At 41.1% G+C, this 72,089-nt stretch overlaps 1 protein-coding gene across 4 annotated transcripts; it reads right to left on the minus strand.

Annotated features, from left to right (window-relative positions):
• Positions 1-360: 360 nt before the first annotated feature.
• HMGN3 (high mobility group nucleosomal binding domain 3) lies at positions 361-33,906 on the minus strand. Of its 4 annotated transcripts, XM_043890170.1 has the most exons (7): positions 33,675-33,875; positions 12,818-12,868; positions 6,967-6,996; positions 3,694-3,744; positions 1,388-1,504; positions 1,169-1,268; positions 361-842 (listed from the first exon to the last, which is right to left on the minus strand). In XM_043890170.1, the coding sequence occupies exons 1-7, from the start codon at positions 33,687-33,689 to the stop codon at positions 829-831; spliced, it is 378 nt and encodes a 125-aa protein (XP_043746105.1). In that variant the 5' UTR covers positions 33,690-33,875; the 3' UTR covers positions 361-828. The 4 variants fall into 4 exon arrangements, with proteins under 4 accessions (XP_043746105.1, XP_043746107.1, XP_043746104.1 ...); XM_043890172.1 differs by lacking the exon at positions 1,169-1,268 and having other exon boundaries at positions 33,675-33,864; XM_043890169.1 differs by having other exon boundaries at positions 797-1,268; positions 33,675-33,877.
• Positions 33,907-72,089: the final 38,183 nt, after the last annotated feature.

The raw sequence follows: 72,089 nt of genomic DNA on the forward strand, positions 1-72,089 counted from the left end.
GCCTGGAGAATCCCACGGACAGAGGAGCCTGGTGGGCTACTCTCCACAGGGTCACAGAGCCGGACACGACTAAAGCGACTTATAAGGATTTCAACAAAATAATGTTGCTTTAAGTTTTATTATATGGTGACTATTGCTGGCCACTTCTGGTATAAAGGATATTAGAAATAATTCTACACTGGCACCCATAGATGATTCTATTAAAATAACATTTTTAATGGCCAGAAAATTAAGAAACAACCCTATATGAATTATTAGAGGGACCATGATGGGACAGACTGTACAAATTCTTTCCATCTTCTGCAACAAGAAAATGAAACACTGCCTAAATTTAGCAAAGACACTATAAGAGGCAGGTAGTTTGCAGGCAGGAAAACCTTTTATTTTAAACCACAAATAATCAGCAGGTGGCCACAACTATCCATGTTTCATTAAAATCACATAAAACCTAGGTACAAAAGCACCACTGATTATTGCTCTAGAAAAACGGCATGAAAAAATCCAAATACGCACAGTAAAAGCACCACAGTATGCACAGGACTAAATTTTTAAAGCGAGTGCATGGAATGCTGAATCAATTTTACAGACAGCTTCCAATATTAAACCGGTATTTATTTTACTCAAGGATGATGGAAATTTCCAAAAAGCACGACTATGAGAAGGTAAAATGTCCATCCTTATATATTTTTGTATGCCAACTAGTAGAGTCCTAAAAAATTAGCATTTACAAAATACTCGGTAAAAATAGCTTTTAAAAGTTGTCCCAAGAGGTACATAAAATCAACCCCAATTTTCATGACCATTCATTCTCCCTCGTTAGCTACAGATTCAGTTTTCTGTGCCTGTGAAAAAAGAAAGGAAGACAAAAAAGACAGTTACTATTAAAACTACCATAAGCCAAAGAAGACTCCACCCGAGCAACACGCACAGCTTGGAACATCTGTTTTTAGCGGCTCTACTGCAAAACCGAGTCAACTCTGGGTGTAAAAACAGACAGGGCAGGGCTATATGACACGAACACTTGGCTGCATTTGTTGCTTTCTGCTTTGCAAACGACCATAGAAGCTTTGCCTGCGGGGCTCCCGCGGTTCATGATTAAAGAAAAAGAACACCACCACACTGCTATCTGATGCTAGTCACTGCAAACGTGCAGAATGGTCTACTGTACCCTTAACCCTCACTGTTTCAATCTGCCCCTTTACTGCCAGTGTGCTGGGTGGGGTACCTCTGGAGGCTGACACATTAACAGTTGAGCGAGAGATGTGGATCTGCAATCACATTACGGGCAATAAAGAGACACATTATGAATGTGCGGTCGCCAGCTGAAGGATCCAGCAATTGCTTTCAAGACACTGATTCAATCGGCGGGAGGTGTTGGGGAAAGTACCTCTTCAGCTTGAGTGTCACCATTTTCAGCCGGTGCTGCGGTACCTTCCTTCCCAGCTTCCTGCTTCTCCTCCTTCTTCCCTTTAACACCTTTGCTAACCTTTGTTGCCGGTTCTTTCTAATAGAGGGTCAAAGCACAAGGAGACAGAGTGTGTAAGACAGGGTGGGAGGTGGTGGAAACTCAGCCAGCCTCCATCCAAACACAGGGGAAGCACAAACAGGGGTGACGGGGTGGCTCTTGGGGGAAAACGGGAACCCGGTTCCGCTGAGCTGTGAGTGGGTTACTCGGAGGCTCCCGTGGAAATGGAACAGGCAACTTAGGAAATCCACTGGACTTTGACTTCTCAAGTGTGTGTCTGGTGAGCATCCTCTCTTGATACAGTGAGAAGCGGTCCTGCCGTGGGGAGAGCAGCTGCAGGGGGACACAGTGAAGTCAGGGCAGACCCAGCCAGAGAAACACTGCACGTGAGGACCTGGGGCTACAAGCTGGGAGAGCCCTGGAGAAGGCAGGCCCAGAGGAAGAAAAATTCCTGATTTTAAGACCAAGCCGGGACTGCCCTGGTGGTCCAGCAGTTAAGACTCTAATGTGCTCCCAAAGCAGGGGGCCCAGGTTCCATCTCTGGTTTGGGAACTAAGATTCCAGATCCCACAGGCAATGAGGTGTGACCCCCACTGCCCCCCCCAAAAACACCAAAGCCACAGAAATGAGTTCTGCTTCACAATCGCCTTTTCATACCTCAATACACATCAGTTCAAACAATGCACACACAAGGGATGACGCTCTGAAGGGCAGAGTAAAGAAAAGCCGTTTGGGGGTAAACTTCCTACCCCCGATAATTCTGCACTGCAATTTCCTCATCTGCCAAACAGAATATGTGTCCCTACCTCTGATCTGAGTGTCTATGCATAGGATGAAAGTGGAAGGCGCTCAGTCGTGTCTGACTTTGTGACCCGAGACTACACAATCCATGGAATTCTCCAGGCCAGAATACTGGAGTGGGTAGCCTTTCCCTTCTCCAGGGGATCTTCCCAGCCCAGGGATCAAACCCAGGCCTCTTGCATTGCAGGCGGATTCTTTACCTGCTGAGCTACCAGGGAAGCCCGTGCATAGGATGAGGGTCTGGCATGGGACAAGAGGCTTCCCAGGTGGCTCAGTGGGTAAAGAATCTGCCTGCAAAAAAAAAAAAGAAAAAAAAGAATCTACCTGCAATGCAGGAGCTGGAGGAGAACGTGGATTCGATCCGTGGGTCAGAAGGATCCCGTGGGGAAGGAAATAGCCACCCACTCCAGTATTCTTGCCTGGAGAATCCCCATGAACAGAGGAGTCTGGTGGGCTACAGTTCATAGGGTCACAAAGAGTTGGACCTGACTGAAGCTACTGAAACACACACACATAGGGCAAGGGCAATATAACTGTTTGCTGATATTAATTTGCTGTGTGTTATTATTACTACTGTGTGTGTTAGTCGCTCAGTCGTGTCCGACTCTTTGAGACCCCGTGGGATGCTGCCTGCCAGGATCCTCTGTCCACGTGATTCCCCAGGCAAGAATACTGGAGTGGGCGGCCATTCCCTTCTCCAGGGGATCTTCCTGACCCAGGGATCAAACCCAGGTCTCCTGTTTCCCTGGTGGCTCAGCTGGTAAAGAATCCACCTGCAGTGCGGGAGACCTGGGTTCGATCCCTGGGTTGGGAAGATCCCCTGGAGAAGGGAAAGGCTACCCATTCCAGTATTCTGGCCTGGAGAACTCCATGGACTGTATAGTCCACGGGGTCACATAAGAGTCAGACACGACTGCGCGCCTTTCACTTACACTTACTTACCTGCATTGTAGGCAGACTCTCTACCGTCTGAGCTACCAAGGAAGCCTTAATTATTTGGTAGTATTGATTAATTAATACTCAGCAGACTGGCCTCCTAAGACCAATTCTAGGAAGCCAGAAGCCCCTCACAAGTCCTTCACCAGCTGTTGGCTGCAGGCCCAGGCTCACTGCTCTGGAGAACCACCTGAACTGTGTGTTTCATGAGGCAGCGACCAAACTCCACCTTGGACATGAGGCTTCTCAGAGCACCATATGCTCTGACTTCCTCTGCTGTATGGACCAAACGGAAAACACACTCCCAGTAAAGTGTAAAAACTGTGCTCTCTGCTTTTTGAGAAAGCCTGTCTCCAGCTCGGGTGAGTTTTCTAGTCCAGGCACTGAGCCTGAATCATTAAATGTGATCTTTCCTCGGATGACTCTGGGACATGGAATTATAATTTGTTCACTGTTGAAAAAGCCAAAGCGGGGGAGGGAGCACCTCTTACCTTAGCAGATGTTTTTCTTGGTTTAGGTTCAGGTTTGGGGGGAGCAGGTTTCTGCAAAGATAAATGAAGTTATACAAACACTGAAAAAGACAACCCTCAGCACCAAAGGAAACAGCAACAAGACTGCCAAAGACAACAGTCCATTTTGATTATGACATTCATTTCAAAAGAAAAAAAATGTCGTCCTTTTTTCAGCACCAACAAAAAGACCTCCCCATTTCATGACTATCTTCATCCTGGGTTCTCAAGTCAACGACAGGCGAGATCTGAAAGTCAATTCACTATTCCCTGGGCCAGAACAACTCTCTGGGAACACATTTAAGCTTCTGTCTGATGTCTCTTTATTTCCTTTTATCACAGCAATGCAGCAAGAGGAACGACTCAGGCCCTCGGCCAAATGACGCTGTGGATTTGGTTCACACCGGCCTTCCAAACAGTCTAGAAATCCTAGCACCATCACAGGCAAGGCCCATCTGGAAATGAAGAGAGCTGCCCATGAAGTATTCCAAAACCAGTTCCAAATTCTCCCACCTCTGATGTGGGTTTCAAATGCCTGAGCTTGAGCTTCTTCCTACGTTTCTCTTCCAAGGCCAGTTCAAGGTGAACAGAATCTCCTGGCCACCCAGACCCCAGGCTCCCTAGAGTCTGTTATTAGGAACACAATTATAATGATGCAATGTTTACTGTGTGTGTGCGCGCTCAGTCACTTCAGCTGTGTCCGACTCTTTGCGACCCTATGGACTGTTGCCCGCCAGGCTCCTCTGTCCGTGGAATTCTCCAGGCAAGAATACTGGAGTGGGTTGCTGCGCCCTCCCCCCGGGGGATCTTCCCGACCCAGGGATCGAACCTGTGTCTCTTATATCTCCTGCACTGGCAGGCGGGTTCTTTACCACTAGCGCCACCTGGGAAGCCCACAGCGTATACTGTTAGCTCCCAAAGTTCAAGATCTTTCACAGACCTTATTAGCCAGAGGGCCCACCAGGCGATTTCTTTTTTTTCTTGCCTTGTGTTTTTCTCCCCACTCCTGGGAGCAGGAGTGGCCCCACGCCCCTCCACACAAGGCTTCAGCCTGGCTGCTTCCTAAGGGCCTGAGATGGGTACAAGGAGACACGGGGGGGAGTTTAAACCTGCGGTTTTTCTAAAGCTATCTTAGGGCAAATATTTCTCGCTCATCAAGCTAGGAAAAAATTATACCTCTCTCCTGGCACCAGGGAGCATGGTTTTTAAACAGAAAACACTGCCCAGAGTACCTCCTGGGCCACCCCACCCCCATCCCCCTCCCCCTCATGGAGAAAAACACGTGTTCTTCCCCAGTGACGCCATGTGTTCAGGATCATACCGAATCCGGCCCTTTCCATTAAGGTCATAAACTGAAATTATAATCAGTTCAATTCCGGAAGGGGTCTTTGGACATAACCTCTCAAATAAGAAAAGGGAAGTGAGGTTGAAAAGCAGGGGCTATTTTCCTTAATCTTCTGACCACCATAAATTTGCTCCCCAAATATATCAGCTTGCATAGCTCTTAAATTTTCAGGATATAAAACATTTTACCTCAGGCTTTGATACATTGTACTAACATGTCCTTGTTTTCTCAATTTACAGCAAGATGGACCTTTCCCCCCTAAACTCAGTATTAGCGTTTTAATGGGACAGGAAATGGTGATGTTTTTGTAGTCTGTAATCCCACTGGCTTCCGAGGCTCTGCGTCAGCACTGAGGTCATGATGTCAGTGGAAGGTGTTATATTGCTGGACCCTGGTGCTCAGGAAAGGCCTTGTTTTATAGTTCAGTTTTTGACTTAAACGTCTACCCCCCTTGATAGGCTAGATATCCATGCAATACAACGGCTTTCAGCATAAACTACAGTGACATCGAAAAGAGTTAAGACACAGTGTTTCAACCGTGGTGAAAATTACACCACTGGACAAGAATAACCTTTTGTGTTGGTGTATTGTATTGGTATTGCAGCAGAATCTGGATTAACTATGTATACATACAAACACACCTCCCAGGTCTTAACCTTCCAGGTGACTCTGATGTTGCTTCTTAGGTTGGGACTCATGTGGCTCTAGGGGTAAAGAACCTGCCTGCCAATGCAGGAGACACAGGAGACATGATCCTTGGGTCAGGAAGATCCCCAGGAGAAGAAAATGGCAACCCACTCCAGTATTCTTGCCTGGAGCACCCCATGGACAGAGGAGCCTGGCGGGCTGCAGTCCATGGGGTTACAAAGAGTCAGACACGCCAGAAGTGACTTAGCATGCACACGTGTAGATCACTGGCTCAACCTAACCTAAACCTGGCTATACTTCCAAACTTGAGAATGGCTCCAGTACCTATTTCTTTCCTTTTCTTTTAAATTTGTTTAAACAAACAAGTTTAGCAAAAATATATTGAGAAGAAAAGCCAGAAACTGATATATTTTTTTTAATTTGTGAAAAGTTTGCAATATCCATTTCACAGCTTGGATTCCCTGCATTGTTCCAGGCACAGGTGTGGGCTGAGGAAGAAAGCCAGGCTTCCCTGAAGGTCCCAGTACCATCTAGTACGGGCTGTTAGCCAAGAGGTCAGTGCCTTCCCCACTACATCTCATTGGGCAGCGCAAGTCCCCCTCCAGAGAGCTGGGCTGACCGGTCTCGGGAGGAGGAGGCCGGGCACATGAGCAGGGTGGGCGGGAGGAGCACAGCGGGGCGAGGAGGGCTGGGGCACAGTCTTGTCAAGGCTTGATCACTGCCCATCCCAGCTTCAATGATCTTAACCCACGACTCTTCCATAGGCTTGGCCCAGAGAGGGAGACCCCAGGTGGCAGAGTGGAAATGGCTCCTTTTTTAAAGATTGTCTAGTTCTGAAGTGAGGCTACAGCCTATGGATTCAGACGACTTTCAGAACATTCTGACTACGGTATGGACTTTCTCTTTTCTCGTGGAGAGAGAATCAAGACTTCTTGTCTCCTTTGGTACATCAGGTGTAGGATAGGAGATGAGGGCTTTGCTAATAACGTCACTCTTCATTGCACGGCTCCAGCCATGGCAAACAACTCCCTGGGCTTCGTATCCTTGCTCGCTGGGCTGGCCACTGTTCTTCACCAGCGTATCTGATCAACTGAATTGCTTGGCAACACTTGTCCAACCTGCTCGAAATTCTGACCCAGGCAATTTCCAAAAAGGAAATTAAACAAAGCTCAAGAGAAACACCACCTTAGTCTTCATTCTGCTGCCGTGGACAGGAGTGTGTGTTCGTGAGAGCTAACAACAGTGGGGCCCAAAGTACTCACCGCTGACAACCTGGCAGACCGTCTGGTGGGCTACAAAAGGAAAAGAAACACAAAATATAATTTTTCGTCATTATGCACAATCAAGCTGATTTTTAAAAAATTCATTCTTACTGTCTTACTTTGTTGAAAGAATAGAACGCATGAGTCCCATTAATCCCCCACCTCCACCCCTGGTGAGCACAGTGAAACATAACCCCAAGTGCCCTGAGCACTGGAATATTCCAGAAAAAGTGTTTGTAAGGAGGTGCAAGCGCACTGTTCAAAGAAATGGCCTCTCGCAGCGGAGGGTGCCGTGGGCAAGGCAAGAAAGATGCATTTAGGCTCCGACCCAAACCATCATCTACTTCTATTATAAAATGGGCAGCAGGAGCACTGAGGCGCTATTTCAGAACCAGTCCAGTCTGACGCGCATTTCTTACAAACGGAACTGAAGCTTATAAATTTATACAAAAAGAGATTTATATAATTGTGCAGAAACTGAAATAGCAGGAGTCTTCTCCCTGGTTACTATGTTAGAAAAGAGAATGACTACAAATCTTAGGCAGTTAACAGCCACAGTTTCCTTTTACCTGTAATAAACACAATGATTGATCTAGAAATGCACATCGCTGAAAGATTTAAACAGAGTAAAAAGCTCTTTTCATTTGGGAAGTTTACAAATTTAGAGAACCTGTTGAGATTAGAATTTCTCAAGGAAATCTTCTTCCTCAAGGATGGTACAAGTTCACAGCAAAGGAGATGGCAAAGAAAATTTCTAAGAGCAGAAATGCTCTACGTATTTCAGAAAAACACACATGCAACTGGTACTCTACTCCTCACCAGCCAAAGTCGGACCTCAAGGGGATTTCACTTTGTACAACTTCCTTTGTTTAAAATTGTTCCAGGAGCAGATACTCCACCCATTCTCTTTTGTTCACGGCTCTATTTCTATTAGAACAGTGTACCACCTAATATATAATGGATATGCAAGAATATTCATGAAAGAAAATAAAAAAGGAACTCAAGCTTGTCTCTAATTTGCTGCCTTATGCGGATGCTGCCTCATGACAATAGCTTAAAGGTCTCAAACAATCTTTTTGAGGGTCAGCGCAAATGGTCAGCAGGGACCTGGGTCACAATTCCGAGGAATCATGGAATTCTCAAGTAAGTCTGGGTGAGCTGGTCAAGGCCAAAGAGCCTTGGGGCATTTCTTGCCATCTCCACATCGAAGAATTTTCTTGCTGAAAATAGCCAGACGAAGCTAAAACTGTCTTTTTTTAAACTACAGAAGGAAATGAAGGGCCAGAGCCTCCAGGAATAACTTTAACCCTTCGTTAAAGTTTGTGTGCACAGCTCAGAGGTGGACTTCAGGCGGGCGGGCAGAAGTGTCGAGTCAGGAGACTGTGCAGACACGTCACTGTACAGGGTCGGGGGGTGCACAACTTGACACATAATGTGGGTCTTCCCTCCCACCCCTTGTCTGTACCCCTTCTGCACGGAACCATTATCTTCTCTTGCACTTCTGTAGCTCTGATGCCTAGCGGGGGCCCTCAGCAAACATGGAGGTGACTGGACTGGGTGAGCACCAGAAACGCACAGCCAAGAGTGAACTCGCAGGGAGCGGTGCCAAGGCCACTAGTTACTTAGGATCCAGTTTGGAGCCTGAAAAGGGGCCAACAGCTTAACCATTATTTACAACTGCCTCCCTATGAACCAACGAGCTGTCCCGAGTAACAGCTCATTGAAGGGAAGCCAGATCTTGTGAAAAATTCCCCAACTCGACGGTTCTCTGCTCCCTCCCTCTCCAGGCAAGAGGGGAAGAACTGAAGAGGCAGAGTGATGTCACACCCCCACCCCCATCCCAGGATTTCCAGAGACATTCCAACAGAGCACTGCCCTGCCCGCTGTTCTGATCCAAATGACTCACTACCTTTTCATAATTCAGGTCCAGTGTAAGAGTTTCAAAATAAAAAGCCTACAAAATGCATGCGAAACAAAGTCTGCCTTTACTAGGCCATCTAAATGGTGCCATCTCTAAAAAGCATATATTTTACAGTAAAACGATTTTATGACTTCCTGCCTAAAACTTACCAGCTCTTCTATGTTAGGGAGAAAAACAACAACAACTTCTCTTAAGTATCCTTCTCTTAAACCATTCTAAGACATGCTCTTTCTCACTGCAGAGAGGGGAGGCCGAAACAAACTTTCACTCCCAGTCAGTAGTACTGACTTTGCACCAGGTGTGTATACCCTCCTGGGAAGTTTCATCACATTTCACAAGTCTTCCTATAAATGACTGGACTCTATTTACTGGATACAAAATAGACCCGGCTGCTCTTCTCCCCTCTTTCAAACACTAGAATTTGAAGTATTCATTTGAGACTCAGACTGTGGGGGAAAACTACTATTAAAAAAAAAAAAGAATTTCTCTCAATAAACAAGGGTTTACTGTATAGCACAGGGAACTATATTCAATATCTTGTAATAACTTATAGTGGAAAAGAACTTTAAAAAAGAATATAGATGTATACATATATGTGTATCACCAAATCATTTTATGTGCCTAAAACACAATATTGTAAATCAACGATATGTCAATTAAAATAAAAAAAAAAAGAATGTCTCTCCATTTGTTGATTGTGAATCAGCAGGAAAAGTGGCCAAAAGAGCAGTCCTCGGGGGAAAATAGGAAGGCTTTTAGAAAGATGGGTCGCTAAGAGTTACAGAAACAGTGTGAGTGTTTGTTACTGTGGTACACAGGTGCTGGACAAAATGGAATTATTCAGTGAGTATTTATTGATTACCTGATAAACTCCCTAGGCTGGACAAAATTATAGTGAGGGCTACTATGAAGGATATGGAGTCTTTAATGTCCTGGTTGCAAAAGCAGCACAGATATCTGATCTCAATATGACAGAATTCCCTGGGAGAGCTAGAGCAAGTAGAATCACTGGACTTAGCTTAATATTGCTCAAAACATATGGGCCATTCCAGTGGAATTCAGAAGTATATTTACTTTCATGAGATTTCTTAGTGCTTCTGTGCTTCACCATGCACTTCCAAGCAAAGCCTACAAGTCAAGTTGCTTTTAACTTTCAAAAACAAATGAAGAGCTAGGTAGAATTTCCCCTCTTTGCAGAACTGAGAAGTGGAGCAGGATGCATATCAGGGTCTTGACTAGAGGATGGAGAAGACAGAAAAGGCACGGGGTGACCAGATTCTTTCTTTTTTTTTTTTTGGCCGTGACGTGTGGCATGGTCAATTCCTGACCAGGGATTGAACCCGGGCCCCCTGCACTGGGAGTACAGTCTTAACCCCTGGAACACCACGAAGTCCCACGACCAGATTTACGATGACCCCAAAAGGGGCATAAGGACAGGGGATTTTGAGTCAGAAGACTCAGAAATCTTTCCTGGTGCTGCAACTGACTAGGTGTGACACCTGGGGGAAAAGTATGTTATTTCTCTGAGAACCTTTTTCACTCTTGTTAAACGGGGATAATAATTGGTGCCTCTGTTGGCCAAAACAGTTCTTCTCTGACATAAATTACTCCCCCTCTGATTGCTTTCTTTTTCTTCATAGCAGATTTCTGATCATTTTATTTACTCTATCTTTCGCCCTCCTACAGTGGAAGCTCCATGAAGGCAGAGACTTGCTCCTTTGTTCACTACGCAATCTGCACAGCCTGCTGCATTCAAGTGCCCCACACGTCTTTTGGTTGCTTTGGTCGAAATGCTGTTACTGCTGTTCAGTCGTTAAGTCAGTCGTGTCTTCTCAACCCCCTGGACTCCAGCATATCAAGCTTCCCTATTCTTCACCATCTCCCAGAGTCTGCTCAAACTCATGTCCACTGAGTCAGTGATGCCATTCAGCCATCTCATCCTCTGCCGCCCCCCTTCCCCACCTGCCCTCAATCTCCCCCAGCATCAGGGTCTTTTCCAATGAGTCTGCTCTGGGCATGGCCAAATGTTTCTACGGAAATCCTGAAGGGCTCTCTCCCCTCGTTCCAGGGTTAAATTAAGGGTCAGCTCAAACAATGGAGGTGAAAGGGCTTAGGAATCTGCCCAGTGTAAAATGACTGCAGCCTATCACTTTGGTCATTTATTGTCCAGATACTATACTCCGCACTGTGCCCTTCAAATACCGCGGAGGAGATTTTCAAAAGTGGATCCTCCTTTGTAACTGATATTTATTGACTGTAGACTAGGCTGGGCACACTCAGTGACATAACTAGAAGACCCCATCAATTCAGCAGGGAAAATCAATATATGATCAAACAGTTCTTATCCCAAAGCACTTCTAATTAACCAACCTTTTTTTCACTTTTTAAACAATTGTGTTGGTGTCCTGAAGACAAATCATAAGTTTTACTCTGGTCTTGATTTAAATGATAGGAAGAGTCTTTTCTAGGAAAGATTTCTGATAGCAGTAAGATAATACATGCAATCAGATAAAATATTAAAAATAATAATGTAAAAATATAAGTAATAAAAATTCTGAGGCTAAAAGAATATGCATAAGACAGTTGTATGAGCAAAAATATTTTTCATGTATACTAATCAGCTTGCTGACTTTTAGTGTTCAAAGGGGGGAAAAGTTGTTTTCACTATCCATGATCTGTTGTACATAATGGTTTCGAGGTTTTCTGACAGATCAATTTAAATAGCAGTCCCCAAGGACAAACCCAAATGCATTTGTGCCCAAACCTAAAAACATTAAGGCATATTACACTTAGTCAACTGTCCTACAGATTATGTTTCACCATTTTCCAGAAAATTCAAGCACTGGGACTTTGGTATGATAACATTTTTTTGTTTGCTTCTACCATTTGTTTAGTGACTTGACCTTGGATTGCCAGTTTTACCTCCCAAACTCTGCTGGACACTGAAAACTGGGTAAACGCAGGGCGGGGAATTGGCTATAAGCAGTTCTGTTTGTTCTGCTTTTGAATTATTTCTTTACAGATTCTGTTGAAGATTTTCCATTCGGCAGAACGAACTTCCTTTTACAAGTCACGTGTAGGGGTTTTGCTCTCTTGACAACCTCTGAATTATTAACACAAAATGAGTTACCCAATCAAAGAATATGTAACTAAATATTGTTTTCGTCTCTTTCATGACCCCTTTTAGTTTATAAGTTCAAGGGTTAAGAGCTTCAGTGTTTCCACACACTGTAAAGTTCTGTGCAAAAGGGAATGGCTGTCATCACAGTTACCATCTCATCTGCTGCTTTGCTAGCTCGTCTCCTTTTAGAAGTTCATGATATTGCCATGGAAGGTCAAGTGCAAGTATCTCTTCCAAGTTCCCAGCTTTTTGGAGTTTTCTGTATTTTCATACAGAGCTTCTTTGACTTATTATCTAATTATCCCAAACCCTAAGAATTTTCCTGGTTAAAAATAAAAACTTCAAAATTCTGACATTTTACACATCTTTTGTAGTTTTTAACTTTAGAAGACGATTGCTTTTAGGCAAATATTCAGAACCCAAACGGTAATTTATAGTTCACTCACTGGAGTGGAGAATTTATTAAATCAACAGTCTTTCATTTCCTTACTGTGAAAGGCGGACTTTGTTCTCCTTGATGAATTTACCTATTATCTCACTCTTTGCCCAGAAGGAATTCTCAGTATCTGCTTTAAGAGACAGCAGCACTGACAAGTAGAAACATAAACAGCATAGTAAGTGGAAAACACCTCCTCAGTGCCCCTGAAATCTACCGAGGCCAAGGGCGGTGACAGAGCCGCACTTTTATCTCTGGTTTACGCAGTCTCAACAATCCAGTTTAGAAGAGGAGTCATTCAGATGCAGACAATCATAACAATACTAGAAATTCCAGTTAACAATTAAATGCAGGGTGTTAAAGATACACTTACCTCCTGTTTAGTTACTTTGGATCCATCCTTGCCCTCTGTATTCTCTGGAGACTAAAAAGAAAATATTTGGGTGAATTGTATTTAAGTTGGAAAATGCATATTAAAAGACCACATAAGCCAATGATAATCTCCAGGGAAAAGTAAGCTTGTAAGAGGATACGTTTTACACACACACACACACACACACACACACACACACACTGCATTTATCTGCATAACTGCTCTAATATTAAACCAGAATTGTTGCAAGAACTGATCTGAGCCCCTGTTCTCAATGTACACTCACTTGAAGTGATTTTCATTGATTTCTCCTGCCACCGGGGGAAAGAACAGGGAGCCAGTAGTCACTTTGTTCCCCTAAGATGAGAGCAGGAAACGCCCAGGCCAAGCGCAAAACTGTATTTTCACCCCATACTCGCCTCGCTTTGATTTCTAGCCCATTTCCTGATAAGACTTGACACATTTATCATGAATTCCTGTTGTTCCATCAGTAACTCCAGGGTCTCTCCCACACTCCCAGCCTCAGCAGAACGGCCCAGCACCCAGCCACCCTAGCTGATTTCTTCCCAGACTTTGATCCATCCCCCCGGGCAGCATCTGCCCACTCTTGCAACAGCTCAAACCTGACTCCTTTCCAGACTCCATAAATACACTTAGATTTATAAGACAAATCAATTATGTCAATATATTTGTATTGGCTGAACAATAAATAAGATGAAAATTCAAATAATCAGAAAATTAAAACTATTTGACACAAGACAGGAATAGAGTGGGCTTCCCAAGTGGCGCTAGTGGTAAAGAACCTGCCTCCCAGTGCAGGAGACTTAAGAGACGCGGGTTCGATCCCTGGATGGGGACGATCCCCTGGAGAAGGGAATGGCTACCCACGCTAGTATTCTTGCCTGGAGAATCCCATGGACAGAGGAGCCTAGCGGGCTACACAAAGATTTGGACACAACTGAAGTGACTTAGCAGGCAAGCATACAGGAATAGAGGAGTGGCTCAGATGGTAAAGAATCTGCTTGTAACGCAGGAGACCCAGGTTTGATCCTCAGGTCGGGAAGATCTCCTGGAGAATGGAAGGGGTACCCACTTCAGTACTCTTGTCTGGAGAATTCCATGGACAGAGGAGCCTGGTGGGGCTACACTCCATAGGGTCGCAAAGAGTAGGACACTAACTGAGTTAATAGAATTCCTGGGACAAAAAAATACAAATAGCAAACTGACATTTGACACAATGCATGGCTTAGGAAAATAAAACAGCTATGTGGTAATGCCTAGTCTGAGAAAATGAGAAAAACATTGAAAAGCTTCTCAAACCCACTGTTTGCTGGGGTCGGTGACACTGTGAATTAATACAATATTTTCAAAGAACAATCTAGCAACATAAAAAAGACACAGAGGACTAATCATGTAATGACGGAGTAATTCTGATTTTGGAACCAAGACTCAGAGAAAGAAACTTTGTAAAAATACCATTTTGTCTGTATTCTTTCTAATATGAAATAACTGGAAACAACTCACAGGATCAATAAATAACAGACAAATGTTTAGATAAACAATATAAGTATTAATGTTATGGGATTAAAAATAGTTAAGCTATGTGAACACATGGAAAGTCCACATAAAGTAAGATTAAATTTAAACACTTAGATTATAGGAAAATCCCTGGCAGACCAGTGGTTAGGATGCCACACTTCCACTGCTGAGGGCCTGGGTTCAATCTTGGGTAGGGGAACTACGATCATGTAAGCTGCACAGTGCCGCCAAGAAAATATTAATAAATAAACAGAGGCTTAGATTATAAAGTAACACGTGAAAGGTCAGAAGTAGCTGAAGTCTTTGAGAAAGACAGAAGCTTTTCTTCAATGCAAACAACACAGTAAACCTCTTCTTCTCTGAGACTGCCTGGGACCCAGGCTCTCTCCTCAGAACCTCCCAGATCCTATCTCTTCAGAACCTCCCAGATCCATGGAGTTCTCTCCTGTTTCCACATCAACCAACTATTTTCCCCTCATCCATGGAATCCTCTCTATCATCAAGGAAAACAGAGCTTCTCTTTTCTCTCCCCACTCTGGCACCGGAATGTCTGGCTCATAGATCTTGTTCTGTATCAGCCAGCTGAGTTAGAGACAGAAAAAACTTAGAAAATCTAACAGGTGAGCCGTTTGACTTTGCCCATTCCCCCAGTCACCAATGTGACCCTTCTGGCCACAAACCAGGCGCTCTGCTGTCTGAAGTGCTGGGCTCTCATTTCTTATCCGGCCACTCAGCAGATCCGATCTGGGCTACCCTCTACCTGTAACTGACAGGCTTTTAAAGCAGCAGCACACAGCTTCTTCTTCTTTGTTTTTTGGCCATGTGGGATGTTAAGTTTCCTGACCGGGGATTGAATCCACCCTCCCTGCATTGTAAGCGTGGAGTCTTAACCACTGGACTTCCAGGGAAGTCTCCACACAGCTTCTACTGACATTAAATGACATTAATTTTTCTTTTCTTAAACTGATATTATCCACAAATTTTTTTCCCCTTAAACTGATATTAATGACATTATGTTCAATATGCTTCCAGGCAGTGGATTTGTGACAGCAATATGACTGATCACTCTCTAAACTGAACTAATATTGTTTGTACTGAATGCAAATTATTCAAAAGAGAAACCTGGAAACCACCCCCCCACCCCCGAAAAAAGGCAGGTATAACTGAATATGTTAATGCTTCCAGATGAATGAATGAGCCTAAGACTGGAGATGGGAAGGGAGACAACTGTAGCAAAGCTGGTTTCTCTGGCAACCACTCCACGAAATCACTGTATAAACAAGCACACAGCAAACTGGTAGGCAGGAACGACCCAAACGATCGTCACCCTGGGATCAGTGGGGTTCTGCGGCACGCACGCAGGTCCAGACACCACTGCACTCTTGGCTCTCCAGCTCAGAGCCCTGTGATCTGGGACAGTGACCTGATCATGTGACTCCGTCTCTTTCTCTGATCGAGGATGATGACACCGAACTCAAAGGGTCCTTGTTTACGATCAAGCGAGATATTAGGGAGAGCATTTCATACACTGAATGGCTATACAGATGTTATACAACAAAACATGTAAGATCTTAATGAGTCTTTTTTTATAGTAACAATTTTCATTTGAGTATAGAGGTAAAATAAAGAACCACCTTTTAATCCTGAAATTCTAGACTTCCATATTTGTGACTAAACCATATCTACTAAGCTGTATTCATCTTAATGAGTCTGTAAATCATCAAATATGATATATTAAATTCAACAGAGTCTTGAGATTGAGCGCAATTCCTTACATCCAGATTCCCTGCAACCTTGTCATCTGTTTCTGTTACATGGAGTAACAGGTATATGATTTCAGAAAGACCTACCACCTTTCAGGCTGTCTTATCACACACTGCTAACACTTAGCCACGAGGCTGGAGAGAGCAGGAGGTCATGGTATAAGGGAATCAAAAGAGAAGCCCGAAGCTTTCGTCTGAGATTTTGAGGAATAAAGATGAAGAAAAGGGAGAAATAAGGCTTGGGGGTGTACACAGATGATCTCAGATATACTTCAACCGCCTTGTGAGCAGAAGGGAAGGATGAAGTGAGTGAGATAGGATGCGGGGGGTTCCAAGGCAGAGGGGTTCCTGCCCGGCTCCCCCAGACAGGGCAGACTCACACTGATCTAGTTTGAATGCAGAATGGTCAAGAAGGCAGAGAACCACGGTCTAACAAAAAAGATATTCACATATCTGAGGCTCCTTCAGCATCCAAGTGGATGGGGACTGAACTAAGAACCAGCAAGGGGTAGGGGACACATGTGGTGGCCTGATGAAGGCACAGCAGGGATTCTGGGGGAGTCAGAAATACCACTGGGTGGCAGATCGCGCAAGTCAGCAGGCAGCTGGATCACCGAACACCCAGTGGAAAAAGAGAATCAGCCAAGAGCACGAATTGTGTATGGCAAAAATCAACAGGTAGTTGAACTTTTTAAAACTGCAAGTTCTGAAAATGCAAGTAGGCTCCTTGAAATTAAAAAGAACTCAAAACATAAACTCTAGACCAGATACAGCAGGAGAAATAATGAATTGTCATGGAGTGCTGAGGAACTAGCCCAGAATGCAACAAACAGCAATAAGGAGATAAACAGTATGAAAGAGAGGTTAGGAGACACAGCGGTTAACTGCAAGGACCCACATATGTTTAATAGACATTCAGAAGCAGAGAACAGAGACACTGGTGGGAAGGCAAAGGCATAATGGGTGAGAATCTCCCCAAACTGAAGTCATGAGTCTCCAGATGGAAAACTCACACCAAGGAACAAACTGGAAACAAAACCAACCAACCATGTACAACGAGACATGATAAAACTACAGAAGGGCAAAGAAAACGAAGAAAGTCATTAAAAGTTTCCAGAATTAACAGATAGATTATTCTCAAAGAATTAACTTCTCACCAGAATCTGTAAACTATAGGAAACTCCAGAGAAATGTTCAAGGAGTTGAGGAAAACTGTCAGCCTAAAATTTTACACCCAGCTATTATTCAAGAATAAAGGTAAAATGAAGATATGTCAGAATACAAATACTAAGAGAGTTTACTGCCAACAGAGTCTTTCTTTCAACAAGGATCTAAAACTAAAAGATCAAATTCAGCAAGAAGAAAAGAGAATTGAGATGAAAGAAAAATGTATATGAAAAAAGTATAAAATATATTGGCAAATCTATTAATTGTAGATACTAATATCTATTTTTTGTGTTTAAAATATTTCAATAGAAATCATAGACTAGTGTTGCCCTATAGAATTATAAAATGTAATTTTAGATTTTCTGGTAGCTAATGAAGAAAGTAAAAAGACAAAGGTGAAACTAATTTTGATAATATATTTCATTTAGCTGAAGATACCTGAAACTTTATCATTTCAACACGCTATCAAGATTCAAATTATTACTCAGATATGTGACAAACATTCTTAACACCAAATCTTCAAAACTTGGCATATATTTTACATTTACAGCACATTTCCACTCAGATGCTAAGTTTTCACTAGGAATACCTGACCTCTATTTAGAGGTCATAAACTTTATTGTAGTTTCACATATCCAGGTTGTTGCAAACATGTTTAAAACCTCCCAGTAACTGAATCAAATGTCAGCTTTTAAATTTAAATTGATGAAATTAAAATTTTTTAAACTTGGTTCATTCTTTCTCAGTGGCTAATAGCCTCACGTAGTTGGTGGCTGCCACACTGGGAGGCACAGGTCTAGACAGTCACAACCATGAAAGATGAGAGGAGGGGAACAGAGTATCCCCAGTTCCAGCCTGGGAGGGTCCTGGTTTTGTTCTGGAGGATTATACAGACACAGAATCATTTTAGATCATATTAAAATAAAATTTTAAAGACAGGCATTATGTTTTTTAAGAAAATTAAAAGCATCTATACACTGAACAAATCAGGAGGAGTGAAATAAAGCAAATTTTACAAATCAAAGGCAAGGAAGAAAAGAGTAAAAAAAAAAAAAGGAAAACACATGATAAATAGAAACCACAAAATAAGTCATTAGAAAAAGCCCACATATATTAGTTATCATAATATACCTAAACAAATTACACTCATTCATTATAATGTCAAATAACAAAAGAAATAGAATGCAAGTATATGATTACTTGTAAATTTCCAAACATGCACAAATCAATGTTATGGATTTATAAATTACATATACATCATGAACATCTAAAATCATGACCTGCAAGGATATCATGACCTGCAAGGATACTGCAAGGATAGACCATGAATTCATGATCATAGTTATCTTCAGGCAAGGTCACAAGGGAAGGGAACCAAGGGGTGTTTTGAACTTAAACTTTACAACATTTAATTCTTAGAAAGATCTGAAGCAAAGAGGATAAAAAATGTTCAAATACGTGAATTCTGAATGATGGGTAAACAGGTATGTCATATTACCTCCTGAATGTTTCTGTATTTAAAACCCCCGAAGTATTACCAATATTCGGGGGGAAAGGGGGTGGAGATAAAGCCCCATTGACAGCGCCACATCTCCTGCCAACACAAATTCCACAACTATTAGTGTTTCTTGTATTTCTTACAAGTCTGGGCGGACACCACCTCTTCCTCTTCTGGCCAAAACATATAGTTCTGAGTCATTTCATCTGTGCTGATATGAAGGAATCTGGAGTCAGGCAAGATGGGAAGCCAAGATCATTAGAGACACGAATTCAGAACTGTCCTCTTGAGCGGGTGTGGGAGCAGAGCTGGTGAAGGAAGCCAGGGTTCCTTCAGCAGCTGACCAACTTCACTGTCTCCACTCTCCCATCTTACAAAGATGCCGGAGTCCCGCATCTGAGGACACGAAAATGCACCAAAGGGGACAAAATCATATGGCCTTAAGACTGCAACAGGATGAAGAGTCCTTCTTGGGGAACGAAGGAAATGAAATCTGGAGTTTTCATTCTGCAGATCATCCATAGGAATCAACAGAACAAATGCCCACTTATTGAGATTCCCCTTGAATAAACAGCAGTTACCACTTTACTCAGGGGCTCTTACCGGGACCATCAGCCCAGCTTTCTCTCTCCAAACTCAGGAAGGTATCTGCAAAGATGAGAGAATCATTATGCCCCTCAACAGTTGCTTGGAAACAGCTCTGGATGGTCCTAGGCTCCAAATTTGTCACTTCTGAGAAAAATCATGAGGGTGTGGCAGGAAGCTGGGAAGTATAGTACCTCCTGGTGCCATCTTTTTCAGCTGCAGAAGACAAGAGCTCTGGATTCTTAGAAATGAGTGCTGGACCTTGTGTTAAAGTTCCAAATAGTCTTTACTGCTAAGTGCAGGCTCTCAGAGTTTTCCTTCCAAGACATTAAGTGACAAGGGTTAATGTTTTCTAACAAGTGAATTCACTGAGATCTTAGAGTATGTACACAATTCAAGTAACCATTAGCCAGCTGCCATAGAACAAAATCCAGACTCAACTGCTGGATTATCTATGCTGATGCAGGAAAGTTGGGAGCAGATATAACACTGCAAATAAACAATCACTTCTTTTCATCTGGGGAATGTATTACTTTGAGCGGACTCTTATTTAACTTGCTGGTCAGTATGTTTAAATTAGTATCATTTCTCTTTTAAAATTAATTTTTAAACATTTTCAAAACTAATTTACATTTTCTGTTACAAATCTAAAGCTGGAGAAAATAGAGCAGTCCAATAGTGAGCTGGTTAGCAGAGGGAAACCATTTGAGGACAAAAATCCAAATAACCCACCCAGAGGAAGACTGAAATGTGTCCATAACTAAATTTTCACTCTTCTGCTAAAATTGACACATAATTAAATTACTTAAGGCAGCATTAATTTCCCTCCACAAATGAGGGCACTGTCCATGAAATTCTCATTAAAGTTTTCCAAATAACACATATTTCCCCTTAAACTCAAATATGCACATATTTGAATTTGACTCATGAAACAGACTGACAATTTTATTCAAAGTCCTAAGGACCACTGTTTAACATCCACATGGCAGTTTTCCGTTCACTCTCTAAGTGTATGTTTGGGATCTTCCAATATTGCCATTTCCTTCTCCAGGAGATCTTCCCAATCCAGGGATTGAACCTGGGTCTCCCGCATTGTAGGCAGACACTTACTGTCTGAGCCAGCAGGGAAGTCCAGCCAGCAGGGAAGTCCAATACTGCCTTGCTTGCTAAAATAACCCTTAAAATTCCAGTATTTGGGAATGAGAGGTCACATGCAAATGACCTTCATTAATAATGAAACCAATGTCAAATGTCTTTCTTACTTCCTCCTTGGCTTATGTCTATTAATTTCATCAACTTCTAGAAACCCAAATAGCTTATTAAGGCCACGAAGCTAGTATGTCTTCCCAAAATAAAATCTTGTTGTTCACGATAAAAGTAATGGAGTAAAGACTCTGCTTTAAAAAGACTCTTGATGAACTGAAACAAACAGCAACTCTCTCTTTTCTGAGGGATACTTTTAAGGAAAGTATCTCACGGATTCCATTACAAAAGACAACTGAAAGCAAAGAAAAAGCCGTGTTTTAAGTATGCTCAGCGAAATCTTCTTCGTATGAATGTACATAATTTAAAAATGAAAATATATCATTAATACGAAATAACTTAAAAATTTTACACAGCTCTTTGGTCTGAGCTGCCTTTTTCACGAGAGTCACCTCTTCCCATATGTTGGGTGAATGGGATGGTGGAGGAAGCTCCTGGCTGAGGCTGAAAGCCTGACCCCAACCTGGCTTGTATCTTATGTCCCAGGGCCTGAGTTTCTTCATGAGGAAGACTAAGAATCTAAAGATCTCACTCGCCTGACTTACTGAGCTACTCGAATATATACTAATCATATATACTAACATACACTATGGAGTGTATATTACAGAGATGTCAGGTACTGAAGCCTTGGAAAGGGATACAAGAAGAGACCCAGAGCAACCATCATCCTCTCAGCAAACATGGATTCTGTACTGCACTCACGTGCAAGGCAGTGATCTAAATGAGTTAATTTCCTTCACCACAATCCTGTGAGGCAGGTAAACGGCATCATATCCATTGTATGAATGAGGAACTGGCCAGAGAGGTTTAGGTAACTTGCCCGAGACAACACAGCTGGTAATCTCACTGGTAAGTGTAAGAGCTGGGATTCAGACCCGGGGGCCGGCTCAGAGTTCATCCTCTCATCCACTACAGGCTCTAAGCGCTTTCTTCTGGCTTTGCTAGATTCAAAATCGGGTGCAGAGCTGGGACGTTAGGGCGGCAGGAGGCTTCCAGTCTGGGAAGTACCTTAACCTGATTCTAGACCTGGGCAAGCAGCACATAATATGCAATGGAGTGTTTCCTCCTCTGTCTCATTTCTGAGCCTCTTAGAATAACAAGAAACAATTTCCCATTAGAAATATGACGTGTTAATTGCTTCCAAGTTCTGGCTATTTGCAGCAAACAATGGGGTGCATGTATTGTCCCAAATTACGGTTTTCTCTGAATATATGACCAAGAGTGGGACTGCTGGATCATAGGGTAGCTCTGTTTTTAGTTTTTTAAGGAACTAAATGTCCATTTGAATGAATAAACATGTGGGGGCTTCCCTAGTGTTCCAGTGGCTAAGATTCCTCTCCTCCAACGCAGGGGCCCAGATTTGATCCCTGGACTGGGAACTAGATCCCACATGCTGCAACTAAAGAGTTCACACACCCTAACTAGAAATCCTGCATGTCACAACTAAGACCTGCATAGCCAAATAAAATAAATACTAAAAAAAAAAAAAAAGATGTGGTACATATATACAATGGAATATTTCTCAACCATAAGAATGAAATAATGACACAGAAACATCGATAGACTTAGAGATCATTACACTAAGCAAAATGTCAGGCAGAGAAAAATATCATGACATCATTTGTATGTGGAATCTGTAAAAATGATACAAATGAACTTATTTACAAAACAGAAACAGACTCACAGACTTAGAACACAAATTTACAGTAAACAAAGGGGAAAGGTGAGGGTGGGATGAATTAGCAGTTTGGGATTAACACATACACACTACTATATACATTAATAAAACAGATAATCGACAAGGACCTACTGTATAGCACAGGGAACTTTACTCAATATTCTGCAGTAAGCTATATGGGAAAAGAATCTGAAAAAGAATAGATATATGTATATGTAAAACTGAATCACCTTGCTATATACCTGAAACTAACACAATACTGTAAATCAACTATACTGCAACATAACCTATACTGCAAATAAAAAAATAAAAAATTAAAAAAAAACTAAACCTATTATAAAACTTAAGATAATTCTGAAAAAATAAAAATATTACATGTTGAGATGCACATAAATTTACTATCCTAGGTTTTTAAATGTTCATACATATGGCTACAAGTACTTTCATCTTACTATTAAAAGACAAAACACCAAATCATTTCTATCATTTTCATAGCACTTTATGTTTCTCTATGTACACTCACCTTGTTGCTGTGTTTGATCATCTCAACTGCACTGACATACACAGGGACTGTCTCAATATTCCCATTTTACAGATGAAGAATAGAGGCTCAAAGAGGTCAAGTGACTTTCCCCCATTAAAGGGTGGGGGAGACCACCCTAGACCCCAGGCTCTCAACTTTTACACCAGTGATTTTAAAGGGATGTTATCAAATCCCTTTATTTTCCTATTTGCTCAGATACGAATTTACTTCTACTAAATGGTAAGCAAGTTATGATGTTCCTTATATTTTTGCAAAATGAATCAAGCCGGCTCTGATGTGATGGATGTGTGACCGTTAAAAGGGGGGACAGTAAAATTAAAAACTGTAAATAAAAGAAGAGATAAAGGAAAGCAATGAAGAGTAGACAGAAAAGATACAGTTCAAAAATGTATTCTATGGCACATATATGGAACATCAGAAGTCTTGTAAGCTTCACACTCAAGTCTTTGGTGTGTTTACCTCTGACACACACTGGGTTTAGGACTCACAGCAACTTCCCACAAAGTAGAATTTAACTAATTGTGTCCAGTATTGTAAAAAGCCACAGCTTATAACCAAAAAGAGAAAGATAGAAAAGAAAAAAAAAAACACCTCTGGGGGGTAAACTTTGTATTTATCTGTGTATGGGGTCAAATTAATAAAAGACGTAACTTTAAAATAATGTCACTTCACACCTTTTAAAAATAACTTTTAAAACACTAATCAACTGGTAATCCACAACTCTGAAATAAAAATCCATTCAGTTCTAGGTCCAACAGCTTTTCCAAGCTATGAGGCTTTTATTCTTATTTTGAGTTCCAAACACAAAAGCACTTGCTTGTTTTTTTAAATCCAATGCCTAAGCAATGGGGGCTTCGTATACGTATTACAACCTGTCAATGCTGCTGCTTCAGCCGTGTCCGACTCTTTGCGATCCTCTGTCCCTGGGATTCTCCAGGCAAGAACACTGGAGTGGGTTGCCATTTCCTTCTCCAGTGCATGAAAGTGAAAAGTGAAAGTGAAGTCGCTCAGTCGTGTCTCCATGGACTGCAGCCTACCAGGCCCCTCTGTCCATGGGATTTTCCAGGCAAGAGTAGTGGCGTGGGTCACCATTGCCTTCTCCACAATCTGTCAATATTACTGTATAATATGCAAGTGTTCATAGGGTTCTCAGGTCTCTGAGACTCAGATTCCTCATCTGCAAAACTGGGCCAAAAATATATTCTACCATGTTGGGTTACTGGAGACATTAAATGAGATGGTGAATGCAAAGTTCTTAGCACAGGGCCTGGCATATGTGAATCAGTCAATGGATGTTCCATATCGTGAGGCCGGTATTTTTTTTTAATTGAAGTATTAGAAAAGACCCTGATGCTGGGAAAGACTGAAGGCAGGAGGAGAAGGGGACGACAGAGGATGAGACGGTTGGATGGCATCACCAACTCGATGGACGTGGGTTTGAGCAAGCTCTGGCGGTTGCTAATGGACAGGGGAGCCTGGTGTGCAGTCCATGGGGTCGCAAAGAGTCGGACGCGACTGAGGGACTGAACTGAAACTGATGCTAGTGTATTTACATGTATTTACAGGCGAATATCCCTGTTGTCTGAAAATATAACAATGAAGACAATACACCTTGGAAATAGTAAGTCCACCAGTTCATGGTGGAATTAAGAGAAAATATGAAGTTTTAGACTCTCAACACTTGAAGATGCCAATGCTTAGGGATGGAAACTTCACATATATGCCTTGTGTAGGAGCCTACGGACCATTAGTTCCTGAAATGCCCAGAAGGCTTCATGATAATGTGCATCTTTCAGAAGCCAGAGGTCTGGACCCTGAGGGCAGCCTTAGGGTGTGATCACAGATAATAATGACTTGTGGGGTAACTTCTGACTGGTGCCTAGAAGCAATGGCATCAGCCTATATCTTAATAAAGACAATATTTTAAACAGATGGACACACTTGTTTACATAACTCTTGAGTCTTTCTTGTTTCATTCATTGAGTGCCTTTATTTAAATACAAATACCTATCACTGACTCAGTGGATGTGAATTTAAGCAAACTCCGGGAGATAGTGAAGGACAGGGAAACCTGTCATGCTTCAGTCCATGGGGTCACAAAGAGTCGGACACAACTTTGAGAAACTGAACATCGACTACCACCTGAGATTATCAGAAATGAACATGTACGGGAAATACTGTGGTGTCACAGTTAGGAGCAAAATGCTTGAGGGCTGGGGTGGAATTCCTAGTTCTGTCACTTCCCAGCTATGTGACCCAGGGGAAATGCCTTCATCTGACTAAGTCCCAGTTTTCTCACTGTGTCTGGGGCTGAGACCAGCTGCAGGCTCCGTGGTTCAGGACACAGACTGCAGGCAGATCTGGCTCGGCCACCCCCTACCTCTGAAGATGTCATGGAGAACACACCTGACCGGGTGCTTAGATGATTCAGCTTATTAATGCAAAGTGCTGGGAACAGTGCCTGAGTCATAGAAAGCCACCTAAATGTTATTTATTGTGGCTGTCAGTATCATACTCTGTCAGACGAGGCCAGCCTTGCAGAACTGCAGGGAGAATAAAGTGAAATAATATGAAATTACTCCATAATGCTTCCCACCCAGGTTTATCTCTAACAACTTCACATATTTTTATTTAAAAGAAGGTGTCTAATGACTATAAAGTACAAAGCTCAGCCAGGCATTCAATAAATGGTAGCTATTTAACGTTTAATGGTAATAAATATATGCATGTGTTGTTACTGGTAAGTTTCTCTTAAAATATTAAATTTTGGAACCAATTTTGAGATTTAAAGCCTTTTTTCTCTACCTCCCTACTTCTGATTATGCATATCATTTACTTTCTGTGACTGAACAAGCATTTGCTTTGGGCAGATTTAAATGGCCCTGTTTTCTGGATATGCCCACAAGATGTAAAAATACTGGACTCAATAAACACCTTGACCAGCGTCCAATACATGATTCGATTGAACTCTTCTAAGAAGGCAGTGAAGTACACAATAAATAAGCAGCCAGTGGGGGGAAAAAATTCAACATTTTGATTTGGTTTGTTATCTTCAACACTGATTTTCAAATTACTCAGGAGACTACCGTCATATTTCAACACACTAGGTGCTCTGAAAGCAGACAGCTTAAATGGTCCTTATGTCAGTCACCATTTCCAAACTGTAACCTGCAGGAAAGTGGAATATATTTAAATTTGGTGTAAACAAAGGCAGTGCTTTAGGGGAAAAATATAGGGAAAATGGATCACCTGATAACTGATTTGCCAAGGGAATTTTAATGTTATATGGTGATATTTTTAAGCGTAATTTTTTTCTGTGAGAAAAATCAACCATGTAAAAATACACCAGATGAAAGCTTCTGTTCTCTTAAAAACACTACATTTGTTATCTGATTGTTGAACAGTGACTTCTATAATTGCAGTTAATTGGACATACAGGTGAGATCTATGTGCCACTGGTCCTCCTGTAAAATAAAAGCTTGGATCACTACAAGGCTATTATTTCACTGCAATTCTCTTAATAATTAAAAATTATCATTCAGTATCCTATGATAAACCATAATGGACAAGTACATGTATATATATATTCCTATGTGTAAAGATAGATATATACACATAAAGCACTTTCCTATATAGCAGAAATTTAACACAACACTGTAAATCAACTATACATCAATTAAAAACAAAAACCGGTCTCACAATATGGAACATCTATTGACTGTTTCACACATGCTAGGCCCTGTGCTGAGAACTTTGCATTCACCACCTCATTTAATGTCTCCAATAACCCAACAAGGTAGCATATATTTTTAGCCCAGTTTTGCAGATGAGGAACCGGAGTCTGAGAGACCTGAGAACTGAGAGGCTTACAGAGTTAAGCAACCTGCCCTAAAACATACAGCTAGTAAACAGTAAAGCCAGGTCAAACTGGACGATCTCCCCAACAAAGACATGAAGTAATTCAAGTTACTCCTTTCTTTTCTTGAAAACGATTCATTCACGCACTTGTTCAACCAACAGGTATAGTACCTGTGCTAGGTGCTGTGGCGGGAATTAAGAAAAGACCAGAGCCATCAAACACTGCATGGTCAAGTGAAATTAGAAGGACTACAAAATTAATTCAAAATTAGGCAATCAATCAAACAATATATGTCAATTTAGAAACATGGTCCTCACCTTTTAAACATCAGAGGGTGGCTACAAGAAAAGCATGGGGCCAGGAAGTCACAGAATCTTCACTAACGAGAGAGGGTACCTATTGTGCACAATCTAACCTCAATTGCTATGAATATAACAGGCCTTGAATTTAACTTTCTTCTACTGCAAAGAAAGCAAGACTTCACAGACGACCTCTATTAACAAACTAGCAATGATCCCCTTGAGATTAAAAAAACAAAGTAACCCCCCAACCCTTTTAACAACTTTTTGTCAGTGTTTTTTGTTTGGACATTCAGTCTGGCCAAACTTGTGAATGTTTAGAGCTCAGAGTTTCTCTTGTGGCTCACTATCACTCCTTGCCATGAATTATAAACACTGTCATATTTATATTAATTACACTGTCAGACTGAAAGATCCTTAAAAACAAGGGCCTTTACTCACTCATTTCAGAAAGAGTTTGTAATGTCAATCATTCACTTACTTTCCCAAGGTGATGGTACTCTGCATTAAGGTGATGCTTGATAAATGTTTATTTCACATGAAGCGAGTGAAGGGCTGAATAAAATGTATAACCCTGATGTTTTGGAGCCTTTACTCAAATGTAGGTTTCATAGACGTTATCAACTCAAACTCAGCAGTATTTATGGATGGCATACTACGTGTCAGGCCCTTTCACATTCAGACTGGGTAGCTCAAGATTGCATGCGTGCATGCTCAGTCACTTCACTCGTGTCTGACTCTTTGTGACCCTATGGACTGCAGCCCGCCAGTCTCCTTTGTCCATGGGATTTTCCAGGCAAGAATACTGGAGTGGGTTCCCATTTCCTCTTCCAGGATATCTTCCTAACCCAGGGACACAACCCATGTGTCCTGCATCTCCTGCATTGCAGGCAGATTCTTTACCACTGAGCCACTGGGGAAGCCCAAACCAACTTATAGATTCAATTCAAGCCCTATTAAAATCATGGAAGGCATGCTGTAGAAATTTACAAGCTGATTCAAAAATCTGTATGAAAGCCAAAACAATTTTTAAAAAGAACATAGTGAGAGACTGACATTACCAGTATCAAATCTTACTATACCATTTTAACATGGTATTAACATATGAATTAAATATATAGATTATGAACACAATTCAGAGCACAGACATCAAACCTTTACATTTATGATGAACTGATTTTCGATAAAGGTGCATAAGCACCTCAGTGAAAAAGGATGGTCTTTTTTAACAATTGGTGCTGTGACAAGTAGATATCCACATATACCAAAACAAAAATAATATAAAACTGAAACCCTTATCTCACACTATTTACAAATTTAACTCAAAATGGATCATAGACCTAAATATCAGGGCTAAAATTATAAAACTTCTAGAAGTAAATATCTGTGACCTTAGATTAGGCAAAGATTTATTAGATAAGATGTTAAACAGATTTCATCAAAATTAAAAAAACTTCTGTTCTTTCAAAGACATCAAGACAATACTTTTTAAAAAGCCACAGATTGGAAGGAAAGACCTATAAATTATTTATGATAAAGGACTTGTATCCAGAATATATAAAGAACTCTTACAAATCAATAATAAGATGAAAATCCAATTTAAAAATGGGCAAAACATTTGAATAGACATTTCACCTAAGGTATCTATTATGCTAGTAAACAAATGAAAAGATGCTCATCATCATTACTTATTATGGAAATGTAAATTAGGCTAATTAAAAAGCTACAAGCAAAAAACCCCAACAATATTAGCTATGAGCACAGATGCAGAGAAAACTGGAACCCTCATGCACTGATGATACAATTACCATCAAAATCAGTTTGGAACTTTCTTAAATCATTAAATATAGACTTTCATACCACCTGTCAGTTCCACCCTTAGGAAACTTCCCAAGAGAAAATGAAAATATGTCCATGCAAAGACTTACATATAAATATTTGTGACAGCATTATTTATAACAATTCAAAATTAAAACAATTCAGATGTCTATCAACCTGTGAAAGGATAAACAAAAAGTCGGAAATTCATACAACGGACTACTATTAGGCAATAAAAAAAGAATGGAGTACGGATACATGCTACTCTATGGATGGACCTCAAAATCATTGTGCTGAGTGAAAGAAACCAGACACAATTAGACGACATATTGTCTGATTCCTTTTATATAAAATTTCTAGAAAAAGCAAATCTATAGAGATAGTAATCAGTGGCTGCCTAGGACTGGGGTGGGAGTAGGGAATGTCTGCAAACAATGGAGAAGACCTTTCTGGAGTGATGGAAGTGATTTAAAACAGGACTATAGAAATGTTACACAACTCTAAAAATGTATTAAAAGTCACTGATCCGTATACTTTGTATAGATAAATGGACTCTATGGTAAGTACATCATACCTCAATAAACCTTTTTTCTAAGAGAATCATAGCCCCATGCATATTGCTTGAGAGTTGCTTAAATGTGTCACTCAGCACTGCACAGTGACACAATCTTTTTCTTTAAAACCACACTGTTTTTAAAAACTCACATCTCATTATTCTTAATGATATATACATTTATTTGATTTCTAGTTAAAGTAAACATTTTCATCTATTGGGTCTGTTATTTTCTTATAAGGATATACATCTATTTCATAAGGACATCTTTTCATCTTTTTTAAAGTAGCACACTTTTTTCAGTGGTATGTGGTAGAACTATTTTTTCCCAGTTTTTCATGAGTTTTAAAATTTTGTTAACAGGGTTTTCTTTTTCTTTGCCATACTGACATATTCATTTTCATGTAGTCAAATTTATCTATTTTTATTTACAGAGTCTGTCTCTGGTGTTATAATATACAATCTTCTTTTGAAACATTAACCAGAAACCTTGAGTATTGTTAGGTAAGCATCCCCTGTCCCAAGCCCAGTGTTACTGGGCTTTTCTATTTTATGAAAAGAGATAAAACATACTTTCAAATCTCAAAGCTGTAGGCAGATGGACTTTTCTGCCTTAAACCTTCACGGGTGAAGAGACTAGTGTTGACATCCCAAATTCCTGCAAAATTGTCTCATTAGAGAAAACTTCTGATGTGATACACTTGACACTTCCAGTAGTTCCAGTGATGAGGAATTGGAAAAATAAAAAGAAGGATGTGAAAATGTGCCTGCTGCTGCTAGTCATGCCAGGACGATGGCTCGAGGGCTCGTTGGCTGAGGCCTCTTTGTAGACCATCAGGTCATTCCGTAACAACGTGATCACTGCATTCAACGAGATCAGGCATTCGTGGATGTCTGACCGGAAAAGTCTAGAACTCAGTCACTCACTGTCCCACCACCACCTGAGTCCAGAAATATTATCATTTTCCCTGCTGCTCCATTCACTATTAGTGGGTGGTCACTCATTACCCATTAGGTAATGAATACAGGAAACACAACTTTATTTAAATCTCACTGACTCAGGAAGAAATGTAACACTAACTGAAGAACTCGTCGCTACTGAGTGATATATTCATCGAAAAATACTATTGCAGTTCCAAAAACCACGTGTTTTCATGCAGCTATGACTACCACACAAAGATACAGAGAAAACTCATAAAGGTAAGACAGGCTCAAGGATGTATTGTACAACACAGGGACTACAGTTAATATTCTGTAGTAACTGTAAATGGAACGTAACCTTTATAACTGGATAAAAATTTTTTTTTAAATAATATTTAAAAAAAAGAAATGCCGTAAAAACGTTTTATATTAATGTGGACACTATGACCTTCAAGGCATATAACCTGAGGCCAGGTCACGTTAGATACAATCAGAAGAGGCATTCAAATGCCTGAAAACAGAAAATGACTGATTTTTTTCTTTGTATATTTGAGTCTCCCCCACATACATACACTTTCAAGACTGGCCCCAATTCAACCTCTTTCCTTATCTATCCTACAGTTTTTGGAATCTATACTATAAATTCTGGGACCTATATACAGGTTTAATATTATTCAATTGTTTCGTGCCCATTACTCATCAAATTAAACATAAGCTCCATGAGGGCAAACTTTGTCTTCCTATGGCATTCAAGCAGTGCTAGGATTCCAGATGCTTCTACTGACTTTGTTAGTGCCATTTCTTCCTCTGCAGCCTCAACAGTGCTCATTAAATAACATTTCTTGATTTCTGGAAAAAGTTGGAAAAAAAGGGCCAAGAAGGTAAACAAACAAACAAAAATATTGTGAGGGCACTTTGAAAACTTACAATGTAAAACAGGCAATGCTTTAGCTAAAAAAAAAATCACAGAGTAGTATGTAAATGCTTTGGCAGATACCCCAGCTTTACAGATCTCGAAGAGCAACGCACAGATTGTCTCCAGTTCTCTTCTTTGCACCTAGGCAGGCTTCATCTAATGACTATAGTTTCCTAGGTAAGTTTCAGGGAACCCCAGGGTTCCATGAGGCAGTTCCAGGGTTCTATGAGGCAGCATCAAGGTTTGCCTGGTGAAGGGGATGGCTATGGGAGCCACGTTTAATTTGTGGTTGCTCCTATCCAAGTAACAGCCCAGGTCTTTGAGCTGTATGTATAGATGAAAAGAATTTCTATTAATCAAGGAGAGGTGTCCTGTCTCCAAAGAAGACTGACACATAGGTGCCTGCATACAGGTCCGCCCTCAGTGCCAGGATGCCTGGATAGCTGCTTCTCTGCTTTCTAGGGAAATAAAACAATAATCAAAACCCAGTTTCTCTACTGCTCTTCTGTTCTCCCCTTCTGTTCCCTTAAGAGAGGAGGGCACTGAGAATAAGTAAGAGTAATGGTTTCACCAACTCTGACTCCTGGACAACAGGATTCCAGCACATCAGGATCTCTTATAATAAAGAATTTGTACAATCTAACTATTTGTCTACCTTTGTTAATAATTCCCAGAATGGAGATGATATCAACTCACTCTGGAACCCAGTTCTTGGTGACTCTACTGGAATTCCCAACCTCATCATTAAACCAAAGATTAATTAAACCAAAGATTAAATGCCAAAAATGGTGGCATCATTCTAATATCCTCATTGTAGTACTGGAAAAACCATACTTTCATAATAATTAAATTTAACTAATGAATCTAAAGTATTAGTACTCTTAACATGCCATCCATCTTCTCAGGCTGGGCGTTTCTTCGCATTTCAAATTCCTCTTCGCCACCCATGAATGAGTAAATAAAAGAGAATGAGTAAACAATGTCTGAAAGTAAGGCCTTTACCTACAGCATCTAATTAAACCTTTGGTACTAGTTATTGGTAGCTGAGACCCTTAGGTAATTCCTGTCTTAGAGCCCCAGTTCAATGGCAGTACCACATCTCAAGGGGTTCTGAGGATTAAATGCGACGTTAAATCAAACCCCGCCCACAGTATGAGGCATATAGTATGTGCACAATAAACTCTTAAGATTTAAAAAAAAAAGCTTTTAATTATTTTTTTTTCCAAATGGAAGAGACAAGTTTCCACTAACTTCTAAGACAGATAAAAAGGCAAAAGCCTCTGTATTTTTAAAGCTGCAAGATTTTGAAAATAATGAGATCACTTACAAACACAAATCATTCCACCATCTTTAACTGATAGAGCAACATACTATTTGCCCTTTTGCTTCCAATTTAACACCCTCACTGCTTAACACTGTTGGACACGCGAGGCCAGGCGGTGGGAGGGTGCAAAGTATTTTCTTAGCAACAGCCGCCACACTGCAGTTTCTCCTCGGGGTGGAGGAAAGCCTTCCCTTCCCTCCCTGGGACAATGACAAGTCGCAGCCGGACTCCGAGGGAAACGTGCGTACCCGGTGCGAGTCACTTGGGTGTCCGGGGCCTGCGCGGAAGGGGACACATAATGGCCCTCCAGGAGGGACCCCCGGTGCCCCCTCCGCACCCAGGGGCGCGAGAGCACGCGGAGCCCGCCTTCCCGGACCGAGTGTGGGTTCGGGTCGCCGAATCGGGCCCGGTGACCCCTGCCCTTTGCAACCACAGTTGCGCGCGCCCCCGGCGGCGTCCCGTTCCTGCGCAGGGCCAACTCCGCGAGTCCCTGCCGCCAACTGCACGCAGGTCCAGCCGCCCGGCCCTGCCCGACACTGGAGTGGGTACAATACGGGTCTGCAGCGGGGGCGGCAGCGGGGTGAGCGCTCCGTTAAAACAGGGAAAACATGGCTTTCCCTCTCTCGTGGCCTGAGCGCCTTCGCGGCGCACCGGCGTGGGCACGGCCCACAAGGGAATAACCCCGACATCTGCCCGACTTACTGGATTCATTTCCGATCTCCCTGTGCGTGTTAGTTGTTACCCCTCCCCTCCCCCGCGTCTCGCAGCTTTTTCCTGCACACCGACCTCAATCTGGCAGTTTTGGAAAAAGAAAACTCCCCTTCTGGGAGCGGGGGGGGGGGGGTGAAAAGCGCTTTTGCTTCTTGTTCGCGGTAGAAACCATTCCGGCTAGAATGAGTTCGAAAAGAAGGGAAGTCGCGTCGCCGGAAAGAAAGTAACATCCCGAGATCGATAAGGACAGAGGGAGGGAGTAAGATCTGCAACAGGCACCTGAAAACAAGCGTGAAGGAGCCAAGAGAATCGCCGCCTCCGAGTTACTACCGAGTGCATTCCGCGCCATCCATAGCAATGGCAAGATTTGCTCTTCTCACAGTCTGAAGGCCTTTGAAATCTTTTTGGATAAGACTCACCTTTCTCTTCGGCATAATGACTGTATTTGTGCAGCTGAAAAGTAAAGCAACGGGCTGGAACTGCTGGCACCGCCGCTGGATGCTGCCGCCGCCGCAGCTGCTCACGCGCAGGTCTTGGCGTAGCCCGGCCTCCGGGACCTCAACCTCGGCGGCTCCCTCCAGGGGCCCTCTACTCGCTGGTCTCCCCGCTCCTCCAATGAGGAGCCCCGGCAGCCGGTCGCGAGGCCCCATTGGCTGCGGCAACGTTCTAAATTCCACGAGGGCACGCCCACCTCCGCGCGCACGGTACGCGCTGTTGTAGTTTCCACTTCACCGAAAAATCTGCCTGGCGACTGAGCATGCCCAGTTCAACTAGTAAACCCCCCAAGCCACGGGATCCTGGAGTTTCATTGTTTTGTTGCTCCCTATTTGGATTGTCACGAGTAGGAAGTGTGGGCCTTCCTAAGGAGGAAAAAGAGTTAAGGATGGACACATTAACTTTATAAGGTAAATGTATACATAGCAAGCATTTTATATGTTCCCTGTAAAAGCTTCTAATGAGTGCTATGTGGTGCAGAGCTTTGAAAGTGGGAAGGTACTCTGCTCTGAGACAGTCTGGCAATCTCTAAGGGTCTCAGTTTCCCCTTCTAGATTTCTAGTGACAGTAAACCCTAAAACTGCTTAGGAATAATTTCCTAAAATCTGATTTCATATCGCTTACTAATTCGGTCACCAGCAAACTAGGCTTGAAGGTGAATGGAGTATGTTTATTATGGAAATTAAAAAAGACTGAACAAGATCAAATAAGATTATTTTATTTTTTGGAACGTATTTCTCAGAGTTCTGCAAGGCATTCAATAGGAATTGGATGCCTGGATTAAATATAAATATAAAATATGTAAAATAAAATATAAAGTATTTTAATACAAAATATAAAATAAACACTCTGGATTTATTTTATGAAATCATTCTTACCCTGATACCATAACCAGTGATAAACCTCAAAAGTAAAGAGAACTAGAGAGCAATTTCCTTCATAAACACACACATGAAATCTTGAATAATATTTTAGTAAATCAAATAACTGTAAATGAAATGTAAATTTTTAAAATTGTGAATTGCCTTTATTTAGGTTGAATACTTGGAATCTATATAATATTCTACATCGCTCTACCTCAATAAAAGAAAAGTTCTTTTTAGTAAGTTAAATCCAGCAACATTTAAGAGGATGAGACTTCATGAGCAGTGAAGTTTATCCTGGGAATGCAGAATTGGTTTAACATCTGAAAGTCAAGCAATGTAATTCAACATAGTAATAGAATGAAGGAAAAAAATAATAATTTTTCAACAGATACAGGAAAAGCACTAGTGAATGGTTAAACAAACTTTAATAACTGTATACAATAGAATACTACTCAGCTTGATGAAGAGGAACAAAATATTCCTACCTGAATGTCAAAAACAAAATGCTTTGTGAAAGAAGGCAAGTATAAAAGACCATACTGAATAATTCCACTTACATGAAAAATTTTAAAGCAAAATTACACATAGTTTTATAATCATGTTGGAAGGCAAAAGTTCACATTATAGGAAAACACTAATGAGACCTTACACTACAAATATGGCCAAATCCACTTTAATTACACAAAGGCTACAAATATGTATTAAATAGCATCATCAAGTAATTAATTTTAATGCTTGACATTTTTCTTTGTTAATTCTCACAATAATGAATTAGTATCCTAGAAAACTGCAGAAGTGATCAATGACATTCTTTTTTGTAATATCTTTAGGAACACATGGATTTTTTGGCATGGATATTTTTTTGGCATGCTTCAATCTGTTGCCATTATTACTTTTTTTCATACTCATATTGCTCCAATGTGAGAGACTTTTTTCAGATTAGTGCTTGTCTACTTTTGACATGATCCCAATTGTTTTTTGATAGTCTCCTTATTTTCAGGTGTTCAGTGGATCACAATACACTCAAAAGAACTGGGATAAAACCAGTTCTTTGCTTCAGCACTGGATGGAACTTGTTTATAATTTTACCATGGTAATTAATTTATAATGAAATTGTTTTGAAAGAGAGTTAACTTGCAAAGTGCTTTTTATTTTTATTTTTTTAATTAAAAAATTTTGTTTTGGCCGAACCACACAGCATGTAGGGTCTCAGTCCCCTGACCAGGGATCAAACTCTGTATTGGAAGCACAGTTTTATCCACTGTACTTTCAGGGAAGTCCTTGCAAAATGCTTTTTAAACCAATGAAAACATTTTAAAATAAGGTATGTGTGGGAAGGATGCTGAGTAGCACTTGAAATCTGGGTTGAATTGTTTTTCTTTATGGAGATAAAATGTCACAACAAAGGTGGGCCTGGAGTGATTTATTTTTTCCCCTCTGTGATGAAAAGTGATTCATGAAGTTGGCTGCTTTAGTTGATGTTTGTCAAGACTAACCACTCAACCAACAACAGCAAACACAATTGTGACTGGTTTTACTGCATATAATTAAATAGTGGCACTGGTTTATGGAATTCTTCAGGCCCGAATACTGGAGTGGATAGTCATTCAATGAAAATGAGCATTGCTAATTAGATAAAGAGGGTTGATTGTGGGGACCTTGGGTCCTTTGAGCCCCAGAATTCATTTACAAGTGATGAGAGTAATAGCTTTAGTTGTAAAAATAAATAACGGCATTGGTTCTTTTTACTTTGAAGGCACTTGTACCTGCCTGAGCAGGATGTTAGGGAAGGGAGAGCTCGCCCTGTACCTTCAATAGCCTTCACTGGCAGCCCTGGGGGTGAGGAGGCAGGCAAGGAGGATGATTTTGCAGGTAGCTGCAATTCCAGATTAGAAGGTAAAGACAGCCAAGCAGAAGTGAGCATGCCCTCTGCAAGACAGCGAGAAGGCCAACCTAGTAAGAGGAGACTCCTTGGTTTATCAGTAAATTCCTCTGAGTGTTTCACTTACTTTGACCGATCAACCTCTAAGACTGTAAAGTCTTCTCTGTAGGTTGTGGGTGCTGTTTTAGCCAAGATAGACAAAGGATAAATGAAGAGGGTTACTGCCTGAGGAAGGAAGAAGGAAGAATGAGTGAACAGACCTCTTTTCCAGTTCCAGCTCTCCTCCCCTTCTTTCCTTCCCATAATGGTTGGAATCTTACGTGGACCCCCGCACTTTTCAAACATCAAGGTGAAACCATATATGGTACCATGACTGTCATTAAAGAAGGTAGGGGAGGGAGAAGGGAAAAGAAAAAAGGGCAGAGGGTAGAAAATACTAGAGTGCACTTCAGATGATAAAGGTAAGTCATGTTTTAGAAAGTGTTTCCATTTTCCATATGTTTCCATGTAAACACATGCCACACATAGATACACATATGTGGAGTGTGTATGTGTGTGTGTGTTCTAGGTTATTTTTAGGAAGGGTCTTGGTGAAAAACCTTGAAGCTACTGCACAGCCCTAATAAATATTCATTGGAAGGACTGATTCTGAAGCTGAAGCTCCAATACTTTGGCCACCTGATGTGAAGAGCCAGCTCATTGGAAAGGACCCTGATGCTGGGAAGGATTAAAGGGAGAAGAAGGGGACAACAGAGGATGAGATGGTTGGATGGCATCACCAACTCAATGGACGTGAGTTTGAGCAAACTCCAGGAGATGGTGAAGGACAGGGAAGCCTGGCGTGCTGCAGTCCATGGGGTCGCAAAGAGTTGGGCACAGCTGAGTGACTGAACAATAATTGCCCTAATGAATCTTGTGGATTTGGGGGCTCCAGCAATTTCTTCCTCTGGAGGAAAGATGCTTCATCTTCGAATCTTGAAAAGAAAATTTGAAAGGAAGGGGTCACCTCCTTTTTCTGTCCCTCCTTCCCTCTTTCAGGCAGGCACAGGCAGGTTTTGCTCAAAGTAATGGCAGCTGTGGAGAAATCAGAAGAAGAATCATATTTTGTTGCTCCTGATAGACCTGTAATTCCTGGATAAGTTACTGTTCTTCAGTGAATAGGCCAAAGAACTCCAGAAGTCAATGAACAAGAGGTGACAAAAGAGTACTCCTTGGTCGTCGTTGTTGGTATTATCAGTCAAGTCTCTAATTGGACTCAGTGCTTTTTTTTTGAAGAGACCATAGTTTTTACAAAGTAACTAAAACGGTCCATGGCTTCCCGGGTGGTGCAGTGGTAAAGAACCCGCCTGCCAATGCAGCAGGTACAAGAGATTCAAGTTCAATCCCTGGGTCGGGAGGATCCCCTGGAGTAGGAAATGGCAACCTGCTCCAATATTCTTGCCTGGAAAATTCCATGGACAGAGAAGCCTGGTGGCCAACAGTTCCTGGGTCACAAAGAGTCGAAGTTCTTTGTGACGTTTGTGGGGTTCCATCACTCTAACCCGAGTTTACTGAATCAGGATCTTTTAATGGCTGGATTTGGGAATATACGTTTCAAACAAGCTTCTCGTGTGTTTTTTACAGTAGAATTTGAGAATTCTAGTCTGGGCCTGAATGCTGGTACTTAGATTGTATATCTTTGAAAGCTCTAAAATTAACACACCTCAAAAGTAGGACCTTCATTCTGTGGGTGAAACCTTCCCCCCCAGACCTCATCTTGAGCTCGGACTTCATCCCCGCTCAGTTCCAGTGTTGCCAGGCACTACCTACTGTCTTCTCTAGTTGCAAGGAGAGTAAAAATGTCCCACCTTGAGATCTTAGAAAAGCATCTCATCCCAGCTTCCCAGACAGCTCCTCAGTCTCTGGCAAGGTTAAATTCTGTGGCCCCGTATCCTCAAAGGGCACCCAACCTAAGCAAAACCCCACAAGCCATGCCTCCAAGGCTCTATTATTTCAGCAACTGGACAAACACACCTTGTAACTGCATTATCGAGGAGGCCCAGGGTGTTCTGTGATGTTCCAACAGTAACCCCCTTTTTGTTTTCCCAGCCTTCAACAAATGTGGTTTATACAGTTTCCCCCCACCCCCCACCCCACCCCCTGGTCCTTTTCAGGTTCAATCTCCGTGTTATTTACCTCTCCTTCTTGTTGTTGCTGCTGCTTAAACTCACAGGAGTGGAATTAATTTGCTCTTTGTAGTTCTCCAAAGACGATTTGGGCAGAAATTAGCCATGCTCTGTAACTCGAACCAGGGATTGGGCTGCATTCCTTCAGCCATCCCTTTCGGCTGCATGGTCCACGTGTCCTCTGCCAGGAGCCAGCCAAGTTCAAGGTGGTGAAAGTGGGGGAATCCCCAAGGTTCAAGGCAAGGACACAGCCAAGTCAGGACACATCCTATCCCTTTAAGGCAGAAGCCACAGCCTGCCAGGTGCCCAAGGCCAGCTAGGGCTTGTTGTCAGGCTCCCAGGCAGAGTTGTACTTTTTTTTTTTTTTTTTAATTGGTGTCTTTTAATTTTTATTTATTTATTGTTTTGGCCTCACTGTGAAGCGTGCAGGATCTTGGTTCCTGACCAAGGATCCAGCCCGGGTTCTCCTGCATTGCGATTGCAGAGTCTTGCCCCCTGGGCTGCCAGGGAAGTCACTGGGTTGCACATTCTTACAAACTATGGCCAGGGCAATACGCTCTCAAGCAGACCCACCTCTGCCTTCCCAGCTGGGATCTTGGTACCCATTTCTGATGTCTTCTGCATTTTCTTCAAACCTCACTATCCTTGCGAGCTTGTACAAAACATCCAGTAGCTCCACCTCCATCACTATTTGCAGGGTTCCTGCCTTTCAGGGCAGATCAAACCATTTCCTTTCCTCAGTGGTAGCAAAAGCAAAACAAAAAACACCAACCAAGAAATAAACAAAAATATCTAGGTTCAGGGAAATGAGAATCAAATGAATCCTTCTGGAAAACACATAGCAACTGGAGATGGTCTTCAGGTTAGCTTGGTTAAGAGCTGCTCTAGTTATCAGGCATGAGGTTAGAGTTAATAGAGGCAATAAAATGACTTTGCCAGGTCAGAATGAGTTCTAGCCACGAGGCAATGAATTTTTTACCCACAGTGGGAAACTAGCCTGAAAATGTGCCATAATCTTTAAGGTTGCTTTTAAGCATGGAGGGTTTTTATCGTTGTTGTTTTTATTGTTTAAGCATTAGATTGTGCTGTTCCCACCAAAAATCTCATCTTTTCCCCCTTTCTCATTCCTACTTCCACTTCTCCAGAATATTTAACAAATGTTTTCTTTTTTGTTTGTTTGTTTTCTAGATAATTCAGTTTACCCCTTTATAAGTCAAAATATTTTAGATTTAACTACTTTAAAAGTAAATTCTTTCACAGACATGGAAAACAAACTTATAAGTTACCAAAGAAATTATGGGGGAGGGGCTAGATAAATCAGGAGTTTGAGATTAACAGAAACACCCTACTAAATATAAAATAAATAAACAACAAGGTCCTACTGTACAGCACAGGAAACTATTCTCAGTATCTTGTAATAATGTATAATGGAAAATAATCTGAAAAAGAAAATATGTATGTATATGTCCAACTGAATCACTTTGAGGTACACTTGAAACTGACACAACACTGTAAATTAACTATGTCAATTGTTCAGTCATTAAGTCACGTCCGACTCTCTTTCGATCCCATGGACTGTAGCCCGCCAGGCTTCTCTGTCCATCGGATTTACTATACTTCAATAAAAAAATTCCTCCTGCCAAATAAATAAATTCTTACCAGAAAGCCCTGAATTTGCACTTACAGAGCTTGAATTCCCAAGTCACTAAGCTATGATCATGTTACTCAACCTCTTTGAACCCTGGTTTCCTTGCTGTAGAATGAAAATAATGTTTATCTGAGCCAGACACTACCAGTCACCTGCCCAATATTCAAACTGGTTTTCTTTCTTACTAACAGAATTCTGATTTTGGTAATTGCTATCACCGAACCAAAACCTTTAGTCCCCCGGTTCCCCAGAAGAGAGAGGTTGCTATGTAACACTGTTTTGGAAATGAGATGTGTGTGGAAGTCAAGAGGTTGTAGTGTAAACACCACCTGTAGCTGGGCAGACCTAGCCCCATAGCTGCCTTCTGCCTTTGAACCTCCCCTTTCCATTCTGGAAGTTGCTAGTAATGTCTGGAGGTGGACTGAATGTTTCATGTCTGTGAGGATCAGGGCCAGAAGATTAGGACTAAAGAGCAGAAAGATAGGCATCTGGCTCTCTAAATCAGCCCTGGCTTACTGGGATTTCCCAAGTAGCTCAGTGGTAAAGAGTCCACCAGTGCAGGAGACTTGGGAGATGTGGGTTCAATCTCTGGGTCAGGAAGATCCCCTGGAGTAGGAAATGGCAACCCACTCCAGTATTCTTGCCTGGGATAGTCCCATGGGCAGAGAAGCCTCGTGGGCTATATAGTCCACAGGGTGGCAAAGAGTCAGACATGACTGAGCATACACACATAGAGACTGCTTATTACACATGGAAAATGAACACTTTGCTTATTCAAGCTGCTGTAGCTGGGTGCCTGTGACATACAGCTAAACACAATCCCTCATTGGTACATGACCTTATAGAATTGGTGTCAGAATTGGAAACTGAACTGTGGGAGAGCATAAAAACCTGAAGCACAGTCCTTCACATTTTTGTTTGATGAAACTGTATTATCAGGTCTTCTCTGACCCAGTGCTTAGATCTTCGCCTTCCAATGGTGGGGGGAGGACAGCAGTTTGATCTTTGGTTGGGGAGATAAGATCCCACACGCCCAAAAAGCCAGAACAAAGACAGAAGCAATATTGTAACAAATTCAATAAAGACATTACGTCAAAACAAAATCTGTTTTTTTTTAAAGTATATATATCTTCCCCCATAGATTGTAAAAGATAACACAAAAAAATTTTATTTTTTCCGGAATCCCTAAGGGCCTGACTTTGGCTGTTCAGTGTCAACCTCTTAAAATTAAAGTAGGTGGGGCCTGGGGGTATGTGAAAATTATAAACAAGCTTTATTGTTGCTATAGCACCTGCTGCCGAATGGTAAAGGATGGATGTGTTGCTTAACAACCTCATCTTCGCTGTGGTGGGTCTCCATGTGTGTAGATGCTAAAGTCTAAAAGCCAGATCCCAGAGTCCGCTGCAGCTCAGGTTCTGGGCGTGCTTTGAATCTGGCCAATCAGATGCACTGGCATGGATTTAGAAAACCGAGACTAGAAGGCCACACTTGCATCTGTCTATCCTGTCTGCTGCTTTGTCTTTTCCTCTGACAGTATCAGCAGAGATACCAGGCATCAGCTCTGTGGGTTCCGAGAGGCAGGCCTCCTGGCACCCAGCCTGTGGACCTAGCCGGTGCCAGGTGTGGTGTGGTCTACAACTAGTGGCAATGCTGGTTCCCTGATGGAGAGAGAGAGTTTTCATCCTCAAGGCATCCTGATGCTAATGGACTCCTGATTGCAGGGGAGACACAGCTCCATTGATGACTTGGTTCTGGGGTGTGACTTTGGGAGAGTTTTCTGAAAGCTCAACCTACAATTTATTTCTTTATTCTTCCAACTGTCCACGAACCATTGAAGCTTCGAATCTCTCTCTTCCTCCTTGAATTAGATACAGTGGGTTCTGTTCCCTGCATCGGAACTCAGAGCTATAGAGCTTCTATTCTTGTGTATATGTGCTCAGTCGTGTGTGATTTTTTTGTGACTCCGTGGACTGTAGCCCTCCAGGCTCCTCTGTCCATGGGATTTCCCAGGCAAGAATACTGGAGTGGGTTGCCATTTCCCACTCCAAGGGATCTTCCTGACCTAGAGATTGAATCCTTGTCACTTGCACCTCTTGCACTGGCAGGCGGACTCCTGCTTACCAAATATTTCCAGCTCTAAGAGGCACCCCCTCTCCCCCGAGAGCTCTGCTTAAAGGGAGCAGTTGTTGAGACGGAAACCGGCCATCTGTTTCCCTGAGTGACCACCTTGAACAGAATCATCTCAAGACCCGTCCAAGGCACATGGGACACAAGAGAAAAGAAACCTCTTATTTAAGCTGTTGGTATTGGGGGGGGGGGCGGAGTTTGTCACCATGGGATTATCTTATCCTGAAATGACACAGAATTTGGAAGAGTGAGCTGCTGCTTTAATAATAAAATAAACCCTGAAATATGTGGCATTTGGCTTTACTGCTGGTCAAAGGAATCAAAGTAACTGTTCTTGAAGGACTGAAAATCTATCCATGTTTGTTTTGTTTTTTCTTTAAGTTTTTCCCATGCCCCCCGCAGTGAATGCGTGGAGTCCTAACCACTGGACCACCATGGAAATCCCTGGAAATCCATGTTTTCTAGTGGGCAAAAAGTTGGTAAAGTGTTGCCAGTGGTCAACTGGAAAGTAAAAGGCATACCTAACTTTAGGGAAGAGACTGAAAGCAAGTTATTATCATTACTGTTTATTTGCTTGCTATTGACTGCATTTGACAAGATATTGCAAGAAAGAGATATGAGGAGAAGGTTGGTCAGTTTTGGTAAAGATGCGTAAAAGAGACAAGAGAGTTTCTAAATTTGAGGACTTATAAGGTTGGAAAGGCAACGGTTTCTCAATCCAAACAATGAAAGATAAAACTGATACTTTGAGCTATGAAGTCTGTTAAAAGCCAGCATTGCAGTGAGGGTCAGATCTCTGAACATGGATTAGGGCATGGTGGCTGATATCCCCTTCAGTTGGACCAAATGGCTCAAAATGACTTAAACACGGTTCAGGGGAAGAGATGTTGCTCTCACTGCTGAGCTCAAGGAACCCACAATTAGGGAGGGAGGTGGAGAAAGAGGGAGAGAGAGCAGGGAAATATGGCAAAGAAACATGTCTAGAAAGGAAACATAGGGCTAAGTAAGAAGTCAGACAAGGTTTAATCTGAAAAACAGTTTTACTGGTAAAAGAGGTACCAACTTGAAAAAAAAAAAAAGAGGTACCAACTTGGATTAAAGGCAGTTGGGAGTACTTGAAACTTAAAATGAGCCTTGATTCCTACCAGAATGGGCAAGAAGTATGCTGACAAGACAGCTCAACCTCTACAATAGATAAAATCGTTGTCCCTGGCTATCCACTGGGCGACTGGTTCCACAACTCCCGTGGATACCAAACTCCATGGTGATCAAATCCCTTGTATAAAATGGTGTGGTACCTGCAGCCCTCGGATGCGAAACCCCCAGGTATGGAGGGCTGACTGTATTTTTCAATACCTACTTCAGACAAGGCGAAGAAGAATTATGGAAAGGGAGGAGCCTCCCAAAAGGAAACTCCAAGGCCCCATGGAGATCAACCATCAGGGGACTCCCTCCTAGGAAACTCAAATGAAACCTCTTCAGGGAAAATTCCTCACCCTGCCAGGGGGCTCCTACACCTTCGGTGCAGACTAATATCAAGATTGTAATAGGCCAGTGACTGCCGTGTGTTTTCCATCTTTCTTATTTTAACTTCTAGTTTTTGAAATATTGTTTGTTTATTTGGCTGCACCAGGTCTTAGTAGTAGGACACAGGATCTAGCTCTCTTAGCCTCTGGACCACCAGGGGAGTGTCAGTAAAATTTACTAAAGTTATCCTGATCCTGCTCTACCTCTGGAGTGTGTGTGTGTGTGTGTGTGTGTGTGTGTGTGTGTGTGTGTGTGTGTGTGTGTGTGTGTGTGTGTGTGTTAGGGGAGGTTTGGGTCTGTGGATCAAGAGGAGCTGCACTTGGCCCTGTGAGAGAGGCTGGTTGTGCATTCCCCTCTGATACAAAAACTCCCAGGCATCACCCAGAGACCCTGAGCTTTGAGCTTGATGCCATCACTGGGACTTACTGGAAAGCAAGTGAATGAATGTATCCTTACATGCAGGAAGGAGGGTAAAAGAAATATTTCACATCCAGAAGAAGAGCTTGTGATAATAGCTAATACTGTTCACCAGTGCTTCCCTGGTGGCTCAGTAGTATAGAATCTGCCTGCTAATGCAGGAGATACAGGTTCGATCCCTGGTCCGGGAAGATCCCACATGCTTCAGAGCAACTAAGCCCACGTGCCACAACTATTGAGCCTGTGCTGTAGAAGACTGGAGCTGCAGCTCCTCAGTGCCCTAGAGCCTGTGCCGCAGGAGAAGCCGTGCATGCACCAGAGTAGCCCCCGCTTGCTGTAACTAGAGAAGAGCCTGTGAAGCAGCGAAGACCCAACACAGCCAAAAATAAATAAAATTATATAAAAAAAAACTTCACCAAATGGATTTGTGTTACTGCTAATGGGCCCATACTAGGTTTATACCTCCCCTCCCCCTACTTTTAAAGTCAGGCGCTGCTGCTGTAACTTACTTTGCTAATTAACTGTGAACAGAAGCCACACCTTTCCTAAGCAACATTTTTTAAGTTGTGGTTAAAAACCCAGTAATGTACAGTTAACCATCTTAGCTGTTTTGAAGTGTACACTTCTGTGGTGTGAAGCATACTCATGGGAATGTCTGTAAGACAGGGCTGCAGAACTTTTCCATCTTGCAAAACGGAAACTCTATGCCCACTAAACAGCGACTCCTCATCCTTCCCTCCTCCCCAGCCCCATATAGCCACCATTCTGCTTTCCGCCTCTATAAATTTGACTGCTCTGGCTAACTCATGTAACTGGAATCAAGCGTACAGTATTTGTCTTTTGAGACTGCTTCTTTTACTTAGCACAGTGTCCTCTCCTCATGGTTCATCCACATGTTGCATGTGACAAGATAGCCTTCCTTTTAAAGGCTGAATAGTATTCCACTGTGTGTGTATCTCACATTTTGTTTATTCATTCATCCATCAATGGGCATTGGGGTTGCTTCCGCCTCTTGACTATTATGAATAGTGCTGATTTGCTGAGCACCATTTTTTAAGAGCTCCCTTTTCTGCTGTGACAAGCAAAAGGGCACATGTTAAGATGAGCTTTTCTCAGCCTGAGTCCCTGAGTTATTAAAATGAGTGGTGCTCCATGCTGGCCCACATTGAACTTGTACCATGAACAAGAAATAAGCCTTTATTGTTTTAAGACACTGAGATCTTGGGTCCTTTTTCCCCCAGTGAAAACTGGTAAGGTTTTAACTTTTAAAATGAAAATTTAACTCCTGCAAAGTTTGCAGAGACAGGCATTGATCACAGGTTCCCCCAGTGTATCTTCATTTGAACCCTGTTCTTCCGTTGTGTCTCTTCAGTTACACTTTCCTCTTGAGGTTTTGTTTTGTTTTTGTGATACTCATGACTTCTTCTTCAGCTGGCCAAAGCCTGGAGAAATTTCAAATCCCTTTTTTGTAATTTCCTATTCATTTATCTTGTTTCCTATACTTTGGATTGGCAGTGTTTTTGCATCCTGTGTATTTGATAGGAGCAGGTTTGATTGAGCATCCAAACCCCCTGATAACAGAAGCTAAGAAGATAGATGTTGATTCCGCCCCCTCCCCACCCCACCACACCCCTGCCGCTTGCGTTAATGACATAGGGTCAGTATGATAGCTCACAATCCATTGGGATGCAGTCTCCTATGACTCTGTCATCCTCATTATGCACCTTCTTTGTCATATTCCACAATGCCTGATCCAGCTTCACTCCTCATGTGTGCGTTTGGGCCAGCAGAAAGGATAAGAAGAAAGGGAAAGACACGCCCTCTCTCTTTAAGGCAACTTCCAGAAGTTGCACGTAACACTTCCACTTCCATCACATGGTAGAATTCAGTCATGTCAAACATATCACAGGAAACTGGGCAACATGATCTCTGCTCGGGGCAGTGATATTCCCTGCTTTTGGTAAATAGCATGAAGGTCTTACTTCTGAAGAAGTGGAAAATAGATATTGAGGTATATGCCTCAATTGAGGCATATACCTATTCTGCCTATTGAGGTAGGCAGACTAATTATCCCCCAAAGGTACCCACATCCTAGTTCTCAGGGTGTTCCTGTGCCTATGTTACTGATTATGGAGAAATGACCTTTCAGTAGGAACCTTAAGATGTGGAGATTCTCCTGGATCATCCAACTGGGCCCAACATAATCACATAGACTCTTAAAAGTGGAGAACTTGGGGAAACAATGGAAACAGTGGCTGACTTTCTTTTTCTGGGCTCCAAAATCACTGCAGATGGTGATTGCAGCCATGAAATTAAAAGATGCTTACTCCTTGGAAGGAAAGTTATGACCAACCTAGACAGCTTATTAAAAAGCAGAGACAATTACTTTGTCAACAAAGGCCCGTCTAGTCAAGGCTATGGTTTTTCCAGTGGTCATGTATGGATATGAGAGTTGTACTATAAAGAAAGCTGAGCACTGAAGAATTGATGCTTTTGAACTGTGGTGTTGGAGAAGACTCTTGAGAGTCCCTTGGACTGCAAGGAGATCCATCCTAAAGGAGATCAGTCCTGGGTGTTCCTTGGAAGGACTGATGTTGAAGCTGAAACTCCAGTACTTTGGCCACCTCATGCGAAGAGCTGACTCATTTGAAAGACCCTGATGCTTGGAAAGATTGAGGGCAGGAGGAGAAGGGGACGACAGAGGATGAGATGGTTGGATGGCATCACCGACTCAATGGACATGGGTTTGGGTGGACTCCGGGAGTTGGTGATGGACAGGGAGGCCTGGCGTGCTGCGGTTCATGGGGTCACAAAGAGTTGGACAAGACTGAGCGACTGAACTGAACTGAACTGATGGCCCAATGGTAAAGAGTCAGCCTGCCAATGCAGGAGACACGGGTTCTATCCCTGATCCAAGACGATCCCACATGCCATGGAGCAGCTAAACCTGTATGCCGTAACTATTGAGCCTGTGCTCTAGAGCATGGGAGCCACAGCTACTGAAGCCCAACTGCCCTAGAACCCATGCTTTGCAACAAGAGAAGCCACTGCAATGAGATGCCCATGCACAGCACCTAGAGGGTAACCCTGCTCACCACAACTAGAGAAAAGCCCTTGCAGCAATGAAGACCCAGCACAGTCAAAAAATAAATAAGTAAATAATTTTTTTTTTTTTTAAAGGCAGAGAACTTTTCCTGGCTGTGATCTGAAGGCAGGTCAGAGAGATTCCATACAGGCTTTGAAGAAGAAGGGTACTATGACCTAGGGATTGCAGGTGGCCTCTAGAAACTGGAAAAAACAAGGGAACAGATTTTCCCCCAGACCCTTCAAAAGGAACACCTTAATCTTAGTGCAGTGGCAAGACGTGTTGGACTTCTGACCTGTAGGACTGTAGGATCATAATCTCCTTGTCTTTAGCCACTAAACTTATGGTACATTGTCACAGCAGCAATAGAAATTGAACACACTAGCATCTCAGCCACAATGCCCTCCTTTAGCCACCCAAACACGCGTGTCCAGTCTTTTCTTCACACACAGAACAGATTCACCTTCTGGGAGAAGCCTCTCAAATTCCATCCATCTCTTCCATTTACATTGTCCAGCTCAAAGTCCAAGACTCCAGGAGCTATTCAGTCCTCTCCATCGAGTCTGGATGTAGCCAAGTTACCTGCTTCCCAAACACCTGATATATTGCTACTGGCAGACTGGTAGACAAGCCTCATTCTCTAGCACCTAAGTCCTTTGACTGACTCATCTGGCAGCCTTAATGGCAAGGTCTCATATCCAGAAGGATCTCCCATGCCCACTTTCTCTATACACTCCCTGACTCTGCCCTCTGAAAAGGTCTTCCTGTGCTACGTCCTCCTGGGCCAATATCATGTGGGCTTTGAAGCGCTCATATCATTTGGAAGCCGCTAAACTTTACTATAAAAGCAAAGACATCACTTTGCTGACAAAGGGCTGTATAGTCAGAGCTATGGTCTTTCCACTAGTCATGTATGGATGTGAGTGTTGGACCATTAAGAAAGCTGAGTAGGAAAGAATTGATGCTTTTGAATTGCAGTGCTGGAGAAGACTCTTGAGAATCTCTTGAACAGCAAGGAGATTAAACCAGTTGCTTTCCTTATGAAATCAGCCCTGACTATTCAATGGAAGAACTGATGCTGAAGCTCCAATACTTTGGCCACCTGACGCAAAGAACTGACTCACTGGAAAAGACCCTGATGCTGGGAAAGGTAGAGGACAGGAGAAGTGGCAACAAAGGATGACATAGTTGGATGGCATCATTGACTCAATGGACATAAACTTTGGCAAACTTTGGGAAATAGTGTAGCACAGGGAAGCCTGTGTGCTGAAGTCCATGGTGTCACAAGAGTGAGACATGACTTAGTGAGTGAACAACAAGAACAACAATAAACTTTGGTATCCCACCTCTTCTTAGCATGGGTTTGAGTGCCCAAGTATTGCTCTGCAGATTAAACAGTTTGAGGTTTTTTAAGTTTTCTCTTTCTTTGACAATCTATTTCTCCCAAATGCTTGACAGGCATTTATTTACTTTCAGTTAATTCCAATGGCAATTAACAATAGCCAGATGTGTCTAGATATAATTATTAAGCCTCAAGATTATTCTTTAGGGCTACCCTCATAGCTCAGTGGATAAAGAATCTGCCTGAAATGCAGGAGACCCAGGTTTGATCCCTGGGTTGGGAAGATCCCCTGAAGAAGGAAATGGCAACCCTCTCCAGTATGCTTGCCTGGAGAATCCCATGGACAGAGGAGCCTGGCAGGTTACAGTACATGGAGTTGCAAGAGTTGGACATGACTTAGCAACTAAACTTCTACTAAGATTATTCTTTAAGTCTTAAGATTATTAATTAATTGGGCATATGTAAACAGAGGTGTTGGGCTGTGCCTGGCAGCTTCCCACAGACCCTGATGGGTTTTGCTTTAATTGTCGACCACATGGAAGCTAGACAGTGTGCTTCCTAGTTTACAAAGTTCTCCAAAACTGAGGTATAAGAGCCAGAGTGACCTTCACCATGGCCAACTGTCACACAAATACATCATTCTGACTGCCAAGGAGACCAGATGCCAGGATAGTTCCTTAATATCAGATCCAACCATATAATACTAGATATAGTATAACAAGCTTTTGGCTTCTCTTAATGATGGAGAAAGCCTTGAACACTTTGGTTAAGTTCAGAAGGACTTTTGTAATCGATTCAAGATGGCGGAGTAGAAGGATATGCACTCATATTCTCCTGTGAAAACTCCAAAATTACAACTAACCACTGTACAACCATTGACAGGAGAATATTGGATTCTACCAAAAAAAGATACCCCATGTCCAACAGCAAAGGAGAAGCCCCAATAAGACAGTACGAGGGGCAAAATCACGTTTAGAATCAAACTCCATATTGTCCAGAAATGCTCGGAGGGTGTGCACAAACAAGGGCCCCACAAGAGACTGAACCAGACCTGCCTTTGAGTGTTTGAGCATCTCCTGCAGAGGCACAGGACAGCAGTGCCCTGCCACGGGGACAGGGGCTCTGGCGGCAGCAGACCTGGGTCACATGTTGTTACTCACCATAGAGTTGTCAAGTAGACAGCCCACAAACCAGAGAACAGTTATACCAAAGAAGTTCCTGCACTGTTGGAAAAGATCTATGTTCCGCAACGATCTCCCAACTGGGGATCTGGCAAAAGGACTGACAACCACCAAGGAATTTGACTTTGAAGGCCATTGGGATTTGATTACAGAACTTCCCTCGGGAAACACTCTTGGAGGGCACAAGCAAAACAGTGTGTGTACCAGGACCCAGGAGAAAGGAACAGTGACCACACAAGAGACTGAGCCAGACTTGCCTGCGAGTGTCCAGGAGTCTCCAGCAGAGGCGTGGGTCGGCAGTGGCCTGCAGTGGGGCCAGAGGCACTGAATACAACAGTCCTGGCATATGCCCTTTTGAAGGAGGTTCCTGTTACTGCCATTGCCCCTACCATAATTTGGCCTCAGGTAACATAGTCCCACCCATCAACAGAAAATGGGATTAAAGATTTACTGAGCATGAACCCGCCCATCAAAGCAAGACCCAGATTCCCTCACAGCCAGTCCCTTCCATCAGGAAGCTTTCACAAGCCTCTTATCCTTATCCATCAGAGGGCAGACAGAATGGAAACCACAATTATAGAAAACTAACCAAACTGATCGCTTGGATCACAGCCTTGTCTAACTCAGTAAAACTATAAGCCATGCTGTGTAGGGCCACTCAAGATGGACGAGTCATGGTGGAGAGTTCTGACAAAACATAGTCCACTGGAGAAGGGAATGGCAAACCACTTCAGCGTTCTTCCCTTGAGAATCCCATGAACAGTGTGAAAAGGCAAAAAGATATGACACTGAAAGATGAACTCCCCAGGTTGGTAGGTGCCCAATATGCTATGGGGAAATACCTCCAGAAAGAAGAGGCTGAGCCAGAGCAAAAAAAAAAAAAAAGACAAACGCCTAGTTGTGATACCTGTAGTAACAGACAAGTTTGGCCTTGGAGTACAAAATGAAGCAGGGCAAAGGCTAACAGAGTTTTTCCAAGAGAAGGAACTGGTCATAGCAAACACCCTCTTCCAACAATACAAGAGATGACTCTACACATGGACATCACCAGATGGTCAATACCAAAAACAGATTGATTATATCTTTTGCAGCCAAAGATGGAGAAAGATACAAAGATACAGTCAGCAAAAACATAATCTGTGGCTCAGATCATGAGCTCCTTATTGCAAAATTAAAACTTAAATTGAAGAAAGTAGGGGAAACCATTAGACCATTCAGGTATGACCTAAATAAAATCCCTTACAATTATACAGTGGAAGTGACAAATAGATTCAAGGGATTAGATCTGATAGAGTGTCTGATGAACTATGGGCCGAAGTGCAAAATATTGTACAGGAAAGTGAAAGAAAGTGACAGTAAAAGTCGCTCAGTCATGTCTAACTCTTTGCGACCCAATGGACTGTACAGTTCATGGAATTCTCCAGGCCAGAATACTGGAGTGGGTCCTTTCCTGGTAGCTCAGTTGGTAAAGAATCTGCCTGCAATGCAGGAGACCCCAATTTGATTCCTGGGTTGGGAAGATCTGCTGAAGAAGAGATAGGCTACCAACTTCAGTATTCTTGGGCCTCCCTTGTGGCTCAGCTGGTAAAGAATCTGCCTGCAATGTGGGAGACCTGGGTTCGAACCCTGGGTTGGGAAGATCCCCTGGAGAAGGGAAAGGAAACTCAATCCAGTATTCTGGCCTGGAGAATTCCACGGGGTCTCAAAGTGTTGGATGTGACCAAGCAGCTTTCACTTTCTCCTGCACTGCAGGCGGATTCTTTACTAACTGAGCTATGAGGGAAGCCCATAGTGGGTGATCAAAACCACCCCCAAGAAGAAGAAACGCAAAAAGGCAAAATGGCTGTCTGAGGAGGCCTTAGAAACAGCTGAGGAAAGAAGAGAAGCGAAAGGCAAAGGAGAATAGGAAAGATATGCCCATCTGAATGCAGAGTTCCAAAGAATAGCAAGGAGAGATAAGAAAGTGTTCCTCGGTGATCAGTGCAAAGAAATAGAAGAAAACAATAGAAGAAGAAAGACTAGATGTCTCACAGGAGTTTCATACAAAGGTGGGCACAGTAAAGGACAGAAATGGTATGGACCTAACAGAAGCAGAAGATATTAAGAAGAGGTGGGATGAATACAGAGAGCTATACAAAAAGATCTGAATAACGCAGATAACCATGATGGTGTGATCACTCAGAGCCATACATCCGGGAGTGCAAAGTCAGGTGGGCCTGAGGAAGCATCACTAGGAGAAAAGCTAGTGGAGATGATGGAATTCCAGCTGAGCTATTTCAAATCCCAAAAGATGATTCTGTGAAAGTGCTGCACTCAATATGCCAGCAAATTTGGAAAACTCAGCAGTGGCCACAGGATTGGAAAAGGTCAGTTTTCATTCCAATCCCAAAGAAGGGCAATGCCAAAGAATGTTCAAACTACATCACAATTGCACTCATCTCACACACTAGCAAAGTAATGCTCAAAATTCTCCAAGCTAGGCTTCAACAGTACGTGAACCAAGAACTTCCAGATGTTCAAACTGGATTTAGAAAAGGCAGAAGAAACAGAGATCAAGTTGCCAACATTCGTTGGACCATAAAAAAGCAAAAGAGTTCCAGAAAAACTTCTATTTCTGCTTCATTGACTATGCTAAAGCCTTTGACAGTGTGGATCACAACAAACTGTGGAAAATTCTTAAAGAGATGGGCATACCTTAGCTGCCTCCTGAGAAATCTGTATGCAGGTCAAGAAGTAACAGTTAGAACCAGACATGGAACAATGGACTGGTTCCAAATTGTGAAAGGAGTATATCAAGGCTGTATATTGTCACCCTGCTTATTTAACTTATATGCAGAGTACATGTGAAATGCTGGGCTGGATGAAGCACAAGCTGTAATCAAGATTGCCAGGAGAAATATCAATAACCTCAGATACACAGATGACACCACCCTTATGGCAGAGAGCGAAGAGGAACTAAAGAGCCTCTTGATGAAAGTGAAAGAGGAAAGTGAGAAACCTGGCTGAAAACTCAACTTTCAAAAAACGAAGATCATGGCATCCAGTCCCACCACTTCATGGCAAATAGATGAGGAAACAATGGAAACAGTGACAGACTTTATTTTCTTGGGCTCCAAAATCACTGCAGATGGTGACTGCAGCCATGAAATTAAAAGACACTGGCTCCTTGGTAGGAAAGCTATGACCAACCTAGACAGCATACTAAAAAGCAGAGACATTACTTTACCAACAAAGGTCTGTCTAGTCAATGCTATGGTTTTTCCAGTAGTCATGTATGGGTGTGAAGGTTGGACCATAAAGAGAGCTGAGTGCCGAAGAATTGATGCTTTTGAAAGAGGTCTCCTCTGCCTAACTCTGGGCCTTTGTAATCTGTGCTCCACACAGGGCCACCCAGTAGGGACGTTAGAAACCCCCTTTGAGATCTTTAATCTACTCTGATATTTTACACTCTTTTGACCAACGTCTCTTAATAGACCAAAGAGAAAAGGCTCTCAAAAGGCATCACGTCTGCTTTTGGCCCTAAGAGGAAACCATGGGAAATGTTAGCTATAAGCTGAGGATCAAGTGACTTTATGTAAGAAGGATTTGAAGAGCTTTTGCCCCACAGTCTGAGCATCACCATGGTTCCCAGTGTTGTAACCCATTTTTTTTCATTTATTATTTCATTTTTATTTTATTATTTCATTTAATATTTTTATTGGGGTAAATCCACCTGCAATGCAGGAGACCTCGGTTCAATTCCTGTGTTGGGAAGATCCTCTGGAGAAGGGATAGGCTACCTCACTCCAGTATTCTGGCCTGATCACAAAGAATCGGACACGACTGAGTGACTTTCACTTTCACTTTTCATAATTGCTTTACAATGTTGCATTAGCTTCTGCTATACAAGGTGAATCATCTATGTGTGTGTGCTAAATTGCTTCAGTTGTATCTGACTCTTTGTGACCCCATGGACTGTAGCCTTCCAGGATCCTCTGTCCATGGGATTCTCCAGGCAAGAGTACTCAGGTGGGTTGCCATTTTCTTCTCCAGGGGATCTTCCTGACCCATGGATTGAACCTGCATCTCTTATATATCCTGCATTGGCAGACAGGTTCTTTACCACTAGCGCCATCTGGGAATCAGCTACCCCTCCTTCTGTAACCCATTTACAAATATTTCATTCTGGATACTTCCATGTCCTAAGACCCCTTTCAGAATAACCTTCTTAGTGTGTCACTAGGCTGGAGAAGTAATCCTCACCTCAGATGCTGGCATGCCCCTCCTGCCTTAAAGGCTTAAAGAGAACATAAAATCCCTGGATAGTATTGATTTTTTCCCCTTTTCCCTGGAAAAATTAAAATAAATGGCATTTTGCTCCAGATAGGATGTAGAAAGTTGTGACAAAAATCACTTTCATCTTTAGAGAGAAAAAAATTAGATAAACTAAGAAAGTCATTTTAAAAAGATAAATGTTTTTGAGTGCAAAGAAGTTTAAACAAACTAAATTCCATAGAGGGGACAGATCCTAAATATGTATACATAATGTATACATATATGTGTGTGTCTGTGTGTACATGTGTGTGTGTGCATGTGCATGATCAGTGGCTCAGTTGTGTCTGACTCTTTGTAACCGCATGGGCTATAGCCTGCTAGGCTCCTCTGTCCCTGGGATTCTCCAGACCAGAATACTGGAGTGGGTAGTCATTCCATTCTCCAGGGGATCGTCTCAACCCATGGACTGAACCCACATCTCCTGTGTCTCCTGCATTGGCAAGTAAATTTTTTACCACTGTGCCACCTGGGAAGCCCATACATATGTGTGTGTGTGTGTGTGTGTGTGTGTGTATATATAATTATATATAGGTAATGATAATAATATATATTCTATGTACATAATGATAATAGCAGTGTAACTGAATATTTTTTAAATCATTCAAGGTGTTATTTTTCTAGCAAAAAAAAGCTATTGAAAAATTATTTCTTAATTATTTCATAAACTTTTTTTTTAAACTTTTAATTTTGTTTTGGGGTATAGCTGATTAACAAACAATATTGTGAGAGTTGCAGGTGAACTGTGAAGGGACTCATCCATATACATGTATATGTATCTATTCTCTCCCAAACTCCCCTCTCAACCAGGCTGCCACCTAACATTGAGCAGAATTCCATGTGCTATATAGTAGGTCCTTGTTGGTTATTCATTTGCAATATAGCAGTTTGTACATGTCCATCCCAAACTCCCTAATGATCCCTTCCTCCATTAACTTAATGTTTTCTAATATTAAAGTTTGTTATTGAAATATAGTTGATTTGTAATATTACATTAATTTCAGGTATACAATGTAGTGATTCACTACTTTTATAGATTATGCTCCATTTAATGTTATTATAAAATAATGTGGAGAAGGAAATGGCAACCCACTCCAGTATTCTTGCCTGGACTGTATTTTCCTGTGCTGTTTAAATTTAACCTTAGACTTTTGCTTGATATGAAAATATAACTTTTAATTTAGTTGCTGGATATTCATGCCAAGATTGTTGACATTTTTCTTTTCAGCACTTGACGTCATTAAAATTGTATCACACAACTTTTGTCAAGTTAAATAATGAAAGAGAAAGTAATTTTACTTAATTCTCAAAGTCCAACTCACATACAAGAGCATGAGGAACAAACATAAACAACTATGCCATTTGAGAAGCCCTTACACCACTCACAGAAAATATTTACAAAGTGAATATTTGTAGGAAAGACATATTTCCCCTTGAATTGTATAATTTAAAATATTTTGACTTTTTATATGTAGTTTTATATGCACAAGGGATAAATTGCCCCCCTCTAAAAATGTTTTCCGTAAGTTGATTACAAAAGTCAGTGATCCAAAAACTCATTTAATAAAATTTCATTTTGGAGCACACTTTTCCTAGGGACTTTAGGAATCACCTTGTACAGCGAGGCCTATCTAGCCTGTGATCTTTAAATAATTACGAAAGTAGTTAATGGGTGTCATGAGCTATTTTCGATATTGCAAAATGCAATCATCCTATTGCTGGGCTTTCCCTCCCCGAAATGTGCACAGCTTTATAGGTCTTTCTTCCATAAAAACAGGACATCAAATTGTTGCTTAATTACCTGGTGAAATTGACATGCCCTTCTGGCCCAATCGCCTACCTTCCAGAATTTTTTTTAAAAAAACAGAAAACGAAACATTTAATTATTGTTCACTAAGTGATTTTTCTAGACACAATATTTTGCAACACAAAGTTCATGGTTAAAAATTATTAGCAGAAGAGCTCAGTAGTGAAAATGTTTCAACTGTTTATCTGGTTTAACATTCTACAGAGGTCTAAAGAGGTCAAATGCATTTTCCAAGGTCATGCAACTGGTTAATGACAGAGGCAGAACTAAGTTCCCAATTTCTGGCTAAAACCTGTCATGCTTTTCATTAGTGCTGTCCTCAGAGTGGACAGCAGTAAATGCTGTGCCATAAATGGCACGAAGGTCATTTTCTGTGGGTGGAGGTTAGTGGCTGTCTTCACCGCCTAAGGCATGTGAGAGCTACTTCTGCTTGAGCTTGTACTCCAGGGCACAGTCATCAGCCCAGACACAGCAGAAGGCTGCGAAGCAAAATACTGCTGCAGCATTTTTCACAGATCCCTGGAAAAAAGCTCACGTTGTCTGTGACTGCTGAGTTGTGCTGTGATGATAGTGGTTCGCAAATGATGTCCCCAAGGCACTGCAGGTCTCCAGGATACAATGTGCAGGATCAACGAGTTATTAGATTTGGAACAGTTGTAGCATTTACTACATATGATAGCATGCTAAGGTGACAATATGGCAACTCAACAACAAACACAGTTGTTTAATTGGACTTGAAGGCTTCTGGAATACAATTTAAATGAAGACTAAAGGCCTAGAGTCATAAAGCTTGTTTTTATAGTTTATACTTGTTATAATAGTTTTACTTTTGCCTCATCAAGCCTTTGTTGACTATTATGGTATGGCTCTCCTTGATTCTTTTTTTTTTTTTTAACTTCTTTGAACTACTGAGTTCATTAAAATAATTAATTCATCATTTATGCATTCATTTAATATGTTCATGGAGCCTTTACTATGGGCCAGATTTGTGCTAGGTATTGGCAAAAAAAACAGACATAAAACATAGAGACTATAGAACTTATATTACAAATAAGTATAAAATTGATAAGTATACCAATTGATGAGTGCTTCTTAAGGGAGGGTATGGTGATATCACAGTTTATTAAAGGCAGATTTGATGAAATTGGGGATAACAGAAAAGGGTGTCTTGAGGAAGGGATGATTAAACAAAAGTCTGAAAAAATAGCCTTTAAATAAGTGAAAAAAACAGAGAAGGGGCTTTCAGGCAGCACAGCATGTGCAAAGGCCCTGTGGCGAGAGGGTGGTTAGGTGAAATGAAGATCAGTGTTCCTGAAGTGTGGACAAGTTTGGAAGCTGTTAGATGAGATTGATGTGAATTAACCAGGTCATGAATAATTTATAGATAGTGCTAGGCATCTTGGCTTTATTCTGAGGGCTGTTGAAAGCATTGAAGAAGGTGGGGTGATCAAGGTTTATGTTTTGGAAAATCATTCTATACTGTGAGGAGAGAACAGATTGGAGAGGCAAGAAGGAGGTACACACACCCCTGTTATTGATGGGGACTACATTCCAAGACCCCTGGTGGATACCTGAAATCTCAGACTATACTGGGCCATGTATATGCTAAGATTTTTCCTATACATACATACCTATGATAAAGATTAATTTATAAATTAGGAACAATAAGAGATTATTAATAAGTTCATTTTCTATGTTTGTGAGTCTATTTCTGTTTTGTAAATAGGTTCATTTGTCTCATTTTTTTAGATTCCACATGTAAGTGATATCATATTTGTCTGACTGACTTCACTTAGTATGATAACCTCTAGGCCCATCATGTTGCTTCAAATGACATTATTTCATTCTTTTCTATGACTGAGTAATATTCCTCTATATATATGCGTGTGTGTGTATGTGTAATCTCACATCCTCTTTATTCACTCATCTGTTGATGGACACTTACATTGCTTTCATGTCCTAACTATTGAAAATAACACTGCTATGAACATTGGGATACATGTGTCTTTTTGAATTATGGTTTTCTCTGGGTATATGTCCATGAGAGGGATTGGTGGTCACTTGGTAGTTCTATTTTTAGTTTTTTAAGGAATCTCCATACTGTTCTCCATTGTGGCTGCACCAGTTTACATTCCCATCAACTGTGTAGGAGGGTTCCCTTTTCTCCACACTCTCTCCAGCATTTATTATTTGCAAATTTCTGGTTTGTTGATTTTCGGATGATAGCCCTTCTGACGTTTTAACATGGGCATTTTTCTTAGCCATTCCTAATCCTCTACTGAATATAAAGAGTAAGCTTTATAATTACTCTTTTTATATATAAATCACAGCTGTCCAGTATATTTGTGGCATTTACATTTCATGGGTGGAACAATTTGAAAAAATTAGAAAAAAAAGTCTAAAAGGTCTTCTTGAAACATAATAATAAAATAAAGGTTAATAAAAGTGGTTTAGATTATGGTGATGGAAGTAGAAATGCAGAAATACAGAAAATTGGCGGATGGGGAATCTCTAGGATTCAATGATAAATGGGATTTGAAGAGGGAGACAGGAGAAGGTCCACTTTACACAACAACATAGGTGATTCAGCTAGCCACTCGATTGGGAGGCACTGGAAGAACACCAGGAATTTGTCATCTAGTTGTTTATTTTGTGGAGTCTATTAGTGTATATGTTTGTGGGCATATATTTAATGAAAAGTTGTTGGATATATTGACTTTCAGTGGTAGATAGACCAATGGTCTCAAAATTTCCCATCCAAACCTCTGGAATCTGTGAATAAATGATGTCACATGGCAAAGAGGAATTAAAGTTACAGGTGGAATTAAGGTTGTTAATTAGCTGACCTTAAGATATTAATGGTAGGGACTTCCCCAGTGGTCGAGAAGTTACACCTCTGTGCTTCCACTGCAGGGGGCGTGGGTTCAGTTCCTGGTCAGGGATCTAAGATCTCACATGCTTTGCAGCATAGCATGGCCAAATAACAAAAAGCAAACAAACACAACCAAAAAGATATCAATGATAATCCCCAGAAAAACCACTAAGAAAACTCAGAAATATATAGTAAAAGATAAATACCACAATGAGATTTTAATACTACACTAGAACATATCTATTTAGCACAAAAGAAGGCAGTAATGGAGGAATTGAGAAATACCAAAGACATAAGACATATTGAAAACAAATAGCAAAACAGATAGATTTTATTATGCATAGAGTATTAGACATCTATAGATAATAAATTCTATCTTAGCCATAATTGCTATGTAAATTAATTAAATACCTTCATTTAATTTAATTTAAAGACAGAGATTGGCAGATAAAATTTTAAAAGACATAAACCAACAACATGCTGCCTAAAGAGACTCCCTTTAGATCCAGATAGTAAATAGGTTGAAAATAAAAGGGTGGACAAGAGATTTCTGCAAACAGTAATCAACTGAGACTAAAACTAGACAAAACAGACTCAAAGACAAAGAGTATTACTAGAAACAAAGATGGATATCTTATAGTGATAAGAGGTCACTCTACTAGGAAGATATCATAAATGCAAACATATATGTACCTCACAGAAATTCAATATATATGAAGCAAAAGCTGACAAAATTAAACAGGGAAATAGTCAGCACAGTAATATTTTAATACTTTAATAACACTTTGATAATAAGACTTTAATGTCCTACTTGTCATTATGAATAGTTGAGTAGACGGAAGGTGAGCAAGGAAATAGATTTGAACGACACTATCAACCAGTTAGATCTAGTAGACATATGTAGAGCACTCCATGCAAAAACAACATAATACACATTCTTTTCAAGTACTCATGAAATGTTCACCAGGATAGACCATATGTGAAGCCATTAAGTCTCAATAAATTTAAAAGGATTGAAGTCGTATAAAATATGTTCTTTCAACCACAATGGAAGGAAATAAAAAACAAAAGGAAATTTTGAAAATTCACACATATGGGAGAATTAAACAACCCACATCTAAAGAACCAATGATACAAAGAAGAAACCACAAAGGAAATTAGAAAATACTTTGATATGAATGAAAGTGAAAACACAGCATACCAAAACTTATGGGATACAAAAGCAGTGTATCCTTTGTATCCCTGTTACACTAAGGAAATTTATTGCTTGAAGTATCTACATTTACAAAAGAAGGAATATCTCAAATCAATAACCTAAACTTCTACTTTAAGTTATAAGAGAAAAAAATAAAAAGAACAAACTAAACCCAAAGCAATCAGAAGGGTGGAAGTAATAAAGATTAAAGGTGAAATAATCAAAATAGAGAGTAGAAAAATAATACAGGAAATGAAACAGATCAGAAATTGGTTCTCTGAAGAGATCAACAAAATTGACAAAATTTTAGGTAGATCAAATATGGTAAAAACAGAGAAGATTCAATTACTAATGGGGTAATGAAAAAAGGGATCATTATTGCCAACCCTATAGAAATAAAAAGGCTTATAATGAAATAGTATAAATAATAATATGTCATAAATTAGATCATCTAGATGAAATGGACATATTTCATTGTGTGAAGTGAAGACATAAATTATCAACACAGACTCATTCAGAAAAAGAAAATATGTATGATTTATAACAAGTAAGGAGACTGAATCAGTAAACCTTCCATCAAAGAAAAGCCCAGGACCAGATGGCTTCACTTGTGAATTCTACCAAGTATTTAACAATAATTAGTACCAATCCATCACAAACTCCTCCCAAAAATAGAAGAGAAAGGAACACTATATAACTCATTCTATAAGGCCAATATTACCTTGATACCAAAGCCAAATAAGAGCATCATAAGAAAATTACAGACCAATATCTCTTATGAATCTTCAATAAAATACTAGTAAACCAAGTCAACAACATATAAAAAGGAATATACACCATGACCAAAGGGGATTTATTCTAGGAATCCAAAGTTATTTTGATATACAAAAATGAATCAATGAAATATACATAGAAGAAAATAAAAAAACCCCACGATCATTTCAATAGAAGGAAAAAGAAAAAGAAAAAAAGAAAAACCTAAAAGCATTTAACTGAAATACTTTTTCATGATAAAAATACAAAACAAACTAGGGGCAGAAAGGAATTTCCTCCAACTAGTAAAGGGCATCTGTGAAAAAGCTATAGCTAATATTATAGTTCATAGTAAACGACTGATACATGCTACCACATGGATGGACCTGGAAGTACTGATACATGCTACCACGTGGATGAGCTAAGTGAAAGAAGCCAGAAACAAAAGAACCATATATTGTATGTTTTCATTTATATGAATTATTCATAATAGGCAAGTCCATAGATTAGCTACTATGAATCCAGAGTAGATTAGTGGCAGTCAGTGTTGTGGAAGGGAGAAATGCAGAATCTCTGCTAAGGGCAGTAGGATATCTTTTGGGGGTGATGGAGAAATTTTGGAATTAGGGATACTACTTATACAACTTTGTAAATACACTAACAACCACTGACTTTTATCTTTTAAAATAATGAATTTAATGATATAGAATTACATCTCAATTTTTTTTAATAAGTGAAGAAGGAGGCAGAGGAGAGTCAGAGAAAGAGCTGTAACGTTGCTGGCTTTGCAGATGGAGAGGGGACCATGACCCAAGGAATATAGGTGGTAGACTTCGGAAGTTGGAAAAGGCAGAGAAAAAAATTTCCTTCTTGGGCTTCCAGAAAGGAAATTAGCCCTACCTTCACCTTGATTTTAGACATGTGGGTGAGCTCGGTCGCGTCTGTCTCTTTATGACCCTGTGGACTGTAGCCGCCAGGCTTCTCTGTCCATGGGATTTTCCAGGCAAGAATACTGGAGCAGGTTGTCATTTCCTCCTCCAGGGTTTAGCCTGTATCAGACTAACCTTTGGAAGTATAGGATAGTAAGCTTAAGTTGTTTTTAAATCACTAAATTTGTAGTACTTTATTACAGCAACAATAGAAAGCTAATATAGTATCTGTGAGACATTGAACTACAAATATCCAGTATGCAGTTCAATATGGTGAGTACAGGGTTCAAAAGAAAGGTGATTTCTAGGCTCTAATCTGGCTATATATGCATGTGAGGGAATGAATGCATTTAGTACCTACAGGTCTTTGAGTTTCAGTTCAGTTCAGTTCAGTCACTCAGTTGTTTCCGACTGTTTGCGACCCCATGAACCACAGCACACCAGGCCTCCCTGTTCATCACCAACTCCTGGAGTTTACCCAAACTCATGTCCATTGAGTTGGTTATGCCATCCAACCATCTCATCCTCTGTTGTCCCCTTCTCCTCCGGCCTTCAATCTTTCCCAACATCAGGGTCCTTTCAAATGAGTCAGCTCTTCACATCAGATGGCCAAAATTTGGAGTTTCAGCTTCAACATCCATCCTTCCAGTGAACACCCAGGACTGATTTCCTTTAGGATGAACTAGTTGGATCTCCTTGCAGTCCAAGGGACTCTCAAGAGTCTTCTCCAACACCACAGTTCAAAAGCATCAATTCTGTGCTCAGATTTCTTTATAGTCCAACTCTCACATCCATACATGACCACTGGAAAAACCACAGCCATTACCTATATACATTTTTTTTTCAAATATGAGGAAATCATGGGATTGAAAGGTTCAGTCACTTCTCTCAGGTACAGAAGCATTAAATAGTAGAGCTATAACTCATGTCTGGCCTCAGAGTTGGGGTCACTTTTCACAGATAGATCTTGAATTAGTATCATGTAAGTGATAATTGAGGGGCTTCCCTGGTGGCTTAGTGGGTGAAGAATTCGCCTTCAAATGCATGAGATGCAGGAGACACAGGTTTGATCCCTGGGTCGGGAAGATCCCCTGGAGGAGGGCATGGTGATCCACTCCAGTATTCTTGCCTGGAGAATCCCATGGACACAGGGCCCTGGCGGGCTACAGGTTGCAGAGTCAGACACAACTGAAGAGCCTGAGCATGTGCACACACAAGTGATAACTGAAGCTCCCTGAAAACACCCAAGAATTTACCAACATGGAGCTCATCACCCACATTCTCAAGACCCCTATAGGCAGAGTGATGGAGCAGAAGCCATACTGGATAGATGAGTGAATGAGAATTGAGGAGGTAGAAATTACAGGTGTGGACTACTCTTTTACAAAACATGCCTGTGAAGTGGGAGAGAAAGATAGCACAGTCTCTGAGGGGGAGTGGGAGTTGAGAGGAGTAGATTTTTTAAAAAATTATTTTTTTCAAGTATAGTTGATTTACAATGTTATGTTAATTTCTGCTGTGCAGCAAGTGATTCAGTTACACACACACACACACATATATATATTTGCTGTGTTTAGTTGTTCAGTTGTGTCTGACTCTTTACAACCCCGTGAACTGTAGCCCACCAGGCTCCTCTTTCTATGGGGTTTCCCAGGCAAGAATACTGGAGTGGGATGCCATGGTCTCCTCCAGGGGATCTTCCCAACCCCAGGATTGAACCCAGGTCTCCTGCATTACAGGCAGATTCTTTACCAGCTGAGCTACCAGGGAAGCCTATATATATATATATTCACCAGAATATATATATATATATATATTCACCAGTTTATATATGTAAACATTCTTTTTCATACTCTTTTCCATTATGGTTTATCACAGAATATTGAATATAGTTCCCTATGCTATAAAGTATGACCTTGCTATTTATCCATTCTATATATAATAGGTTGCATCTGCTAACCCCAAACTCCCACTGCATTCCTCCCCTTCCCCTGCTTCTCCTTGGCAACCACAAGTCTGTTCTCTGTGAGTCTGTTGCTGTTTTATAGATAAGCTCGTATGTGTCATATTTTAGACTCCACATCCAAGTGATATCATATGATATTTGTCTTTCTCATTCTGACTTACCTCAGTTTGATAATCTCTAGGTCCATCCACATCTCTACAAATAGCATTATTTCATTCTTTTCTATGGCCAAGTAATATTCCATTGTGTATTCGTACCACATCTTCTTTATCCATTCCTCTGTCGATGGACATTTAGGCTGCTTCCATGTCCTTGTGAAATTGTGCACAGTGATATAATGAGCATTGGGCTTCATGTATCTTTTCGAATTAGAGTTTTTTTCAGATCTATGCCCAGCAGGGGGATTTCAGGATCATATGGCAACTCTACTTTTAGTTTTTTAAGGAACCGCCATACTGTTTTCCATAGTGGCTGCACCAGTTTGCATTCCACCAACCATGTAGAAGAACTCCCTTTTATCTACACCCTTTCCAGCACTTATTTGTAGACTTTTTAATGATGACCATTATGACAGTGTGAGGCGATACCTCATTGTAATTTTGATTAGCATCAAAAGAAGTCATTTTTAAATATTTAAAACTTTTAATTGTTTAAAATGTTTAAGAACCCATTCTGGTTTTATTCTGATGGGAAATGCTGATAGAGGGAGTGAGGAATTGGTGAAGAAATATGTGAGAAAGAATAGGCATCTCTAAGAATTCTGAGAAAGAAGTAAGGGGGAGAGGTCCGTCACACTGTGGAAAGCTTGCTCTTACGCTGAGAAGGGGTAGTTCTTTTACTATAACAGAATGGAGTGAAAGGGAAGGGGGTGGGTTAATACATTTGGCTTCAGGAGAATGAGGAAGTTGCTGAGGGCTTGGTGTTTTCTTCTCTCTTGTGGGGTAGGAGTCAAGGTCACACTGAGGCTGGGGGAGGTGCCAGGAGCACAAGTGAATTTAGTGACTGTGGCCATGGCAGCCGTGAATCAGGAGCCTAAGGAGAGTGGAGAAGGCTGGACTTCTCATTTTGGAGAACAGGACAATACGTTGACTGGAGGGATATAGGAGGATTTTTGTCAGTTTCAAGGGCCTATTTAAGGATTTATCTGATTTGCTACTATGGTCTTAGCTTGACTGTAAATTACTGCATGTGTCTTAAACTTCTCATTACCCTCAGTTGTACTGTAAAATTCTCCTGACCTCTTCTCAATGTCTAGGACAGTGTTGAGAAAGCATTTAGGAAATATTTTTGGGCTGATTAACTAGAGTGCTCAATTAATCAGAATATCTCAGTTCCCAACATTTCTGGACAAAGGAAGTTTATTATAACTTGGTTGTATAACTTGGCAACTGTAATAATTTGTATTTCTGTCCCCAATCTTGATTTTAGTAGAAGTTTTCCATTAAAAAAAAAATTCTAGAGTATCTGGTTACTTTTATGTTTTTAGTGTTTACAATATTTTTATTTTATTTTTTAGTTTTTCATTTTTATTTGGTTGTTCTACCTTTAGGCAGACACAGACATGGAATAAAGAAAAGAAAGGCCAAATTCTGACCTAATAGCATAGCATGGGAATTGTAGATACATTTCATTCTCTTCCTGCATTTAGGGTATCTGTTTTCAAGTTTAAAAGGAAAACAATAACAAAAAGACCTTCTCTTCCCACAAAAGTTAAAAAAAAAAAACCCCAAAAGCTTCAACCCTCTCTTTTATGTTGAGGATAATAAAAACCGCCTCACCATTTAATTTTATACATCTATTACCAATGGAGCGAGCATTCAAACTGGAGTGTGGAACAGTGAGAAACCGCGGTCCTTTCAGGGGAAGTAGATGGTGAAATAAGACAGGAGGGATGACTCTGCTCAGAGATAAGGAGGCTCCTGCCAAATTCCTTCCCTGCCTGCTACGGTCCACAAATATGCGTGTGGTTGCAATTGAACTTCTCTGAGTCCTTGCTGCATTCCAGAGGCTGATAAAAAATGTGACCATTTAGCTACAAATGTAACTCTCTGAGTACTAGAAGCAGAGCAACCAGGAGAGATTTTCAAGGAAGTCACCCAGCAACAATTAGAAAGTTGAAAACAAAGCAACCCAGTCACCAAAACATAATCCAGACAGACTAAGGAAAGAAGGAACCACTGAGGCAGAGTGGAGAGGCTCTGTGTCGGATTCAAGTCAGCAGAGTCGCAAGACTCATACCTGCCCACTCATATTTAGTGGACGCCTGCTGTGTGCCAGTGCTTCCCCCAAATTATTGCCAGAGTTATCCAACTCTCAAGTTGAATAAGAAACAGTCCCTGTCTTCAATAAAATAATGATAATATATATTTAATCCCCCAGCTGTATTGTGTGATAAATGCTAGTATAAACCATCACCAAAGGATCATGGCAGCATAGAGGGTTGAGGGGTATAGGGCTGGGTTTAATTTGAGATGTTTGGGGACACTCAAGTGGATCTACTCATTTGACCATTGGATGTACAGACCAGAGGTTAGAGCAGACGTATAGGTGGTGGAGGAAGTCAGGGGTTTGGAGAAAGCCATGGAGAAACTCATGAAAATGAGTGAAGTGCTCTATGGAGCTTCACACTCTATGGAGGATTGACAGTTAGAAAGGGAAGAGTAGATGGAAGCAGGTAGAAGTAAACCAGGAAAGAGAAGCCATGGGCAGGGATGGAAGAGAAATCATCAAGAAGTATCCAGCGCATCTCGGTACTCAAAGTCCATATTGAGTTGACATTCATCAAAACAGCTTAGAGCAGTGCCTGAAGGAAGCCACACTTCCAGCCTTGAGAAGTCACTGAGGTTGAGGAAAGAGGGAGAGCAAACACAGTATTTTCCTGGTGTTGTAAAGACAAATGTAGCAACCTTTGCGATAGCATGGTGCCCTCTGACACACACTCGCTAGCAGCTATTTGAGTAATCATTCTAGGCTCTATTGCAAGACTCTCCTCTAATTAATAAGATCTGTGATCAAACACTGAGAAGCTAGGGGAGAGGGCAAGTGAACTAACACTTTCCAGCAGTTACCAGGTACAAAGTCCTTTCTATCCATGATTTCATTTAATTCCCACAACAAATCTTTTAGTAAAATTATCCTTCGTGGTTTAAGAGTTGAAATAATGACAGAAGTGAGATGTAAGTTACGTAAGAATTTTACTATGCTCAACTGTTATCATCTTGCTTTGATTTCGTAGCTTCAGGAAGACCTTTCATCACTCTTGCTTATGGTCTTCCAGGTTTCGAAAAGCACTGGGCCACTGACTGACTGTGATTTACCTGACCACTGCTTTTAGATCTGTCTTTCCTTCTGCAGGGCTTTCCAGGTGGCCCTAGTTGTAAAGAATCTGCTTGCCAATGCAGGAAATGTAATAGACACGGATCCGACCCCTGGGTTGGGAAACTCCCCTGGAGTAGGAAATGGCAACCCACTCCAGTTTTCTTGCCTGGAGAATCCCATGGACAGAGGAGCCTTGTGGGCTATAGTCCATGGGGTCGCAAAGAGTCAGACACAACTGAAGCAACTTAGCATGCGTGCACTCCTCTACAAGCTATATTCTGAGATCACTGCCCATGTCAGAGTGACCAGCTATCCCAGCTCACCTCTCATTATTTAGCTGATCACTCTTCTGCCCACCCCAGGGGACCCTCAAACCATCGTTTCTTTCAACCTCTATTTTTCCCTCCCTTTTTTTGGTCATAAACTGAAAAGCTCACGTTGCATCGAGAAGCTGTGTCCAATCCTATGTTGATTTTCTTCCAACTGGAAAAAGGTACTCTGAACAGCTAGTTGAAATCATTCACCTGATCATATTTCCATGTCATGTCAGATTGGACCATGTGAAACTGCCACTTTGGAAGGTCAGAAAAATTAAATGCCAGAAATTCCATGTAGACGTTTGGTGATAACTTGTGCCTCATGAAGGAGGTATTGGGGATATTTACTCTTGGTGCTTTAATTTAATGTGTATACAATTTTCTGTATTTTAGTTCTATTTTAAATTTTATGTTATTTACATAGTTGGAAGGTCAATCTACTATTTTAATGTCTAGGAGACCAGGTCCTCAAAATGGTATAGATTAACTAAGGAAGCCATTTAAAGTTTTTTTTTTATCATTTAGTGGGGGACATATCTAAGAAGCTGAGATTTTATGGCACAGTTTTAAAAATAAGAAACTATCATGTATTGTGAACAGCCCTAAGCACTTGAATCAGACCTCTGTGTTGCTGAATAATATACTTTATACAGACTCAGATCTGGGGCTAAACTTTAACTCGTTTTCAATTTCTGAAATAACATGTGAACAAAACCCATATTTACTTTAAATATCAAGCTGTGTGTTCATGTTGACAAAAAATATTACTATTAAATCACATAGACTAAATGCCTACTTTTTATTTGGTTTGAGTTCATTTAAATATATCCTTATTTCCTAGAGGCTTAGACTCTTAGATCAGATAGTCTGTTGTATGTTACACACTCTAAAATCTAGCTATTAAATTTAAACTGTTCTCTAGACACTACCAGAGTGCTACCACTATCTTCATGTAACTCTGGAACAAAAGAACCTCAAACTGAGAGGTCATCAAATTCAAATTCCATTTCTTTATGTTTGGAGAAACTGTAAAATAGCTTCCATGCACTAGTTAACATAAATATTACACTTAAAAAAAAATAACTTTAGTATCAATCCATTGTCCTAACTATAATCTGTGGTTTCAGTAGAAATATATCTAATTCACTTCCAACTGACAATCCTTTTGATTTTTAGGGAAAACTATGAGATCTTTTCTATGGTCAATTTCATTGTATCATTTTGATGTACAGTGTTATTTGGGAGGAGCAAACAATATCCTTCTATTCTCAAGTTTTCAGTCATAAGGTCCACTTTGCCATGTGATAATAATGTTTGTTGTACCAAAAATAAAAAATCCTAAGTTTGGTTTGTGATGTTTGAAAATGGATGTATGTCTATCATCAAACAATAACAAAATAACTTGTGTAATAGTTGATTCCTATACTCCCTAATGCCTTTATTTGGGAAAACTTGGTAAGGAATCGAGAAGGAAAGAATTGAAAGGACTGGAGGAAAAAAAGCTGCCCTCAAATCTAACACAGAAGTATTTAAGAAATGTTTTCTTATTAAGACTTGCAGAGAATAAAACAAACTGGAAAAAGGACTAAATAATTGGCCGTGAAAGTGATAATTTGTTAAAAAAAAAAAAAAATAGGACACATCTCCAGCAGAAGGAAATGGTTGCATATGGGCTAATGGTTTTGTAGGAAAACTTATGAGTATTCTAAGGATTGGGCTGTGAAAGTGTGTGTGTCCAGTTTTAGTCTAGAAAGACTGAGGGGTTCTGAAATATCAGAGAATATGATCTAAATGGTTTGGAAATGGAGTTTTGTACTAGAATTTAAAATCCTTAGTAAATCACCATTTTGGCAGAGGAGAGGCCTTGGTGGTAAGCACTGTTAGTTAAACCATGTCATGGAGCAAACATGATGAGGTGAAAGAAAAGAGATTTCAAGGGCATAAGGGAGGGCCAGCCCTGGCTTTCACACCTGTGACCTTGTCATAGCATGGTCTAGTCAGAGAGTTTTAGACCTGGAAGTGGCCTTGAAAACCTGTGCTTCTATTGTCCCATTTTCAGATGACAAAACTGAGCCTCAGAGAAAAGCTATATGTTTGTGGCAGAAGTGGGATTTGAATTGGGAAACCTTGTTCTCGGTCTTGGGAAAAATTGTATATTATTTAACATCATTTTGTATGTTCTCATTAGTTATTGCTAAGGCATCATTGTAATAAAAGTGATGCTGTAAATGCACATTAGTGAATTAAAATGAGCAGCAGCATTGCTATTTTTATTGAAAATCTGGCAAGGAAAGTTTGGAACCCACCCTAAGTGAACAATGAAAGGACCAGATTCTAGATCAGACCTCTAAACTGGCTTGGATCCTCATCCAGAACCTGAAATTTTTCTTTGTGAGAAGTTTCTGCTTCCTCTCAATCTCTAACCTGCTGGCTTCATATTTCTGAGAAGCCATTGAATTACTGCAAGAATGTAACACAATATCTACATTGAGTATGTCTGTTAAGCTAATAAATAGTATTAATTAATAGTTATTAAGTGTAATAATATATATCCTGTACTGTGCCTACTGCCTACATTAGTGGTGGTGTTCAGACACTCAGTCGTGTCCAACTCTTTGCTGCCCACGGACTATAGCCTGCCAGGCTCCTCTGTTCATTGAGCATACATTATCTCATTGAATTCTCACAAAAATGCTTTGAGGTGAATTCAACGATCACTCTCGGTGGCTCAGATGATAAAGAATCTGCCTGCAAGGCAGGCAACCCTGATTCGATCCTTGGGTTAGGAAGATCCCTGGAGATGGGAATGGCTACCCACTCCAGTATTCTTGCCTGGAGAATTCCATGGACAGAGGAGCCTGGCGAGCTATATAGTCCATGGGGTTGCAAAAAGTCAGGCAAGACTGAGTGACTAACACTTTCACTTTCCATTTTACAGGTGAGGAAACTCAGCCTCAGAGAGGGGAAGAAATATGCTAAAGATCACAAAGCTATCAAGTGGGTAAATGTACTCAAATCCAGGTCATTTAATCTCAAAGTTTATGTATGCTTAACCATGACATAAGTATGTCTCTTACATATGTGTAATTATTGAATACTTTTAAAAAACAAATATTTATATATGTTTTGACTTAAAAATTATTAGACTTTGGGACTTCCCTGGTGGTCCAGCGGCTGAGACTCCACACTCCCAATGCAGGGGGCCTGGGTTCAATCCCTGGTCAGGGAACTAGATCCCGCATGCCACAACTAAGACCTGTTGCAGCCAAATAAATAAATATTTAAAAAAAAAATTATTAGACTTTTAAATATTATATAATTTATAGTATACATGTGTTATTTTTGTCTTTTCATTATTTTTCTGCACTGAAACTCCTTCAAGTATCATATGCTTGGTACATGATGCAGTATTTTTAAGAGTTTTTTTAAAGAATGTTGCTCAAAGCCTTTGTAAGTTGGTGGAACATCACACTTTCACCTGCTCTTTTTAACACATTCTGCTGTGCTTAGGCACAGAGCCACTGCTAATTGTCCCCTTGTCTCAAATGAACACTGAGATACTTACCAATTAAGACCTTGAAATACATCAATATTGTCAATCCTGACACACATAAATTGAAATAAAATAAGGTAAAATTGTTTTAATCAACTGGCTATTTTCATTCGTTTGTTCACACATCCAACAAATTTTTATTAGCTCCTAGCAGACATTTGAGCTAGGAACTAGAAATACAGCCTAGAAATGGTCCTGGCTAGTTGCAAAAAAAAAAAAAAAAAAAAAGAACTACCACCTGACTGGTTATTTCACCTACAAAATTCCTTTTTAAAAATATTTGTATTTGATATATACCCACTTAAAAGAAATTCACTTAGCAAATGTAAAACTTAAGAAATGTGGATGTTAGAATTTCACTGTCCAGAATTATCATGCTTGCCTGACCCCTAGCTTCTTCTTTTTTTTTTTTCTTAATAGAGGGCTTTTTGGCATTTATATGTTTATTCATTTGTTTATTTTTGGCTGTGCTGGGTCTTTATTGGTGCACGCAGGTTACTCTCTAGGGCTTCTCATTGCGGTGGTTTTTCTTGTTGCAGAATATGGCTTCAGGTGCATGGAATCAGTAGTTGTGGTACACAGGCTTAGTTGCTCTGTGGCATGTGGACTCCTCCCAGACTAGGGATCAAGCCTGTGTCTCCTGCATTGGCAAGCAGATTCTTTACCACTAGGCCACCAGGGAAGTACCCGCCCCGCCCCCCCCCCCCCCCCCCAACCACCACCTTCTAAAATTTCATTTGCCATGGTTCCCTCCACAGAGACAGATCCCATCGCTGCTGGCTCCATCTTGAATCCAGTGTGGCTCCTTACAGCATGCGCGCTGTGTTTGGGTACAAGGGGGATTATGGGGAAAGTCCTCAAAGAGCCTTCACTTCTGCTTTTCGGGAATAGTGTGCTCAGCTGTGTCCAACTCTTTGTGACCCCATGAACTGTAGTCCACTGGGCTCTTCTCTCCATGGAATTTTCCAGGCAAGAATACTGGAGTGGGTTGCCGTTTCCTTCTCCAGGGAATCTTCCTGATCCAGGGATCAAACCCACATCTCTTGTGTCTTTGGCATTGGCAGGTGGATTCTTTACC

The sequence above is a fragment of the Cervus elaphus genome, chromosome 28 (assembly GCF_910594005.1).
Source record: "Cervus elaphus chromosome 28, mCerEla1.1, whole genome shotgun sequence".
Classification (NCBI taxonomy): Eukaryota; Metazoa; Chordata; class Mammalia; order Artiodactyla; family Cervidae; genus Cervus; species Cervus elaphus.

Bases quoted from the DNA above. Each gene is read 5' to 3' on its own strand.
- HMGN3 (XM_043890171.1), bottom strand. From the start codon at position 33,905: ATGGGGCCTCGCGACCGGCTGCCGGGGCTCCTCATTGGAGGAGCGGGG. The intron at 12,869-33,674 runs GTGAGTCTTATC...TTTTCTTTTTAG, and splicing joins TCATTATGCCGAAGAGAAAG to TCTCCAGAGAATACAGAGGG. The intron at 3,745-6,966 runs GTGAGTACTTTG...TTATCTTTGCAG, and splicing joins GGTCTGCCAGGTTGTCAGCG to AAACCTGCTCCCCCCAAACC.